This window comes from Psittacula echo (genome assembly GCF_963264785.1).
Source record: "Psittacula echo genome assembly, chromosome: 2".
Classification (NCBI taxonomy): Eukaryota; Metazoa; Chordata; class Aves; order Psittaciformes; family Psittacidae; genus Psittacula; species Psittacula echo.
In genome coordinates, this window is record NC_137737.1 from 121564399 (window position 1) to 121625346 (window position 60948).

General features: G+C 39.8%; 1 protein-coding gene across 3 annotated transcripts; it reads left to right on the plus strand.

Annotated features, from left to right (window-relative positions):
- Window positions 1-33909: 33909 nt before the first annotated feature.
- On the plus strand, window positions 33910-51918 carry UBXN2B (UBX domain protein 2B). 3 transcript variants are annotated; one of them, XM_080611053.1, is made up of 9 exons: window positions 33910-34073; window positions 35206-35306; window positions 37727-37798; window positions 39305-39464; window positions 40530-40607; window positions 41892-42001; window positions 42457-42594; window positions 44312-44473; window positions 46539-51918. In XM_080611053.1, the coding sequence occupies exons 1-9, from the start codon at window positions 33951-33953 to the stop codon at window positions 46663-46665; spliced, it is 1071 nt and encodes a 356-aa protein (XP_080467179.1). In that variant the 5' UTR covers window positions 33910-33950; the 3' UTR covers window positions 46666-51918. The 3 variants fall into 3 exon arrangements, with proteins under 3 accessions (XP_080467179.1, XP_080467178.1, XP_080467177.1); XM_080611051.1 differs by having other exon boundaries at window positions 33915-34073; window positions 46595-51917; XM_080611052.1 differs by lacking the exon at window positions 42457-42594 and having other exon boundaries at window positions 46595-51918.
- The last annotated feature ends 9030 nt before the right edge of the window (window positions 51919-60948 follow it).

Genomic DNA, 60948 nt, shown 5'->3' on the forward strand with positions numbered 1-60948 from the left:
AAGAAGAATTGTGGCCTTGGGGTGCCGGGACATGCTATTGGCATGCTTCTTAATTTGTTTTTATTGTGGCCACACTGATGTAATTGCCATCAGTCTTTGACAGTAAGCTCCAAATATACAGTTATTTTGCCTAATGGATGTATCCCTTTAAGAAAACGCTGATTTTTCTTGGGGCTAGAGCAGTTGTTATGGTGACTCCTGTTCTTCCCTCATTTAAAACAGGAAGCAGAGCACTAAAATAAAAATAATTCCATTTACAGAATTTCTGAGAAACCCACTCTGAAGGTGTAACTTGAGAGAGAGATCATTCAGAATCGTTAATGACAAATTTACTTTATGTTATTTCACTTTTCATTCTGAAAAGTCCACATTCATTCTTGAAATGTTGTGGAAAGATATAGTCATGGGAAATATATGGAAAGAAATGCATTTTTCTATGGCATATACTATATAATTTGCTCATATATAATATTTATGTAGTACTGTGGGCACTGAATGCACAAATACTTTTTGCATGTTAGGTACCTACTGAGTAAAGGTTACATAGGGTTCTTTTTGGAAGACCTCATTAGGAAATAAGCTGGATTTCTTTTTCCTTGATATTTCAAATTTTAACATCACTTTGTAGTTTATCCTGTGGGTGCTAACTGCCATCATATTGGTATTATATGAAGCAATTCTGTAATTTCTTGATGGCACTTGCTCATAGATTTCACAGGGCTGTAAGCAGCAGGAACCCCCAATATGCATCTTTATTTTCAGTTTTTCTCTTAGCTCAAAGTTGTTTCTTAAGCTACCTTAGACATTAAAATCTCTATGACCATATAAATTAAACATTTTATGCCAGCTCACAGTTTTAAACCAATTTGCCCCAACCTACCTTATGAGTGTTAGATTTCTACTTTATAACTAAGAAACTGAGGAAACCAGATGTGAAAGTTAAACCCCACACCAAGATTATGTCCACAGCCAGTGCAGGCACGATTTAGCACAAGCTCACTTTATCTCCAAGCATTTGAGCATGTCCTGTATTGGTCAAATCTTTCAGGTAGTCACCAAGGATAGGCAGCTTTGCAGAGTGCTATTGCTATATCCAGTGAAGATAATGCCCCTTTGAATGTATCTTCACCAATGCTAAAGAAGAATCTGCACTTCCAGAGAGCAGGTGTGAAGGAGGCAGAATACAGAATCATAGAATCGTAGAATGGTTTGGGTTGAAAAGGACCTTAAGATCATCAAGTTCCAATCCCCCTGCCACGGGAGGGACCCCTCACCTAGACCATGTTGCCCAAGGCTCTGTCCATCCTGGCCTTGATCACTGCCAGGGATGAAGCATTTATCCCTTCTTTGGGTAACCTGTTCCAGAGCCTCAGCACCCTCAGGAAGTGACAGCAGGAGACGATGGACAATAGGACACAGGCACAAAGAGGGAAGGAATCTGGGAAATTATTAACTGCTAATCTTTAAAACAGGAAAAAAAAAATCAGAAAAAGAGAAAATATCATCAGTAGCATACAAGTCAGGATGAAGCTGAGGATGCTCTTGGAGAAGAATGAGGGCCTGCCAATTGGCAAAAGTGAAATCGGTCACAGGAAATATACAATCAAATAATATTTCTTGTATGAAAACACTAAAAGGTATCTGTGGTGAAGTCATGCACTTGAATTACTGTGAGAGGAAAATTTTCCCAGGAATAATGTTATCGTTTTACCAGCCTCCTACAGGAAAGCAGCAGCATCACAGTGGATGAGAATTGAGAAAGTTTATTAGGATCAAACTATCAGTGTAACTTTTTAATGAGTAATTTATCACCCTTATGAGCCCTGAGTTTTGTTAACCTCATCTGCAGCTGACAACGAATTACTTTCCCAATCTAGGGGCCTTCAGCCATGGAGCATCCCCCTATTAGCAGTAGGACATTTGCTTAACAAGCAGTTCTCATGGCATGAGGGATCCATACTTCTTGGGGATACTTCAGTGTGGGACAGATGCAGTGCCACCTGCTGAAAGGCTGTAGGCACTCTTAGGACATGTCAGGGTGTGCAAAAAGGATTTCCAGCCAGCATGTTTGCATACTTACCTGCTCAAATGCAGGCTGCGCTTGAAGAGGTTTAGATTTGTCCCACCAAAACCAAATTTGTATGTGCCTCTGCAAAGCTCTCCCCTGTCCAAGGGGACAGATAGAGCCAAAGTCAGACAGACAAACCCAAGTCAGTCTAGATTCACTTCAGATTAAACTGATGACTGTACAGTTTAGGCTTGAAACACAACCAGAAATCGCCTGTTGGGTTTTTTTAAGACTTAAAAAAAAAAAGGGCCCGAGAAGGGCAAGGAAGCTGGTGAAGGGCCTGGAGCACAAGTCTCATAAGGAATGGCTGAGGGAACTTAGTTGCTTAGTCTGGAGAAAAGGAGGCTCAGAGGAGACCTTATCACTCTTTACAACTACCTGAAAGGAGGATTTTCTTCACCAGAAAGGTTCTCAAGCATTAGAACAGGCTGCCCAGGGCAGTGGTGGAGTCCCCATCCCTGAAGGTATTTAAGAGACTTGTAGATGTGGCACTTATGGACATGGTTTAGTGGTGGACTTGGCAGCGTTAGATTAATAGTTGGATTTGATGATCTTAAAGGTCTTTTCCAACCTAAAGGATTCTATGATTCTACTGTATGATAAATCAGGTGACTGTGGGTTTTGGGGGGCTGATTTTATTTGGCCATTACTAACTTTGAACATACTCTTTGTAAAGCCTCTTAGCTGACACATAACAATCTACAGCTGGCAGGTTAAAACTGATTTACAGCGGTGACCCTTGCAGTGAGATATCTTAAAATTCTTCACTTAACATCATTCAATTCAATTAGCTTGTGACTTTCAAATCATGCTATTGTAATTACTTTGTGTAAACATTTAAATTGCATTCATGAAAATAGATCTATTAGTGATGTTGGGAAGTGGGGAAAGAAGATTATGCCTTTCTGCTGTTCGATGATAATTTGATGAAAGCTGCCTCTGAATCCCAAGGAAATGAATACCTGCAATGTCCCCATTCCACCTAATTTGTTCATTTCCACCCATTCTAGCAAGAAATGCTAATCTATGGGCTTGCAGGAATGGAGAAACAAACCTGTAACCCACCATGAGATATGGAATGCCAAAGCACATGCTTAATATAAACTCCACAAAAAGAAATTAACTGCTCTTCTGGTTTCGATGTTGTTGAGTAGTCTTCAAGAAGCAGCAGCAGGGACTACAGAGAAGGCCAGACAAAAGGAGCCTCTAAATCATCAGAATGCAATAAATAATAATATTGTAATAGTTGCTGGGGGAGCAGACCACCCAAAATGTCCACTATGATTTCAAATATCTTAACCAATAAAACCAAAGTAGGATGTTCTAGAATCTTAATACCACCAGTCATCTAACTGGAGTAGGTGAGTATCACAGTAGTATTAATAAAGAGATGAGAAGACATGCAAAGGCAAATTACCTGAAATTGAAAGTGAAATTATCCAAGCATAAAAAAAGGAGAGTGATGTCTTAAATAAGAAAAACATGACCTTCTTAAGGATACAAAAAAATACAGAAGTTTTCGTTCAATGTTTGCTGCAATGGCAAACTAGGCAAGCACTATTGCAGGATTTACCTGGCGTAAACATGTATGAAAATAAAAATAAAAAAATTCATATCCTATGTTATGGAAGCAAAACTACAAAATGTTTAAAAGCACAGCTACAACTCAGTGCAACATAAAAACACGTCCCAACACACTGCCATTCTAGTGATATATCGAACTGGGGAAATGAAATTCAACCTTCCCTCCTTCCATGTTGCTGCCAAGGGACAAAAATAAACCATAGGCTAGAGGTTCTCTTCCAGCCCCAGCCAGTTACAACATAACATACAATTAACTTTCACAGCTGGTCACAGGCTTTGCCAGAAGCCTGGGGAAAACAAAAAATCCTATGTTGAACCTGGTTGTGAATGTACTTTAAATATATCTCATTAAATCCGTCTGAGTTACCCTTGCTGCTTGCGAGGTAGCCGGCTGATGATGTGCTTACAGGACCACATGGGAACAGTACAACATGATCTACATAGTCAATAAAACCCCTTAACTTCTGTGGTCTAAATTGCTTTTGTCATTACACTATATGCAGCCACAGTGAGATCACTGAAATCATGCCTTTTTCCTAACTTTGGCTTCAATCTTGCCTGCAATTACACACATGCTCACAATTTACGAACAAGACTTATTCTACTAAAACATTTGGACCTTGCCTATTGAGTCTCTATGGCCAAAGCTGTCATTGTATTACATGTACCTATATGCATGGCTATCACAGATTCTACTACTGCAATAGTTGCCCCTTATTGGACCCATGGAAATGTGGAGGGAACAGAGAGTTCCCACTTACTATTCAGAAATGCTAGTTTGCGCGTTTTCAACTAGCAGACAGCCACATATTGATTTTAAGCCGTCCAACAGATGACTTTCTCTCTTTATAGTCCTTGCATACATACTTTAGAAGTTTGCCACAGTCCTCAGGAGTTTGTGGACAACTCTTTTGTCTGTCCTCAGAGTAAAATGGCCAAGGTGCCTATGTGCACCATGCTGAAGTGATTATTTAGTTACCAGACTGGAACCTGACTGTGTATGTTGGACTTGGAACACTTGGACCATCCGTATTGATCCATATTGGTGTGATTTCAATACAGATTCCTCAAACCAAATTTTTCAAAAGGGATGATCACCTAATGTTATTTGGTCTTCTGATGACTGCAGTTATAAACCCAGTCTAGAAGAAGTGGTAGCTATTCAGAATGATGAGTGATACACTTCCTCTAGCTACATGGATTTATTTATTTTAATTAAAATGAACAGTTTTAATCTTCACTATTAAGTTCTACCATAAGATGCAGTGGTGGATACTAGCTGAGGTGAATCAAACCAGATTAAATCATTTTGATTGTGTTTTTGTAACTGCTACAAGGACTTTTCTGAGTCTCATACTTGCAGGGCTCAGGTCAGGGGGAGATCTCCCACCACTGATGATAAACAGGGTGAAAAGGACCAGTGAGACATCACTGGATCCACGGGTGGTGTTTTTTCCTGGCTTCCCCTCCTCTCTGGCAGATCATGAGACTCAGAAAGTCCTTGGTCAGAGTAAACATTACTGAGCAACAACTAAAAACATTGGTGTTATCAGCGCTGTTCCTAGGCTGAAAGTCAAAACCACAGCACTGCACCAGCTACTAAGAAGGAGAAAAATGACTGCTACTGCTGGACCCAGGACAGGATCCACCCCTTATTCCATACCATTCATGTCATGCTCAGATCTCACATTTTTCAATATGCCATCACTCTTGTCTTATATATATATATATATATATATACACACATCCACACACACACAAAGAGAGAGAGAGATCATTCCTTAGTCCACGGACCAATCCCTACAAAGCTGCTGAGTTCATCCAGTCAATGATGTCGGGCTCCATCTCTTGTAACAGTCTTCCAGAGCAGGAGAGGCTGTGTGCAGTGTTGGATTGTTGCTTGCTGATGATACCGCAGAACTCATCTGGTTTCATCAAAGGTCATTCTTTGTTGGGATGATGGTTGGAGGGAAGTCAGAGCCAGTCGCTGGTGACCTGAAGACATCTAGCTGATGGGCTATAAAAGTGCTACATAGCAGGCAACAGCATACAATTGAGTTCATTGGCTGTTTTCGCCTAAAATCAAATCCCCTTGAAGTATACATCAGACTTCCCCATCTTCCCGCATTACCCACCAAGTTTGTTCGGGTCCATGAGCAAAAGCAATCCCACGAGTGGGTTTGCCTTTACCTGAAGCAGGAATAACCCAGACTGTCTTCCCCAGCAAATTCTTCATGTGCACCATGGGAACTTTGTCCCCCTCTACAATATGTAAAAGTTCTGACTGGGCTGGGCCAGCCCTGTTGGCAGATCCTCTGGTGTTGATCAACCAGGTGGCCTTTGGTAAGTGTGTATCCCAATGCTTGAAAGTTTCCCCCCCCATTGTTCTCAATGTAGTTTTTAACAGCCCATTGTACCGTTCTGTCCTGGGTTCAGCAGTAGCAGTCAGTTTTTCTCCTTCTTAGTAGCTGTTGCAGCACTGTGTTTTTGACTTTTGGCCTGGGAACAAAGCTGATAACACCGATGTTTAGACTGACCAAGGACTTTGTGAGTCTCATGCTCTGCCAGGGAGGAGGAGGGGCCGGGAGGAAGCGGGGACGGGACACCTGACCCAAACTAGCCAAAGAGATATTCCATACCACAGCACGTCATGCCCGGGGATGTAACTGGGAGCTACCCGGAAGGGCACGTCCTCTTTTCTGTCGGGCTCTCTTTTCCGGCGGGCGGTATTGTATTCTCTTCCCTTGTTATTTCTCTTATCATTATTATTATTGGTGGCAGCAGTAGTGATTTGTGTTATACCTTAGTTACTGGACTGTTTTTATCTCAACCCGTGGGAGTTACATTCTTTCAATTCTCCTCCCCATCCCTCTGGGGAGTGTGGGGGGAGGGAAGTAGACTGCGTGGTTCTAATTTACAGCCGGGGCTTAAACCACGACACGTTCGATTTTCCCAGAGGCTGGTGCATGGTAGGGGATGTGATATACCCACTCAATGCCGTGCTCTTTGGCCCAAGTGTCTATAAGGTTGTTTTGGAAATGAGTCCAAATCCCTCTAAGAAGTTGGACGCTGACCGCTTGGGGGTCGCATAACTAGTTAGCATGCCAGAGTCTTGCTTGTTATAGGAATTAACCATACAAATTGTTCCACCAGCTAAGAACGGCCATGCACCACCACCTATGGAATCAAGAGCTCTCAATCTGTAAATCCTGTCTGTGTCCAGGCCGGGTGAGGTTTCTCGTGTTCTTGTAACTGTTTTTGTAACCAAAAAACCAAATGATTTCCTGGTGGGTGTATTTGCCTTAGTGAAACTATTGGGAATTTTGCCTTGGATTTGAGCAATACAGACACCAACACATGCTGCATATGGAAACTTTTTCATCTTCATGTCACATCCTGAAAAATAGCAAAGATAACTTCAACCTGCCTTTGCAATGTACTGGCATAATTTAACGCCCCCAGTAGTGACTTAAGGACAAACAGCGTTTTTTTTTGTCTACACTGTTGAAGCTGATGGAGAACAAGTACACCATAACTTCACACACCTAAGGACATGCTTAACTGTCTTAAATTTCTGTACAGAAAAACACAATTAAAATATATTGATACACAAAAGTAGGTGATTCACTTAAATATATCCTAGATATAAATGTATGCCTTTTTCTTAGTTTTATTTTTCAGGTTATTTTCTAAGTGTGTCCAAAGAAAGCTTGATATTATGTGCACAGCAGCCCTATCTCAGCCATGTAGTTTCATATTCCATTTTAATTATGGTTTTACTTGTAATTCACAGCATGGTGTTACTGCTAGCAAGGAATAACATCACAACGCTCCTGAGACTACTTTAACACATGTACATTCCTGTAGGAAAGCTATGAATCTAATGGATGAAGTATCTATTTTGTTTGAGGATTCACAGCAGCTCACCTTTAGCTTTTCCTGAGGTTTACCTGTTTTCCTATATCTACTACTGGGAAAAGTTAGGTTAGTTCTTAATTATATTTAATCTTACTTCTTTTCTAAAGCAGATCTTCATCCAAGCTATGTTACACATAATGGAACCCAAGGCAGCATGGAAAAAATAAACAAAATAAGCTGAAACTGCTCCACAGATGAGCTAGGTTAGTACAAAGAAAAAGCTATCCCAGTATGTATGCCCACCCATCTAATAGCAAGCACTATAATCTTCCCTTCAAAAACTGCATGCCATTAGTAAAATACGATAGTTTCTTTGGTAACAAAAGCCCCTACATCTGTTTGCACTTCCAGAAAACTTTAGCTTAAAAGGTAGGCTACTGTAGTAAACCATTTAAATAGTCACCCAGGCATGAAAAAGCTGTTCCAAGTTTAACTATATATGTTGTATGCAACTCCAGCCTCTCCTAGAACAATACATTTATAGGTCTTAAAAAATAAACTCATACATAGACTTCTAGTAAGTGAAATGACACTGTGGAGTGTTCCCAGGCACAGGAACTGAAATCATCTGTATTCTTAAACATTAGAAGGGTGTCTGACATGTTTTTGGCGTTGTCTGATCCACACTTTCTTTCACTGTTCCCAGGCACAGTATGGGAGATAGGACAAGCCAAGGACTATTTCCAACAGGCAGCTCACCTGTTTTATCTGGTAGTAGAGTATAACGTGAGATATTTGGTTCCAGTTGTCACCACTGCCATATAATGGGTCCAGGTAACTTTAATTTAGCAGTGTAATAAATTCTTAAAGAGCGCCAGTCCATAGTGAATGGAGCTAAGTTAGTTTTGCACTTATACTGCTTTGGGGGTGAAAGCAGCCTTTAGTTTACACTTCAGCATTTATACAAAGAACTCCTATTTCACTGCAGTGTGTTTGACTTAAGTAGAGAGAGATAATCCTTCTGCAGCCTTGGGACTTCAATGAAAGCATCTGCTTATCTGCTTTGTTGGCAAGTTTCATCTCTGTGCAAACCCCTGGTAAAGGAGAGAAGTTTTTCACTCTTTTGATTAGGAAACTGTATTAGATCTAAAAGCTGATTTGATGTATCATTGTTGCCATGAGTTTTAAGAAAAACAAAAAACCAAAACCAAAACAAAACCGCCTAGCTGATTGCAACATCATGATTCATAGACAACAAGGCCAGATGAACCATAAGGTTCATTGCAGTGCTCATGAACTAGCAGCTTCTGTCAGGATCCTATTACCCAGCAAAAGTCTCATCTTTGGTTTCCTGAAACTGGATATTAAGCCATGTAGAAAATCAGCTCTCCTTCATGCCCATTTGCAATTTATATAATTTGGGAAAAGCTCATTTCTGCAGTTCAGCATACATTTTACGGTTCAGTTTCTAGATTCCATTGTCAAAATGGTGTTCTCACATTGTGGGAAGAAATAATCACAGGCATTTCCAGGATGCTCAGTTGTTCATGAAGTACCCAGCTCACATACAGACTCCTGCCCCTCTACTCTGCTCTCGGGAGACCTCACTTGGAGCATTGTGTGCAGTTCTGGTGTCCTCAACATAAAAAGGACATGGAACTGTTGGAACAAGTCCAGAGGAGGGTCACGAGGATGATCAGGGGACTGGAGCACCTCCCGTATGGAGACAGGCTGAGAAAGCTGGGGCTGTTCAGCCTGGAGAAGAGAAGGCTGCATGGAGACCTCATAGCAGCCTTCCAGAATCTGAAGGGGGCCTACAAGGATTCTGGGGAGGGACTCTTCATCAGAGACTGTAGTGACAGGACAAGGGGTAACGGGTTCAAACTTAAACAGGGGAAGTTTAGATTGGATCTAAGGAAGAAATTCTTTACTGAGAGGGTGGTGAGGCATTGGAATGGGTTGCCCAGGGAGGTTGTGAATGCTCCATCCTTGGCGGTGTTCAAGGCCAGGTTGGATGAGGCCTTGGGTGACATGGTTTAGTGTGAGGTGTCCCTGCCCATGGCAGGGGGGTTGGAACTAGATGCTCTTAAGGTCTTTTCCAACCCTAACTATTCTATGATTCTATGATATGATAGATAAATGCTTGGTGCTTACAGTGACATACAGCTCTGAACTTATAGGTCCTGAACCTGAGGACCGCTCTAATCCCACTTAGCAACTTGCTTGCAATGTTTCCTACCTTGTGAAAGTCACTCAGAAGAGAGTTTCTTTTTGTTTCCAGTGGCTGCTTCCCTCCCCCAAAATTGCTTTTACCACACATGGCATCTTCTCAGACCTGCACAGCTTTATCTGTCCCAAATTAAGCTTCTTGGTGCTTCATTAGAACACTTACCTCAGTCTGGAATAGGAGACTTTAGATAAAAGTTGCCATGTGCTCCTAGATTGTATTAGTTAATCACCACGATAAGTGCTTTTAAAAAGAGAGTAAGACAAAACATATTCTTTATACTTTTAAAAAAATCTCGTTCTGAAGGGATATATCTTTCTCCAGAACAGCTCCTAGCCAGATTTTTAATTATATGATCCTTTGCCTTGCACAGAGCAGGACAAGCTATGCAAGGATAAATTATTTCTTAAGGAAGTCAGAGAGAATATAAAAGACCGTCCCTCTGAGATCACAGTAAAGGTAAAAAGAGTTTGTAATAGAATCACAACCTAATGGAGTCTTTCTGCTGGTCAGAAATAACACTAAAGGCAATATTACAGATCACACTCAACAAGGTCTGGTGTGGCCTAAAGCTGAACTTCCTCACATGATATCAAAATGCATTCCCCTTACCTTCACTGCAGCAGTATCTACTTTCAGTGGATTTAAACACAGCCAAAGTGGTGAAAGTAGAGTTTATACAAAAAAGCAAACATTTACACAGTGGAAAAAATATTGCAGACATTGTCACCAGAGGAATTGCAGAAAGTTTGTAAGAGGAATACTGCATGACTTTGTGCTAGTCCGTTTACTAGTTTCGCTTGCAAAATGAAATGCATCAGACAACATCACTGAGAACGCTTGCTTTGAGTCATGGTTATGGTGTTGAGTTCCTCCTGCTTTCCAGAAGGGCTAGGCAAGCAGATAGCTAAAGCTAACTAGGTCTTGGGAGAGCTTTTTCTTTTTTGAATAATGCATATCTGTAGGTCTTCACACACCAAAGAATGCCAAAGTGTATTTTAATGATATACAACCTCTAGCACTGAGGTATACTTGAGGGTGAAAAACTACAGATAACTCATGTGGTATCACACAGCTGCAGCATTTGGAGGCAGGAAAATCATGGTCAAGGACAGAAAGGTGAAGCTACTTCATATATTAGCTAGGAGAGTCTTAATGTCTGTGCTGCTCAGACAGAAACACAGCTTTTGAAGTCTGGTCTTGAATATTCAGCATGTAGCAAGCTGAAGGGAATTCAATTTATCCAGTGCAGAAAAGAGAAGGGAAATGCAGTTTGTCACAGTAGTTTTAGCAACTGATGCTAGAAATGCTACCAGCTGTGATAGTTAAAGTTTCATCTGAAAGCCTGGAAATGCCACTACCCAATCTAGGCACTATCACCACCGCAAGTAATGCTTAACACTCCCTTTGAGCACACTCCCATGATGCTGTGAACTGCCTGAGACAGCCTAAAGGGAATTTCATGCACCACCACAGGTGTGTTTTGATATTTCACCAATGCCACGCTTTCTCAGCCAGCAGAATAGCATCCACAGTGCCTTGACACATTGTCCTCTCCCCTCAACTTCCCTCCTCTCCAAAGACTTCAACAAGGACCTTTGCGGAGCAGGACTAGTCTACCCATAGTTTTTGAAAGCTGCTAGGCTTCTGAAGGCATGCCCTGGCCCCATGTTTTGTGTATAGTTACCCCACAGGCTGCTGCATCCTCCCCTGATCAGCGGAGCCATAGCACTTTCACCAAGCCACTGTCCTCCATGGTGGACTGGTGGCCTCCTTTCTCACTGTCCGGGACAGAACACTCAACTTTGGAGCTGGAGGTATAAGAATAGCTCTTAAAGTCAGTGAGGCTTTTAATAAAGCCAGAGAGACGATAAAAAGAGGTAGTTAACCCTCAGAAATAGCTATGAAGCAGATGGCTGGCAGTCTGGAGAAGGAGCACATGTTAAGATCCATAGAGTTGTGTGTGGAGCTTTCCTGTGGGGGGAAAATAAAGTAAAATAAAGAGGCAGGGGAAAAAGAAGAAAACACTGAAAGCTGGTGTTTTATGACTTAGAACATCAAAAATCACTAGTTATAGAATTGTCTGTGTGTCAGAAAAACAAATTATTCTTTTATTAATATTTAATGGACCCATAGAAAAGTATGTATCACAGTATCAACCACTATCAACAGTAAAACTGACAGTATGGGAGTACTAGGAAACAAAAGGAAACAAAAAGACTTCATAAATGAACAGAGGAAAAGCATCCCTAAGAGCATATACGCAGCTTGTGCTACCCCTTGCATCAAGACACTCCTCATCAGAGATCAAACACAGTTTTACAATGTAATTTTAGATACCTAAAGAGAAAATTATGTCCTATGGAGAGCCAAGAGCTGTAGAATGCTTCACTCTTCTGTCTAATGAAACCATTAAAATTAAACAATTTTTCCGCCCAGCAATGGAGGATGTATATATCCACATGTGGACACAACCTGGGAAATCTCCCTGATTGATGAAGGCAATGACAGCTGCCTTCAACACACGGAATAGGAGCCTGTAAAAAGAAGGTGAATTAACTCTGGAAGGGTCAAGGGCTATGATTTTTAAATGGTGTGCCAGAGAAGTCTTAGCTGATGTTCATCTTCAGCAGAAAGCAACTATCAACTAGAGACTCCTGGCAAAAAGACTGTACTGGAAATACTTCGGTGATCTCAACGGACTGTGAGAGAAGTTTGCAACCCCTGAAACATGTTGGAGCTGTTGTCAGCTTCACCCTTTCAAGAGTAACACAGTAATATCAACAGCCTGGAGTCTTGCATCAAGCTCTTCTGAGAGGCTCTGAGACTGATGACTTCATTTGAATTTATCAAATCTGCTCCAAGCTGATTTGCAAGACTGAGCACACAGGAAAGAGGAAATTGATGGAGACAATATTCATCTGATCATTTCCCTCAGGATTTTTGTGGCTCAGATTTTCATGGGAAAGTTTTCTTTTCAAATTAAACTCATCTATACTTCATACCACAAAAGCGGACTGTTTCCCAAGTGTCTCAAAGGCTTGGCGGCCAATGCAGTTTACATGTTCACCATCCAAGCCATTGCCTAACAAGGCATTAAAGTACTGTCTTTCTGCCACACACAGCCATGTTATGGCAGAAATGAGAACATAATGGTGTAAAGCTCTTAAATATTGGATAAATTTTCAACCATAGTAAGCAGTTCAGGAAAATGCAATCAGGGTTTCTCATGTTTATTGAGTTACGGGGACTTTTGGTTCCTACTGAAATGTGCATTTACTGGAGGTGTTAAAACATTGGGCAGCACTGCATATATCCTTAAGCCATACTTCAGTCATGCACTGTGCTTTCAATGCATCAAACTGCTGTTGTGCTTGTTCCGTGTGGAAGCAAGATATTCCTCCTGACAATCAACACTGCAGACCACTCATGACATTATAATTCAGTGTGACTTTCCTTCTGCTTTGTGCAGCCTCTGCTGTTACCTACATTTTCGCTAGACCTTTACCCTATTCACCCCACAAGATACAGATTCTTTCCGAATGTGTTATCTCCACATTTTCGAATATGCATTCAACACAGTAGCAATGTGCATACCTCAGCTTTGCTCAGAATGTTTTATGATCATTATTAAAACAAACCAGCACCGTATATCCTGCAACACAGTGCTCTAAGGTTCATAAATAAATCAAATGATTTATAGGTAAAGGACATGCAGGAGACGATTGATTTTGTTTTATTCTTTCAAGGACAGCAATACAGAATGTTTACATTTGTATGTACTTGTTTTAACACAGAATTTAATCTATTTTTAGAAAATCTGTGTTATAGATTCATACTATACATCTATGAAAACCATATTTTATCTGTGTTCAGGGATAACTAGTAAGTTTTTCTTATATCTTGAGAATATAATATGTATGGTTTACAGTTCTATCATGTTGCCAGAACAGTGTTTGTGTATCAGTGTAAATGAGAATCAGGTGTTTAGAAACCCTGCATGATTTTTCATAAAATGCTTCCACATAAGAATACAGTACCTGTAGTACTGTACCTGAAAGGTATTAGTTTCCTAATAGCTATTAGGATAGGGAGACAGTATGAATCCTTTCTTACCCCCTTCCCACAAGTATGAAATCTGAGAATTTGTATTACGCATTACATGCATTCATGTGACCTAATAGTATGAGAAACAAAATCAGTGTAGACAATTTGCCAGTGCCATGTCAGTTACATAATGGAAATGTTTTCTCATAGCATCAACCAGGAAATGCACAATAACATTAAAATCATTAATATTTCTAAGTTTAAACAGAGCCTGAACTCACAAAATTTACTAGTGGCTAATCAGAATGAAATCTATTCACTTTGCATCTGTTCATGTCAGTTGAAGCTAGGCAGCAGATATTTGATTCCTCATGCAAACCAGTAAACATGAGAATTTACTGAAAAGAAGGCAAGAGAAAGGATACTCTTCTGGCATCATTCTTATTGCTAAGGAAACCATCTCCTTTTGCAACAGGCTACAACACCTATTACATCTCTGGTGTCTATTACATTTGCTCCAGCAAAGGTCATTTCATTGTATAGCAGTAAAAAGAATTTAAAGTCCCATCATTAGTAATGGATACATTTAAAAAGCATTGCCTGGTAACTCATTCAGTTTCTCCAAATTTCATTATACAACCTGTATATAATTTTTTTCTGACAGCTAATATTGTTCATAGGCTGATGTCTTGACATCTCTTTACATACTATTCAGTACCTGGGAACACATACAATATTTTTAAATACATGCAGTGCAGTGAGGAATAAGTCTCTTTTTTTTATTGCTTTCAGGCAACAATAACATACACATCAGCGTGTAACATGCCAAGTAGGACACTACAGTGGGATAAAGGGAGCAGATTATATGGGCTGGAATAACGTTACTGAATTGCTTTGTACTACACAGTCAGGACTATAATGTTAAAAAACAGAGGGCATAGAAATGAATTTAGACACCAGAGCCCTGAGTGCCCAATTACTTATTTGTTAACCTGCTCTATTTTGGACTGTTTCAATGTGGTCTGTCCAGGAAAAATCTGCTCTAGAGGAGCCAAACACTATGCACTGTGGATACAAGCAAGTCAGTGCCACTTGGCCTCTTTCATACCCCAGTTTATATACAACTCACAGTGTATTTACATCACAAAACGAAGATTTTTGCATACATACTCAGAGTGTGTGAGTGGGTCAGTGCAGGCACTGCTGCCCAACGTTACATGGGTTTTATCAGATATCAGCCAGATGCAGCCCAGATGTTGGGTAGCAGAGCCAACTGCAGAGTAAGACTGATTCTGGACCTAATGTGCGACATTGCAAGACAGTGCCTGGTACCTTGTCACTCACAGAGATTGTTAAATTACTGTAATTTGCCAGGAAAGGGGATCATCTTCTGTCAGTTAATTAGTACGGAAATCATGAGGAACCTTTTGAAAAAGCTAGACCTCCTCACAATATCTACTTGACGTTTTGATTCATTTCTACTGCTGAACTTTCTATTCTGTATGTTGAATGTTGCTTAGAAAAGTCCCATGATATCATTTCCTTTAATCAAACTTTTTCATTCTTAGCCTGGAAAAAAATAGAGGGGATAAGTCTTATCCTTTCTCCCCCTCAAAGCTCTTTGTTATCCTACCTTCAATCACTGGTTTGATATTTTTGGACACAACATGCAACATGATCATGACTAGCAAGTAGTGATTTAATCATACTGGCTTCCACAAGTATTTTCTGTCTCCTAATGTTGTTTGCCTACAGACCTAATGATAACATTTTCTCCAGTCATCTCAGCTAAGTCTGCTCTATTACATGCAGCCCTGTTCAGTATGTAGCCACATGACATATTCTTGGAACAGAGTAGAATAGCCTGTTGTACGGGCTTTTAAGGTTTTACTGTCTTTAGTGAATCTCAATATAAATATCTATGGGAAGAAGAGGCAAAAAAGTTACCCATTCTCTTCACCCTACTTTTTTAACACACGAAAAATTATCAGACTTAGCCTTAAGTTTATAAAATAAAATGTTGCTAAAATGTCAAGGTTCAGTCGTACCTTGGCTCTAGTCTCAGACTAGCAAGATAAATTTAGCTCATAAAATAAATAATCATAATACCTAAAAAATAAATCCAAGTAGTATATGTGAAAGATTCCTTAGACCAGCAGGGTTCATTTGATGCTTCATGGGACAAATCTCTCTGGCCTACCATATTTCACAAAGGAAATACAGGCAACACTGCTAGGTGAAGCACTTAAGAGCTGAAATATTTATGCACTATATGTACCTAGGGAAACATGAGGCTGCAGGCATTTCTTCCCCATACACATTTGCATGGCCCAACACTTACTGTTACATCAACACAAAACATTGTGGGGGCCTCAAACTGTAGGCTCCCCACCTCAATCCAGCCACCATAGCTGACAAGGCTGGACCACCTGAAAAGCTTCATTGTATTGTTTTCAAAGCTGTAATATTTACAGTGTAGGTAGGATATTTCTATTCTTCTCCAAAAATAACTGTCTCTCCAGTGGCTGGAGTCTTCAAGGGCAGCTGGGGGAATCAGGCCTTCTGCTGAGGGTTTGCAAGATATTAGATCCCAAATCCCTGGATGCTTAGAAAATGCCAGTAGCTGTACTTTATCCAGATATATCTTTTTTCCCAAATGTAGCCCAGACAATAACATGGCCAGACCTGCAGATTTGGCATTTTTTTGGATTTTCCCTCTGTCAGCAACACTAGCTCCCACTGCCTCAGGGACGCAGTCCAGAGCCTGTTATTTAACTAAGGAAGAAAATATGCTCCTGTATTCCATTTCAATGCATGGGTACCTTCTCAAAGGAAGAGGCCCACCTAAGCAATGTCCTGAGTCCTTCCTTTTGTAAAAGAACTCCCCCATGCAGGGGAAAACCCACAATTCTTCCTTTCCCAAAGCCCTTTTGCCCAAAGTTTCACCTTTGGAGCACAGTCAGGTGCAGTGGCTTCAGATGGCCCATTTTGACTGCAGTGGTGTGTGGATGCAGGGGGTGCAACGGATTCAGATGGCTCATTTTGACTGCAGCGGTGTGTGGATGCAGGGTTTTGCCAAGCACTTCAAGAGAATCCTTAATGCTGCTGCTTGTCCTGTTGCAAGAGAAGGATATGGGGTTGTAAAACCACTAATTTTGTTCAATCAGAAAAGTAAATGAGAATATCAGCATTTGGCTACTACCAGCAACAGATGGAGATTAGAGAGAAAACAATAAGCAGAACACCACCAAAGCGCCAGCATAGTCAGGAGAGGCTGATGAAATGGCTTGTTCTTTCCCATTATTTCCTGAAGGTGTAGTTTCCCAGGACTTATAAAATTCCCTTGTTAAATTTAAAGGGCCTTAGTTCAAGCCCATTGTAGTGTTGAGTGCCTTTCCCATATTCCTGGCAAATAAATCATGTTGCTTTTTGACATTTTCCCTGCTTGATAAGCAGTTGCTGTGTCTTACAGTGGTGTAAGGCTTGTCAGACTGGTGTAGTCTGAATTAAAGAACAATTTTAACACAAATGCCAGCTTTCTGCAAAAGCCTCCCTTCAAGGGAGACTTGTTCCCTTTATGTTCTCCACCCCTCTGGGGGGATCTCTTTATGTAGTTGAATACTAGTAGATTATGGAAAGGTCCTGTTCTTTGGATTTAAACATTTTATTTTAATACTTCATGCTTATTTATACAGTTCCAGGATTTCATATCTTTAAACCACTTAGACTGGTCTATTGAAGTCTGGTGGGAACCATATTTGTCACTTCCTCAGAACAAAGCAAGGCAGATGCACAGCACTTTTCCAGCCTTGTTTTGTATTCTACAGCCCACTAATGTTGTCTGGACAAAAGCGTAAAGTCCAATAAATTAGCATTGCACAACCCACACTGACTTTTCCAGGATTTCTTCCTTTCTTATGTAAACTTGCCTAGGATTAATTCTTTTAATTAGAGTATAACCTCCTTAGTGATACATATGTTGCATACTCTTATTTCTTTCTCAGCTATTTCTCTTCAGCAATAACATGTTTCTTATCAAGTGAATTTTGGGACTCCCCATCATCTGTTCAAATAAAATTATAAAGTGAAATGGCAAAATCAACAAAGTATCTGTAAGCATATTCATCACTAAGTCATAGAGCTCCAGAAGTATCTGAGGTGCCTCTAAAAATCCAGTCTCTCTCCACCTGATTTCCCATGAGGTTGTCACCTAAATTCCTTTATCGTTCCATGTCTTAACAAACATAGTATCCTGGGGTCTATATTATTTTTTAACTAGAGTTGGGCTTTTCCTTCATTCCATGTTCTGTTTATCCAGCCATAAATTTGTCTTATTTGTTGCTGAATCTAAAATCAATGAAGTAACACTTAGCTTTATTATTAATAGAGAGAAGTAATATTTCAGATTCTCTAAATGCTCTGCCCAAATTTTCACTTGGAAAAACATGCTGTAAAACAGATTTCTGGAACTCGGTAATTTCTTCTCATCCCCAAATTTATTACAGCTGTACATTTAATCAGCAAATCAAATTACAAATAGGTTATGCTGATTTAAACAGAAATATTAATATCATATGTATATTAGTGCACTGCATTCCACAGTGCTAAAGGCAAATAATTCCATTTGCCAGTTTTTGTCTAATTGAAACAAATATATTTTAGAATTTTCTCAAAATAGTGTTCTATGCACTTTTAAATGGATTTCTTATGCATTACATTGCAACAGAGCCATCATTCCACTTTCACTTTAGGTCATTTTGTGTCTGTGACCAATGGTTTAGAAAATTCTACTTTCTTTCAGCAGAAATATCCGCCTTCAAATTGTATCATAGTACAACCTTCAAGATGCCCACCAAGGGCAAGAAAATTGGTAATGTACTCAGCTTCATAACTTCCTTCAGAAATTTCTTTGGCATCAGATATGCTATTTGCAGAAATGAGCATGGCTTCAGTTGCTCTCAGATCAAATTCTTGAGTTTTGAGCCTCTCTTAGGGACGTATCGGTCTGTTTATAGTCACAGTAATATCTACCCACCTCTCCCCATTTCCCTTTCACCAGACTTACTGTTACTAAATATACATTTTTTATCCTTCTTTGTATTTTTGCACATCTCTGGGCCAGTGCATTGACCTATCTGGAAGTCTCACAGTCAGCAAGACTGGCTAAGGACTCTCTTATTTAATAGGTAACAGACTTGTCTTCCTATGTGTCTGGGTTCCGAACTACGGGAAAAATGGTTGTTGTGCCTTATTTTGGAAGAAAAAATACAATGAAAACAGTTTAATGTTTCCGAAGTGACATTTTTTCACCATTTTACTTTTGCCAGAACAATGTTATACTTCGCTCAGAGTCTGAAAACAAATTCTCCTTGTAAGTGTTGATATTTCCAGAGTCAGAAAATTCTTCCTGTGGCAGAAAAAAGCATTGCTGACCTTGTCCAGTCATGCTGCAGAGCATCACTGCCACAGCCTTGGCCTGGAAACCTGGGCACCTGTCTGGGAAGATGGGAGGGAGTGCTAGCAGCTGGATGGAGGGAACAACCTCTCTCTTCCATTTGGATGTATGCCCTGTCCTGGTGGCAGGGCTAAGCAATGGTGATCTACTCATTCACCACACAGCGAGGTGCCTGCACGGTGTATCAGTTAGCTCTAAAGGCATTAAAGCCTTTTCGGCATGTCATTCTCCCATAACGCTGCAACTGGACTTAGCAGCAACAGTGCAGAACTGGTGGCTTCCAGTGCCATGACCTCGCCTGTCTTTGCCATGTTGTGACCCTTGGAGTTGACTCTGAAGCAGATGTAATAAGGTCATTCTTATTTCAGCTGCAGAATCACCACATAACTGCACATGGCACTGTAGCAGTAAGACCAGGGCATGGACATTACCTGTACATTCATACCATTGCTTGCACGTATGTTGTGTCAGTGAACTAATGCTAAATCGATTTTCTAGGCACCTATAGTAATTGTTAAGATTTTCCAAAGTAAAACTAGTTGATAACAGCATAACAGGGGATGAGAGGGTAGCCATAGCCCTAGACATAGTCACTAACTCCTGCAGTATCAGCTCTATCGGATCTATATTATATAGCATAAAAGAATGATTCTATAATATCCAAGTAGTGCTTTGGTGTTTGTTCTGTTGAAGTCTATGCTATGCAACAGCAGACAAAAATACTCATTAAGTTTGTCTCATCTTTACCTGAAAAGAAGTCATTTACTCTCAAATAATCACATAGGTTTCAGGATGCCACTCAATATGACAAAATGAGACTCTTCCCTGGGGGAAATCAATACGTTTTCTGTACATCATTTTGAGATAAACATCTCTTCGGTGGAACTGAAAAGTTTGTTCACTGTGAAGTTGAAATACCACATAAAACACTCCAGAATACTAAAGTATAATGAAACAGAAAGTCAGCCCTAAATGTATAGTCTTTCCTTATATCATAGAGACAACATATTTTATGAAAGTTGCACTTCTGGATTCTAGTGAAGAATATGTCCCTTTGTGTCATTTTAACATCTTGCACAAACCTCAGTAGACAGACTCTATAATCCAACAATCACAATCAATGCCTTGTTATGCCGTTGAACAGAAAAAGGGTTCTTTGACAGGATGATTCAGTGTTATACATGCTAATGTGAGACATAGCATCTGCAGAATAGCTCATGAATACTGCAAATACTGTTCAGCACTCTAGGCAGAGATGTATTTTACTTAGCCATAGTGCCAAGATGCCGTTTCATTAACCTTATTTCTCTTTCTTTTCTGGAAGGCATAATTCTGTTGTAGCTTAGACTCACCAGGATACGTCATGGATACCGAGTAAATAGTATTAACATAATATGCACAGTCTGTGCTTCCAATTTCCATGCTTCACACAGGAAGATGTGTAATGACTAAAGTCTGACAGTTTAATTTATTCAGCCTTATTAGACCGGTTTGTTAAAAAAACCCTTCAATTTCAGATTCATTTTCCTTTTCTTAAACCATGAAGAAGGAAGTAATTTAATTCCTTCCTGCCTTAATTTTTAACTGACCTGTACTGCTGCATAGAGTTAATGGAAGAGCTCAGGTTTTTCAAATGTCAACAGGGACCCTGTCTCTAGTCTGTTTAAAATTCTGACCACTTCTTAGTATTGACCTCATGCCATGGTCTCTCAAAGTCAAAGAACAAATGAATTAAATGTATATTCAGAAAATGAACAAAGTTAGAAAGCTATATTAGAAGTAAGTTTTGAGCATACAATGAGGTAGTTTGTTAGAACAGGAAGGAAGCTGCTTCATCATCTTCAATTTTAGCAAAGTTAAAAGCCAAAGAACAGAGAGTTTTTACTATGTCAGAATTTGATGGAAATAAATTCATTGCAAAAACTTGCCAAAAGCTCTGGAACTGAACTTTTTCAGAGAGATCTTACCTAAAATCTCAGTTCAAGCTTCCATCACAGGTTTGCACTGTAATCCCAAGCAAATCACTTAGGACAAGATTTTTCGAAGTATTTAGACACCAAATCCCACTAGACATTTCTCTGTCTGTAGCCACTTAAGTAACTTTGAAAAAAGTCAGTCTCCCTATCATAAAGTTCATTTCTATTACAGGGAGGACAGGACAGACATGCTCAGAGATGTGGTGGAAGTACATTAAATACTGGAGTAACTGATAACCTTGGCAAACTAAAATGAAAAGAAAGAAAGTTTACTTGTACATCTCAACTTTCCAACATTCACAGAACTCAGATTTTTAATTTTGCTTTGTACAGTCTTTGATTGTTGATTTCAAGCAAACTTCTCCTTAAGTTGTAACAAAAGGTATAACTATTAACTAGGTTGGAACAGCTAATCTGTACAGATCACATTACAGCCTGAAAGCTCTCAAAGTTTGTCTACATGTGAAAAAGTTGTGGACTGTTCTACCAGCATAATTATTCTGATGACTGAACCACTCCAGTTACATTATGCCTCTTTCAACACTCTTAATTTTTAACCCCTTCAAAGGTATAGTAACCTAAATCAAAATCCCCAGTTTTCTTGCTTGAACTTTCTGTAAGGTTACAATATTCACTTAAAGATGGGTAATGTAAGTCATGATATTTCATTTTTGTCACACACTAAGAACACACATGAACACTTATCACCATGCAGTTCATGAGTAACAACTCATTAAATCACAAATCACATTCCTGAATCCTGTAATCCATACTTCACCTTAAACCAGCATACAGATTTCACATGATCAAGCCTCTAGACTCCAATACAAATTCCACATAGTAGCCTCCTCGGTTAGCATAGAAAGCAGATTCTGATGAGTGAAATAATCCAGCAGTTCAGCTATGCAATCCAATATTCTATTCACATGCGGACAAAAGTGCAGGAGTTTTGAAAATTAAGGTCATATTTAGACAAGCAAATAGAGCTTAATGTCATTACTAATAAAAGAAATGCAGAAAGGTCCATCAACGGCCAAAAATATGCTCATTTTGAATTATTTAATGCAGCAATATTCTGTTGGGTAAGTCACCATGATTTCTCTTTTCTTTCACAATAAAAATCAGTTCATTTGTTTCCTAATACAAATGTAGCCTCTTAGTGCTTCATGGACATGCTGTGCCAGTGGTGTCACTTAAGAATAAATCTCTCAGTTGATCAAAGATCTCTAGTTTGTTATTGTTTCTTGCCTGGAAGTGGTATGCTGATAGAGCTCACCCCCGACATTTGCTCTGGCTCTGTGAGACCAATATCAATGTATCTGAAGGTGCTATGGCTTTCTAATGTCTTCCATTCCTGGGCCAATGCTGGCTGCTCAGTGAAGGTAGCAATACTGCATGCAATGCCACAGTTACAAGAATAGAGATATATAAAAGTATCTCTTAAAAACATATGAGTTTCTAATAGTGTCCAAACTTGCAAAGTCTTGACATTAAGTTGAATAAAGAATCCAATAGAATAAGCAGCTCACACCATGTAATACCAAGTAATTTCAAACAAGGATAAAAATGACCTATAGTCGCTGACTACTTGTTCAGTCACATGTGAGATCTGGACTATGCAAAATAATCCAGGAGGAAGAGTCTTTCCAGGGAGTTTGGCTCCATCATAACCGCACTGCCTCTGAATATCCAACTTGGGAAGGTTTTGCCTGTGCTTGTCATGTAGCATTACACAGTAAACTGGGAAATTATGAGGGTTCAAGACCTCTTTTTTAAAGTGTTTTTCACACAAATCCAAAACAAGTTAGAGAGAGGGATCAAAGCTTATATAAACACACTAACGCAAATCCCCAACAACCTGCTTTTTGAAGGCAGACTGACCCATGAACACCTAAATGGCAAATCAGTACAAAAACATGAGTCAATGCTTCAGCAATTCTTTTTATAATATAGATCCTGCTAATGTTCCTTGTCAGTGCTGCAGCAACCAGCTCCGCTTCACTGATTAGCAGTGAATGAGAGGATGTCCAGCTTCATGCATCACAGGGTAAATGCAAATCTCCTTGACTGTCCATCCTTTCACTAAGACAGACCACAACCTGTTAACATATTTGACAAGAATATAATTTCCTGTCAGACCATCTGAGATGTACTACCACATCAAGGCAAGACACTCAGAGGTGAGTTACTAGATTACTCAGTGAATTTGGAGAATCTCGAGACTACTTTCACAAGAAGAACAGTAAGGACTGCAGAACTGCCTAACCCTTCCCTATTATAAATGCAGCTGGGAAGAAATTTCTCACTGAAGTGATTTTTTGACTGCAAGATGCCAGACTGTCAGAACTGCCATGTTAGTGAGGAAAGGGGTTTGGTTTCAACAAATATTTATTCCTGAAAATATTTTGTGGAATAAAACAACACATTTTCAACCTGTCAAAATATCTATTAGTATCATTATTAATTGGGAGAGTCCAACTCTCCTCTTCTAAGTTACTTATTTTAAAATTCAAGCTACTTCAAGCTATCTAAACTAAACAATCAAGAAATCATTAAAAATAAATGACCTATTTAATTTTGCTCATGAATATTTTTTAAGACTTTAATTTTTCATTCTGTGTTGAGCAAGGGACAGAAACTGATACTTTTGAAAAGGAAATGAGTGGAAGAAAAATATTTTACTTTCAAAAATAAGTTGCAGTTGACTCCCAGTTGCTCTAGTTTGCAGAAACCTACAAGCATCAACCTACCTACTTTATACCACACCAAGTGACCTCACTTGGCATTCCCATGCTTTTGCTTTGTACAGAGCACTTCAAAGACTCACTGGAGACATCTCTTTTCCAGGATTCTTTCTTTATAGACATTTTTCAAGTGATGTCTTTTTCCAAAGTTCACATACACAGAAATAGCACAGGTGGTTTTCATCATCTCTCAGCTTGCAAGGTGTGGCAGGTTCTAGGGCTCCACTGTGGGCTGTCCCTGCTAATGCAGATTAATGAGAGGGTGATTTGTAGGCCCAGATTTCTATCATTTGTCTGTAAGTGCCTAGAATATACTGTTGTGGCTGCTGAGTAGCAACTAACAGCTGCCTCTTATTATCCACCACCTTTAATTTTTCTTTCCCTTCTCTTTGCTTCCATTTACTGTTTCTGTAATGAGGGAAGATTGGAGAATTGCCAAAAAATGCAAAATGCAGAAATGAAAGGAAAGGTTGCATGGACAGGATGTCTGTAGATGACTTTCTAGAGCTTGTGCTGAGTTAAAGGTCAGAAGCTTAGGCAGATGGGGATGAAGTATGGCCCATATTCCCTGATAGACTCCAATTTCACTCTCCAAAAGAAAAACAAACAAACAAAAAAAGTCAGGTCAAACTGTGTTCCAAGAAGGAAGAAGCAATAAAATGATAAAAGAAACAAAGACCAAAAGGAATAAGCATCCCTTGGGGTCCAGAACACAACTGAAATGTGGGGTGGTTTTTTTTTTAGATGATTTTTTTTCCCTAGTCTTTCTGAGCATTACTCTGCAACTAGAATCTTTATTTTAAAAAAGAAAAAATTGTTGCTTCCAAAAGAACTGGGAACTTAATGAAATTTTATAATACCCAGTGCAAATACTGTGAAAGTAAGCATGAGAACTGTGTATAATTCTGCTTATGAGAGACAGAAATTTAACAAATCCATTCATTGTAATTACCACTAGTATACTAAAGAACAAATTAGTATTTTCTGGGATTAAATTCCTTATAATGTCTTACCTGTACTTAAACCGATGTTTCCTAACAAATATTTTAGCTTAACTTATGATAGAGCTGTGCACTGACAGACAGGAGGAAGAATAAAAGCTCAAGGAGACCTGATGCTTTACACAATGGTGTAACCGTGAGACATTTCTGTTAAGAGTACTTTGTGGAAGATTAATTTTTCTTTGAATACTTTACAAGGTAAATTGATTCAATTTCAGATTACAATTCAAAGTGGTAGGGATGCCATTATATGCAGAGGCTATTTCTCTACAAATTCTTTCTCAAGTGTCTGCCGTACAATGCAACTTTAAGTTTCAAGTATGTGTCTGTGTTTGTGGTAATACAGAACTATTCCCATAGGTGTGAACTAAAGGTAAAGAAATCACCTCAACTTGACTTTTTTTTTTTTTGTCACTTTCAAGAATTCCCATGACTGCTTCGTGACGCGTTGTTAACCTGTTTGCTTGAACCAGCGGAGGAACAAAATGCTATATATTGCCTTTTTGTTCTCTATAGAACCTAGTGCTGTGTCATGTTGGTAAATAGAATCATATAATCATAGAATAGTTTGGGTTGGAAAGGACCTTAAGACCATCTAGTTCCAACTCCCCTGCCATGGGCAGGGACACCTCACATTAGACATGAAAGAGCCAAGGCTCTGTGCAACCTGGCCTTGAACACTGACAGGGATGGAGCATTTACCACTTCTTTGGGCAACCTCTTCCAGGGCCTCACCAACCTCACAGTAAAGAACTTCTTCCTTTTTAGCTACACCTTTTAGCCCCTACATCAATAAGACAACAATATTTAAAATTAGAAAGTGATGTAGTGATGATACCGGCTGAAATTGACGCGTTGGCTTCAATGTCAAGCGTGTACATCCTGCTTACTGTTGTACCAGCACCACCTACTGGTACCTCACAGCCTTCTCCTTTGTATTGCTGTTGGGGAGGTTTTCCCTTTCATTTCCCTTTCATTTAAGCTCTAAAAATACTTGGGGGACATTAGAAAGAACGTTTTTTGTCTCCTAAACTTTTTTGAGACCGTACAGAACAATTCATGCTGATGTTATTTGGTTTAGGAAGAACAGAATAAGAGACTTATCCAAATCTCTTAAATGCTGAGTTAGGAAAACCTTGCTCTGAAGCCAGAATCTCCCCAGAAGTAACTTGTGCTCATTACCCCTTGTCTTTTCTATGTGACTCCTTGTAAAAAGGGAGTCTCCATCTTCTCTGTAGCCACCCTTTAAATATGGTAACATGGTGATACAGTCTTCCTTGTGCCTTCTTTTCTCCAGGCTGAACAAGACCAGCTCTCTCAGCCTTTCCTTACACAGCTTCCTAGTTCCTTGATCATGTTTATTGCCCTTCTCTAGACCCTTTCCAGCCTGTCCACATCTTTTTGTATAGCAAGGACCAAAACTGAGTATTCCAGGTGTGGCCTGAAAAATACTGTGTAGAGTGGGATAATGACATCTCTGTCTCTGCTGGTGATGCCCTTGCTGATGTAATCCAGCATCCTGGTGGCTTTCTTTGCCACAGCTGCACACTGTTCATTCATATTAAGCCTGTGGTCCACCAGGACCTCCAGGTCCCTTTCCACAGAGCTGCTCCCCAGCCAGGTAGATCCCAGCATGTGCTGCACTCTTGGATTCTGTTTACTCAGGTGCAAGACTTTACACTTGTCCTTGTTGAACTTTGTAAGGTTCTTGTTAGCTCACTCTTCCAGCCTATCCAGGTCATCTGCAGCATGGCTCTCCCTTCTGAAATGTCCACTTCCCCACACAGTTTGGTACTATTGGCATCTGGAGGGCTGACTTCTGATCTGCATAATTTTTTTTAACACAATCCGGTTCATCATATTTTTGCAACTGAAACAAAATTGGATTCATCATCATAGTGAATGATTCTGAACAGATTTGTACACACAGTTCATTTCACATGTTGAGACTGTGAACAGTCCCAGCATTTCAAAGAGAGGCTTCATCTTGCCTAACACAGTCACAGCCAGGAGCATGTCCCCAATCAGCTGAGTGGGTCTGACCAGATATAAATGCCACAATTTGTCCCAGAAATTCCCCTTGTTATTCTTCCAAAAGTACAGTACATGTCCCGCTGAATTGAGGCATCTCAGCAACTCCAGAGTGAACTCAGAAGGTATCAAGAGGGGGCACCCATGCTGAAAAAGGCATCAGCAACCCTTTCGAGGTCTCTCCATTGATTGCAGTAGATGCTGTACCAAGCTGACAGCTAGCATTTAATGCAAATGTAAGTCAAAGTTCACATGGAACTGACACTAAGGCACTGCCAGGGGAGTGGCATGAGATTGTACTACTGTTAAAAACATTAGGAATACAGAAACTCAAGATCAGGAGACATTTTAAAGGTCATCAGATCCACTTTACTTCTATTATTAGCTGATACAATATACCAACTTTTTTATGAAACTGAAATTGAATTTTACTTTCTTTTTTGCTAGATAGCCACACCGCCAAATAAATGCCCAAGTGAAGCAGAGAGAAGTTGCTCATGCATCAGAAGAAGGAAATGTAGGGATAATGAAGCCCGTTCATTCTTCTGAAAGGCAGCCAGCCAGCCATGCAAGGTCAAAATAGGGAGCTAAGAGACACCGCAGGGAAGATGGTACACTGCATTCAGAGAGTGCTGGGGACACAAAACCACTAATGGTACTTACAGAAGGGTCTGGAGGTACTGAAATGATCATAGGGAAGATGGAAGAAGGGAAGAATCTGATATTTTGAGAGGGATATAATGGGAAGAGATACAAAGGGAGAAATTGAAATAGGGAACATAGAATATAGATTTATGGGAAATTGGCTTCCTTAGTTCTGTGGAACAGCTTGTTTAATGTTTTCATTATTGCAGCTTCCCCTCCGGCAGAAGCAGTGGAAGGTCTGTTGCAGACTCACTGCCTGTAGACTTGCTCTCACATCAATGCAAATATGCCCTCATCAATATGCGTTTCCTCATCAAGATGCTTTCCTATCTCAATCCCATAAATCTGTTTTGCAGCATCTGCTACACTACAGTCCAACGGCCTCTGAAACCTTTGTCTTTTTCAGTACTTTCCCTCTGTACCCACTAGCTGCCACAAAGGAGGCAAGGGCATGGCTACTAAAGCACCAGAATTAGGTAAACATGCATTAGCACTAGCAGGATTAATATAAATATCCTAGTTTTCGAGCATCTTCAGGAAGAATAGAAACTTTATTTTAAAAATACCCTTAAAAACATGATGTGGAAGATTTGTCTGTTATCCTTAAATCCCTCTGTTCTTTCCTGTCTGTTCTTGAACCCGTTGGTCATATAATGTTAGCTGCAAAGTTAAGATTGTCAAGGATCCAAATGACTTGTATGTTCCTTTCAAAGGTATTGAAGTAGCTGGCCTCATTTTGTCCACTGCAACTGGAAGCGGTTCAGTTCTGCTCTTGTATGCTACTACTGGAGTTGTAGTTCTGGATTTGGTTTTTTGTTGTTTTGTTTTTTGGTTTATAGCAGCCTTCCAGTATCTGAAGGGGGCCTACAAGCATGCTGGGGATGGACTATTCATCAGGGACTGTAGTGACAGGACAAGGGGTAACGGGTTCAAACTTAAACAGGAGAAGTTTAGATTGGATATAAGGAAGAAATTCTTTACTGAGAGGGTGGTGAGGCACTGGAATGGGTTGCCCAGGGAGGTTGTGAGTGCTCCATCCCTGGCTGCGTTCAAGGCCAGGTTGGATGAGTCCTTGGGTGACATGGTTTAGTGTGAGGTGTCCCTGCCCATGGCAGGGGGGTTGGAACTAGATGATCTTAAGGTCCTTTCCAACCCTAACTATTCTATGACTCTATGATTCTATTTCTTTTCTCTTTTTATCTTTCATTTTATTCTACTGTTTCTGTCTTTGTAGAAAACTTTGCACATGTGCAATTCCTGTCAAATGAAAACCAAATACATGTCATTTGTAGATCCCGTAAGTGAAAGGCACATTATTAATCTTTTCAATATCACTGGTAAATATAACCAGAAAAAAAAATCCTTTTACTAGTGGGAACATATTTGAACACAACCAAACAGCAGTGGGAAAATGAAGAAGCTGTTTCAATTCTGCAGTTACTCTAATATAATGCCTGTAACAAAATCCAATGCACACTGCAGAGCTAACCTGATGAAATTCTAGATTAAAGTGACGATGAACTAGCAGAACAGTAGACCTCAATGACAAAAAGCCCGTTGAAGTATTTAAACACATACAGTTTCAGAAGCATAGAGCTTTAGAAATTAGTAGTACTGATATATTTTTAATGGACTATGTTCTGTTTGCTTTGGTGGCAATTTTTCTTTTTTAAAATACAAATGTGAATCTCTCAGCCCTAAAAAGTTTCCTTTGATTTATCACACAATGTTATCAGTTGCAAAACAGCTGGTACATTGTGATCAGGGGCTATGACAACATATTGTGTTCACCCCAACCCTTTTCTTGTTCCTACATTATTTTCTATGGGAAATTTCCCTTTAACACAGTTCATGACCACAAAGCACAGAGGTCCTCCTCCCTAATGCACTCCTCCCTTTCCAGGACAAGCTCCATGAAACTGCAGCTCCTGGAGAAGCAATAAAACCAGGAAATTACATCCTGAGCACTACTCACAAACCCAGTCTTATAGAACTATACATTTTTGGCACAAAACAAGCAAATGGGTTTAAATAAAAATGTTAAGTCAGCACACACTCATTTGGTGTTTGAGTAAGAAAGAAAGAAACAAGTCTTCTAATCAAGAAGATATTATACTTCACTGTGATTCAGAAGTGCCTCTAAAAGTTTTTATCTTACATATCTTAATTTTCCAAATTCTAGTGCGGGTTTTGTTTAGTCAGTTAGGAAAAAAAAAAAATCCAAACAACATTATTTTTTCAGCCTGGAAATTTACCGTAGAAATGTTATGTGAAGCCAAGTCAATTGTACATTAAGTATTCAAAGTCTAAAGGCTGGAGAGGCACAGCAAATTGTCAAAGCAGCTCTAGCAAGGATTTCTCAAGAATGGAGATGGAATGTTCTCAAGAGCTACTGATGTCTGAGATTTCAGCAAAAACTTTACTCCTTAACCTCTCTTGAGCTCTGAAACATCTCTTCCAGCTGTATGTCAGATACTTCTCAAGAGTTTCAGCAGCAGTATTGTGACTTCACAGAGTAATGGCCAAGTGCATCAAGACAATATCTACTGCTCATTTTTTCTCCCACTGCTAACCCTCCTAGTCCAGAGCTGCTGAAAATCTAATCCTGGACAGTCCTTGGACATAGAGCATCTCTCGCTGTTTTGGCAGATCATAGCTGAACTAAAGCTAAATCAAAACCAGAAGTATATTTTCTGTGTAAGGCTTAGCTTTATCATAATAAACCTCAGCAAAACACAGCAATCAATTTCCAGTTTTGGGAACTCCCATAAAAACCACATTGAAGTATCAACAGCTGTCCTGGTTCTGCCAGAAGACATCTTCCTTTGAACCCTTTTTATCTGGGAATAAATTCAGACCTTTCTGAATGCTCTGTATTCAGAATACTGAAGACAGGAGGCTTTTCCTTGAAGACCAGAGATAGATGTTTAACAAATAGGCGCAATCCAAACAGTTATTCTTTATTTCCTCCAAGAAAAAGGCAGCAAATTGGACAGATGATCCCATAGACTGCACACAGATTACATGCTGCCAGTTAAGCCATGTTTAGCTAAGCAATGTACTGCAACAAAGGAAATTAATTAAACCCTCTGTGTTCTCTCTCTCTCAACCCCAAGACTTCTGTCACTTTAAATATGTACTTTCATTTTTTTGAAGCTACTTGCAATCCTGATTTGGAGGTTACTGAAGATTATCTTCCAAATTTATGAGCTACAAAATAGATAAAAAGATCTCCCATCCATTGTGGGTTTAGGGTAATCCCACTGATATAATTGGTTTGTATCTTAATTTTTTTTTTTCCTTGTTTTTGTTTACACAGTAAATTTAGCATAGCAGTACCAGTCCTTGAAGTTCAAAGACCTGGGATCCTATTGCCTGTCTTATTTCAATCTCAGTCCAATGAGCATTTAGTCACATCAAGTTCAGGGCTCTGTCCCAGACCCAAACCCTTTATACTGGTTGTTCTTTAACATTTATAAACCTAAAAATATAAATTTTATTATCTATCCCTACTCTGATCACTCTTTTTAAAACGTTTTAAAATTCTTTTATTTTAAATGTCTTTCTAAGAAAGTTACTATTAATTTTACCTTTATTCAACTCCATTCTTCTTTCCTTCTTTTCTCGTAAGTTACATCCAAACTTCGGGATGTTTGGTGGATTGAGTTTCAATATCTGGTTTTTGTTATATTTACTTGCATTGTAATTATATATATTTGATTCTACACAGCACCAACTGCAGTGAAATTTTGCAAATAAATGACTTGGCTGCTACCTGTGTCACCCCCAACTAGAAGACTGTAAATGTTGCTAGGTTTAATCTCTAGGAGGAAAAATCTAAGATAAATGAAGAGTGTTTCAGACATTAAAAAAAAAAAAAATACAGGACCAATTTTAATATTTTAATTAAGGAACTAGAGCTGCCAGATAATAATTAACTGTTTTAAATCTATAGCTGTGTGATAAAACATTGGTCAGAATAATAATGCTATGCAAATTAAAATGGCTGCCTGGGATAGACAGATTTAAATTTCCAGATGTCTGTGCCTATATAAATTTCACTGAGAAAAATATTATGTGCTAATCTGTACTCAGGTGATCTCCTGAAACACTGTTGGCAGCCTTAACCAAAAAAGGAAGGAATCACAGAGAAAGACTGACTGGAATTATGCCAATGTTTAGGGAAGATATGCCTGTTAAAATATAGGGTGCCTAAGTGATTTCATAATAAAGTTATTCGGCTTTTAAAGTGATTACAGTTTAGACATTCTCTCTCCTAATTCAGTTTGTATCATCACAGGACATTTTCACTTAGACATCAGCTGTGCACCGTATATCAGTCCATGGAAGGCTGAATGAAACAACATGTGACTACATTTTATTCTTGACAGAGTCATCATACAAAAGCTTCAAGCATCATACAAAAGCAGTTGAAGGGGGATCTTATTTTTATTCATGGTTGGTGTTGTTTTGTTTTGTGTTTTTTTTTCATAAATAAAGCAAAAGTAAGAGTTCTTTGCAAGCATACATGATCAGCATATAAAGTTCAGAATGTGAGGCCTACATGAAATGTACTATATATGCAATATATATATTATATACATATATATATATCCTCACTGATGCCATTCGTCTTCGTCAAACACCAAACAAAGTTATGCAAAAAAGCCCAGCCATTCGTATCTGTACTCTCCATTGGAAAAATATTGCCACCTGTGTATAGCAGACAGCCCTGACCCTGGGATGGATTTGGGTATCAGACCACACTTTTTTCCCTGTTGTTTATGGGCTAGAACAGGTCGTTCTGTCCATGTGCTTGATGAGGATTGGTCTGACTATGAAGGCACAAACATAAGCACACAGTTTAATACTGTAGCTTAAAAGGTCCTGTGTGACCCCAGCTCCATTAGCCACCATTCCCAGCATTTCTGAACTGTATGGTACTGTCAACAGGGTCTAGAGGGATTAATTAGAAAGTGGTGTGTGTTTGAGTTGAATGGCACTAGAAAAAACTGAGGACATTCAGGTGGTACTTTCAGCTGCAGCTTCACAGTATTTCAGTTCAGCAGCCAGGTCACAGCCACCAGACCCCCTCATGGTTCAGCTGCGGGCAATTGGGCATTATATGTGATTGTCCAACAATTAGTGATTTTAACTGTCAGTCACAATTCCAGATAAAACCCCAACCAGTCAACTGACGGCTGTAATCACTTCCATATTCACCAGTTCACATTACAAAACGTTGGAAGTGCCAGTCAGCTGTCTTAGGGCAGCGGCTTATTTGTGTGTAGATATTACAGATCCATGTTGCGATGAAATATCAAATTGGAAACTGATCTATTGATTCCTCTTTGTAGTATTGCCGTATTTCTTTTCCATTACAAATATAAAGGCCCTTGTTTTATATCATAGTGTTTGCAGTCAGTCTGGTTGTCAGAACGTCTTGCCCTATAATCCAAATGGTAAATATAATGTTTGCTGAGGATCATTTTCAGGATTTAACTGTCTTCTTTTTTTCTTTGTCTTATATTTATTTGGGGGAAACTGAAAATATCTACTTTTAAACATAACTCGCTCTTCATCAGTTAGATCAGGTCTTAGCTATTGCACTCAGGTTTGTTTTGTTTTTTTTTTTTTTTTTTTATTTAATTTAGAAAAAAGTTCTAATCCTTAATATGTAAGAGTCAGAAAGAAATCACACACTTCTTAAAGCAGCCTGGTGTGCTTCGAGTGCTCAAGAGTCAGCATTCACCAGGATGATACTCTGCTGCTTTAAATCTGATTAAGCATTTTAAGTGAACAACCCAGTTGAGTTTTAGCAATTATCAATGGTACTTCATAGTTCTGCACATGGCCTTTCATGTAAAAGTACACTGAGAAATTCCTTGTGTTCCACACGCATGCTGTGGCCATTGGGCCTGCACCACGAGTATGGTGTACACCAAGGCCCAAGCCTGTCAGCGCACAAAAGCGTTCTTCCATTGCCAGGTGCCGCGAGCAGGCCGCAGACAAACCCACCCTTCCGTTTCTGCCCACCGGGAGGACACGCCTAAGACCTCGCTGGCAGAGACGACGTGCAACACACACCTTCTCTGTGCTGGGCCAAACAGACGGGCGAACTGACACTCATGGGTGGTCGGTAAGATCTGTGCTCTCGGTGGCCACACTACCTGTCGTCCCCACGTAAACAGCGCGGTGGGCGGAGCTACACCACACCGGCCCGGCCCGGCCCGGCCCGGCCCCCCCCCGAGGCGGCGGAAGTGCCTGGCGGCGCTGGCCCCGCCCCGCCCTTCGTCTGCCACCGCCCTCAGAAAATGGCGGACGGGGGCACAGGTGCTGTGCAGGAGGAAGGGGATGTATCCCCTGTGGCCCGTGGCGTTCGGAGGGATCGGCAGCCCCGGAGCAGCGGTCGCCCGCCCAGCGCACGGGATTTGCAGGTAGGCGGGTGGAGGCGGGTGTCCCGCTCTCGTGTCCCCTGGGGGGCGCCCCTGGCCTTCTCTCAGGCCGCCGCTCCGGGGAGCGTGTGGTGCGGTGGTTCTTCTCATTGCCAGTCTGGACTGTCCCTACGCACCCCGGCATGACTGGGCCTCTTTTTTACTCTCTCTCTTTCAGTTTTTGAGGCTGGGAAGAGAAGAATGCCTCTGAAAGAGGACTAGGAGCTTTAGGGAACGGTGGCTGGTCAGCGTGTGTAGTAGTCTGCTCGTCAGAACGCCGGAAAGGCTCTCCCGCCTCTTAAGTAGCTGGGTTTTAACTGTGTTCGAAGTTGGTTTGGCGCCATTATATTTCCTGGCTGTTTGGTAGGAGTGTCTTTTCCTACATGAAAATGTCAGTCTCAACAGACGTGGTGTAAGACTATGGACGTGATCTTTTCCCAGGTTTACATGGGGAAAGTTTCAGGAGTTCAGCATAACTCTGCATTGGTACTTAAATACTTAAGTGCAGATACTTTTAGCAGTATTCCTATTTTGTGTGTGATTTTCAGAGAGTATGAAGGTTCAAAATACTTTAGAAACAATTTGGAAAACAGGTGAAAGCTTTAGTAACTGAAACTGCACCTATTTTATTTAATTTTACATAATTAACAGAGAAAGATGGATGTAGTTTTCAGCTTTGAGGCTTCCCAGAGGACATGGACCTGCTCAAGTGAATCCAGAGGAGGCAATGAAGATGATCAGAGGGCTGGAACACCTCTCTTCAAGCCAGCAAACCACAATTGGTTCTTAATTCCAGTACAAGTTTAAATTTATTAACATTAATGAGATGATGCTTAATATACGTGTGCATATAGTCTTGCAATTTTGAATCTAATAAAGGTGGAATGTAACTAGTGAAGCAGTGTGAACCGAATGACAGCAGAGTACAAGTTCCAAGTCACAATTACATTAAGCATTGTGTGTGTTTTCTTTTTCATGAAGAAAAAATTAAGTTCAATTTAGAGAAGTAGTTGGGATTTCTGATGTTGGTATCCTAATTTGTGGCTGCTGTGCATATTTTGCGTTAGCTTTTGTCTTGTTTCTGCCTCGTGTAGTTCTACAGTTAGACTTATAAAAAGAGTTCTGTTTCCTATAGTTGGCCTTGGCAGAGTTATACGAAGATGAAGCTAAAAGGCAGGCATTGTGTCCCGACAAACCAGCATCTACAAAGATCAGTAACACAAAAGCATCACAGAGGTAAGACATGCTTTGTACTTCAGAAATATGTTTAATAGGCACTGTTTTAGCTCACAAATCTTTGTCATACTTAACTTGATCTCCTCATTGTATAAAAAGCCACCTACAGCAGTTCATAATCCAGAATTATGAAGCCCTGTAATAATGCATAATCTGGGTCTTCTCAGACTGCTTTTTAAATTGTATTTATTTAAGAGCCTTTGTGCTATATGGTATTCCAAAATACTTTAAACCCACTTCATGTAAGATAAGATGATATAAGTGAAATGCAGTGTTGGTCTTTTTTTACACAGATAGAATTTGGAAATTTGTTATCTCAGAAAAATATTGCAGTTCTTTGCTGCTTCAAAACTCAGCAAATCAGTAGTTTGTGTGAAACCTGACAAGGCAGCTGCTTTGAGCGTTGTAGTTACATAAGTACCTGATAAGACAAATACTTGAAAAATTATTAGTAGGCTCGTATGGGGTGAGAGAAATGAATTTGTCTGAGTTTGACAGGTGCAAGGTAAGACATGTTTTTATGTATCAATCCAACTTTTTCTGGCCTGCAGTGTTTGCAGTTCACATAGCATTTGAAGATTTAATGTAGCTTTAAATTTTTGTAAAGAAATCTTGCCAGCATTTGGTTTCTATTTAAATAGTTCTAAAGAAGACAAGTTTTTACATCATAAATGTCAGTGATGCTATAACAAGTCTTGTATTTGGCTTGTCTTTCAATCACTGCTGCCAAGGTGGATCTCTGTTTTAAAGGAGGTTAAGCAGTAGAAAAGATCTTAGTCACCAGAGCCATGCCTCAAGTGCATTTACAAATGCAAATTGTCAGGAAGAGGGATTTTAGTACATCATGTGACACTTGGAAAATAGTATTTTTTGGGGTGAGTTTTTTTGTTTGTTTTGGTGAAAGCACCTATGTTGGCTACTGGGCTACGTTGAACACAGTTTATAAACAAATAAAGCCAAGGGCTCCATTTACCCATACATATCATGAAGTTACAACCTCCCACTCCAACTGAAGGAAAAGCTGCAGTACAGTATCTCAGATATTTCAGTGTGATAGCTGTTGGCAAAGGAGTCTTTATTGGCAGTCATGCTGGAATGTGACTGAGAAAGAAGAGATGGCTGCTATTGGTATGGTATTCAAAATGAGATTTTTTTAATAGACTTCAGTTTGCTCTCAGATGAGCCGTGTATTAATTGCAAGGAAACATAGTGCTGTTCTTGATCTACTCAGCTTGCCTTCCACAATTACAGGTATAAGAGAATGTCTCTGTGCCCTACTGGAACAAATGCCATATTATATATACTGTCATGTTGTATAATCTCCTTTGAGAAAATTGAGACCATTGGCACAAAAATACAATATTTGCTCCACAAAACCTACAATGCAACAAAAGAAGAAAATAGAAGAGATGAAAGCATTTCTAGTGCCTGTGACCCAAGTCCATATAAATACATTTTTTTTTCTGAGAAATTCGTAAGAAGCAGATCCTTCACTTGGATATAGAATTACATTGTTTTATCAACACTGATATGTAAAAAACTGCTCTGCTACACTTTGAAATCAAAGGAATGGTAATCAGACTGATTGACTAAATGTGAACTAGTGATCTGCCATTACTTATGTAGCAGATTGTATGTATGTTCTTATCCCTGGTAGTCAGCTACCACATACACATCTTGCATTAATGAATCAAGTACTACAGGATAAGAGCAAATATCTGTACAGCTATTGCTGGAATTTCGCAAACTAACAACTCTAGCTTGTCCTGTGGTAGCTTATTGATCTGTTGCTATCATAAAACAGAATGTGATTCTGCATTTTGATCATCTTCTGAAAGTCTTTGTGATGTTGCCACTAAAGGTGTTTTTAAAATTGTATGAAATAGAAGTAAGAATGACTGCTTCTTAGTTTTTTAGGATCCTCATAGACAGAGACTCCAGGACCTCAAGGAAAGCCAGTGTTGACTTCACTAGGCAACTTAATTCTTGACAAAAAAAGCTAAAATGTGGAAACAATTTGAAGTGTAGTTATTTCTGGTAAGCTGGATTCTGAAACAGGTGTTGGGCTTGCATATTGCCTGTGTTATCTGTGGGACCACCTGTGGTGTAAAGTAGAATTCAGCATAACCTATGCTAGAAGAGGATGGTTCAGTTAGAAGGGACCTACAATGATCATCTAATTCAACTGTTATTGCAAAATTATTCTGCTATACACGTGCCCTTTCCTGCTTATTCACAGAGAAGCATTCATGGCTATATATTTTGGAGAAAAAGTATGGTGAGGACAAAAAAAAAAAGCCCCAACAACTTGATATTCTTAGGGTTTTTTTGAAAAAGTAGTTTCAGAAGTTAGATATGAAGTACTTGGTGAAATGCATGTACCAGCCGTCTTCAAACGTTTTCTTTCATTCTCTTGGCAGTCTTAAAATTGATTCTCTTAGAAGGTTGAGAAAACCGGAAAGAAGCATGAGCGATGACAAAGAAAACCAAAGGTATTTTTCAAACAACAAATAATTTAACAGTTGTGAACATAACTGGGTTTTTTTGTGATATTCACACTTTGCTCCCTCCTGTTTTTCAAAACACAAGTGAGCTAAGTCTATCCTGTGAAGAGCTAGTAACTAGACATGCTATGTGGCTTATTGGAGTAAGTGTTAGCCGCACTGCTGTAGTAAAACTGTTTAGCAGAATCCATCTGTAGTGATCTAGAACCTGTAGGTGCCTTAACACATGATTGTATGGATGTGAAGGTTGTAACTTGCACTTGAACTTAAAAGCTTTTTTGCATTTTTGCAAATATCTTGAATTGTTCTGTGTATCCATTACTCAAATATTTGAGTACTTCCTTTCTTGAGTACAAATTCTAATTGTTTCATTATCTTACCGCTATAATTCTTTTAAATTTAATGATTTTTTCCATATAAATGGTAATTGGATAATAAACAGAGATTTATGTTCAAAGGAGAGATGATACTAAGGGATTGGCAGTTATGTTCAATCATAAGAGCAGTATGGTTGTATAGCACCTTCATACCCACTACTGGTTTTGGGTAATTGTAAAAGATGGTGGAATCAACAGCATTTTGAAGTTGTTTGCCTGAGAGACAGTTTTACATAAATAGTTGATTTGCCTTGTCCCAAGTGGTTAAGTGGAAAAGTTAAGGAAAGTAGCAGCACTTACTTTATTAGTTATTAATGTTTCTTCTAATCAAAGACAAAGCACTCAGGTTTCCCAGGTTTTGTATTTATATGCAGATTTTTTTACAGCATCTGTTCCATTGGTGTTAAGAAATTTATGGTGACTTTCTCAAGATAATCCTGAAGGAATATCTTGATTTTCATAATCACACAGATACAGTTTTGAACACCATTATTTTTAGCTTAACCTTTCATCTTCAAGAGCTAGAGATGGGGCTGTGTTGAAGAAAAGAACACAAATTAGCTTTTGCAGCAGTTTCTGCAGATTATAAGATGCCTTGAAAGGTTAATTAAATTTATTAAAACCTTCCTATTTCTGATATTGGCAGGAATAGAAGTCTACTATATCTTTAAATAAAAAGATCAAATTGTGGCACTGTTCAAGATTTTCAACAGTTTCATGCTTGTTCTGCCAAGCTGTTAATCTGTATTCTAACCAGCCCAGGCACAGTCCCATGCACAGGGACACCCCCGAGGGAACTGCTCTTTCTGGGAACAGGTGATATCCACATACATGAGATGTATAAAGTCACAGCTGCATCAGAACTGTGTTCATGTGGCCCCTGACCTCTGGAGATGTGCTCCAGAAGGCACCATGGTAGTTACTGAAATATTTTTGGAGTAGTGTTGCTTGGATTGCTGGGAAGGCTGGAACCAAGTGGAACATTTCTGTTATCAGAATGAAAAGGTTTTGGGCCAAATTTGGGTCTTTGTTCATTTATTATTTTCTTTTGGTGGGAAGAGGAAAATTGGGCTTGTCATTTAAAGTATTGTTGCTTATGAATATCACTATTCTAAAGATTTTATTCAGGTGACTCAGAATATAGAGGATTACATATTTCTGGGGCTTCTAATAATCCAAGTAAAATTGTTGCTGAACTCTTCAAGGAAGCAAAAGAACATGGAGCTGTCCCATTAGACGAAGCCTCGAGAGCATCTGGTGATTTAAGTAAAGCTAAGGTAAAAGTTAAAAGATATTTTGATCTCTTTTTACATTAGTCTCTTAATCTCATTTAACTGCATGAGAGCAAATGCACCTTTTTGTGGTGTGCAAATAGTAGAGGATTTGATCAACACAGTTGTGTATTATCTGAGGTCAAATAGCTTACTCTAGAAAATAAAGTGGGGCGGAACCACACAGTTCCAGGGGAAATCATTAGAAGTCAACCTAAACTGCAATGATTTGCTTTATTTTTAAGTAAAATTGATTCAATAAAAGCTCAAAATTGCGACTGCATCCCAAATCAAAATTTCTAAATCTCTTATCTGCTGAATTACTACTAAAGGTAGTGCTCAGCGGCTCAGTGTGCAGATGGAGATCGGTGAGGAGTGGTGTCCCTCAGGGGTCCATGCTGCCACCAGTACTGTGTAATATATTCATCAGTGACATAGTGGGATCGAGTGCACCTCAGCAGGTTTGCAGATGACACCAAACTGAGTGGTGTGGTTGACACGCCTGAGGGACAGGATGCTATCCAGAAGGATATGGACAAGCTGAAGAAGCGGGCCTGTGTGAACCTCCTGAGTTAACAAGGCCAAGTACAAGGTCCAGTGTATATTCAGACTAGATATAAGGAAAGAATATTTTATGATGAGGGTGGTGGAACACTGAAACAAGGTGCCTAGAGAGCAGTCTGAATGGAAACATGCAGTCTGGTTGAATGAGCTCTGAGCAATGTAATCTAGTTGAAGATGTCCCTGCTCCTTGCAGGGAGATTGGACTAGCTGACCTTTAAAGGCCCCTTCCAATCCAAGCTATTCTGTGATTCTAATGTTTGAAAAAGCGTGCAGATTATAAACTGAAACACATCACACGCACAACCTGCTTAGCCTGATTATGGTTACTAGATACAATTTTCCACACAGAAGATACACAGGTTAGAGCAGTGCTTTTTATCACAGAAGCAAGCTTACTATTGTTTTTTTTTTGTTTGTTTTTTGGGGTTTTTTTTTTGCCTAGGTAAGGATTTTAGTAAACTCTTCCACGTACTTATTTCAATAAGCTTTTTTGTATATTTTTTCCAGTCATTCTCTGGTGGTGGATATAGATTGGGTGACTCATCACAGAAGCACTCAGAATACATATATGGAGAAAATCAAGATGTAAGTAAAATTCTGAATAGCAGGAAACAATCTCCAACAGATGTCTGCTTAATCATGTTTACAGCTTTACTTGAAGTGCCAGTATTACTGTAACTGTCTATGAGGAAAAATGGGTATCTAAATATTAGATAAGTGGAAATTGTTAAAGTGTCCACAGGGGACAGATGTTCATTGGAAATCCCTAAGGCCTCCATTATGGGGTTTTCTGACATAAATTACTTTGAAGTTCTTAGCAGACATTCCTTTCAGATACTTCCTTCAGCTGTTGTTCTGCGTTCTCTTAGCCATGCTAACATTTTAATCCTCTTAGGTTAGGAATTTTTTCTTCTGTGGCTTGTGAAGTAGCCAGTCTCAAACTGGAGGGCATAGATTTGTTCTAGGAATGGTGAAGCAGCAGATTAGAGGCCTTTTGAAAACTGCCTGGCCTTTCTTTACTCTTGCTTAAAAAGCAGGAAGTGAAGGAGAGGGTGGGTAAAAAAGTTCTCTTCACTTTGCCATTTGTATGAGTGGCTAGAACAAATGTTAATCTTACCTTACAAAACCAAGAAATGAATAAGGCCCGAGGATGTAGTTCAGGCTGGGGGGTGCTGTCACACCACACCAGGAGCTTAACTAATCCTTCTGAGTAATAGCCAGCTGTACTAAGCCAGAAGCCTGTTGCAGTTGGGTTACAGTATGTGAGGCAGGGATAGTTTTCTAAGGGAAGGTCAGTTTTACTCTCTAGGAAAGCCTAGTTGTATTGGACTGCAAGGCAGTTGCAGGGAAGAGAGGTGCAGGCTCTGAAGGTGAAAGGCTCTGGCTGGACATACAGACATGCAGCAAAGTAAGAAGTCAGTGAAGGAGGCTGGTTTGCAGAATTCTCAGTGTTTGAACCAACTGTATTGGAGCTTACCATGTAACAATTTGAGGAAAGAGTAATTTTCACTGTAACTGATATATCAACAGTAATTTGTAGTTTTATGGTTCGATTTATTAATTTATCAACAAGAAATTTTCACTTGTTTTGAAAGTAATAGGAACCCTGTGAAAATAACTACACAGTCACTGCATGAGCAACAGATTAAGAGATTCTTTTTCCCCAAGTATGAAAGTGGTCTGCTTTTTTTAAAGGATTCTAACAATGGTAGTTACAGTGCAGTGCTCTATTATTTTGTCATATTGTTTGTGGTCTGCTACAAAATCTGTTAAGTATAGATTAAAAAAATGTATAAATGATCTGTATGAAATTGAAATACTGTATTTGTCTGTCTCCACTTTTTTTGTTTCACTGTTTTTGCTTCACAGGTTCAAATTTTGCTGAAACTATGGAGGAATGGCTTCAGTTTAGATGACGGCGAGTTGAGATCCTATTCAGACCCAACAAATGCTCAGTTTCTTGAGTCTGTTAAAAGAGGGTAAGCTAAAATGGCAACTTTTTTTTAGGTATGTCTTTCAAGTGAAGTGAGGAAAAATGCCTTCTCCACATGTTTATAATTATTAAAAGCTCCAAGCTTCTTTTCTGCCTGCACCCATAAAATATATTCTGTATGTGTCATCAAATGCATGGGGCATTTAAAAATTCAGCAATCTTTGCTTCCTTCTGGTGGTTTAACTCTGAATGCTACTTATTACAGACAGCTTTTAGTTTCACGTGTTTATTTAGCGCATTCTAGGTTTTGGCTGTGTTCTAGGTTTGATTGTCAGTTTGCTGATACTTTTTCCTTCCCTTAGGATGAAATCAATTCATAAACCAGTTGGAGGTCTGTGATTTTCAAAGTAAAGTTACTAATAGTATCAACCCATTGTACTGCCTAAAGTTTGTCATTTCAGTTCAGAATGTAATTGGGAAACTTTTATTTTTGTAATGAAGGGAAATTCCTGTGGAACTGCAGCGACTTGTTCATGGTGGCCAGGTTAATTTGGATATGGAAGACCACCAAGAACAGGAATATGTGAAGCCTAGACTACGATTTAAAGCTTTCAGTGGCGAAGGGCAAAAGCTTGGAAGGTAAAAACCACTAGGTTTTCTGTTCTGTGTTCGTATGCTATTCCAAAAGCTGGATTTGATCAGTTAGAAGACTGTTAGAGAAACTAATCAGATCACAAAAGTGATATAAAATTATTCTGTGCCACAAGTCTCAGCCCTGATTTCACAGTCACACAGTAATCATGGAAGTCGTATATAAATCTTAGTCCTCTGTTGAAACCGTTCATAGATTTGGTAGATGCTTTCTACTTTGTTGTGACTGTGACATTTATCTGCCTGTTCTTGCATATGATTTTGCCTATATATATGCAGAGAGGCCATTGCTGCAATAATGGCTGATGCTTGACAATGCGGATATAAAGTATTTTTGTAGGGGAGCAACTCCTATATTTTTTTTTCTGGAATGAAGCACCAGAAATAGTGTCCTGAAATACAACCTTGTAAATGTCACTTATTATTAGTATACAAGGCAAGTCTCTTGGGTTTAAGAAAAAAAAAAAGTAGTTTATCTAATTACTTCTATTTGATCCAAAATAAATGTGCAATAAATTGTATCAAAATCTCTCAAGTTTTATCAAGATTTGATTGAAATTTCAAAGGATGCTGCAAAAGCTCCTAATGTGTATTACTTCAATTAAACTGATACGTAATGTGCCAAAAGTCATTCCTGTGACTGAACAGTTCAGGCTGCTTTGTCCAAAAGTGCATCTCTGTTCATGTTAAATTGGTCAGTAAGAATAAACTGTAATGTGACCTCAACACTGCCAATCATAAGCTTTTTTCACATAATGATTATAGGCTTTAAAATGTCTTTTTCAGCTGACTTGATACTAGCTGTTGAATTCTAAATACTACCTGCATTTATTCATGTGATATGTTTGGTTGCCAAAAAAGGGTATTACTGATGCGCTTCTGCAAATAATCAGTAAAACTGAGAAGGTGGTAAGCAGTGATAGGGATGATGTAGGGAACAGTTGCATGTGATACCTTCTTCCACCTGAGCACTTGCTCAGATATTAAAGAAAACAGGAAGAGAGGAGGTTTCTATGTAACAAAGCGTGCACAGCTGTTTTGTGGCATTTTTGGTTGGGTAGCTGCTGAAGTCTCAGAAACCTGAGCAATGAAAGGAGTAGCCAAATCTCTTCTCTCCAAACAGATTTATATTGGTTTTATACTAAATGTAAAAAAGTTCCACACTTACTTTGTGGTGATACCAATTACCTGTTAATATTGTTTGTGCTCTGAAAGGGTGAGGGATGTCCAGAATCATAGAGTACTGATCCTGAAAGCAATTACTAAGGTGGTTTGGATCAGTTAAGTGCACTGTAATTGTCCATGATTATTTTTTAGTATGCCAGGTAGTGCAATATAGAAGTCTTGGTATCGAAGACTGTCATTTCAAGCTCTGTAAGCATAAACAAAGGTAGTTTTGTTTGTACTTGATTACCTATTTAAAATAATGAAGTTGTAATGATATGCATGGTTATGAGAAAAATAAATATAAAATCTTGCAATCAGTGACAAGAAACTACAAAAGCGTTATTTGTGTGTCTATTAGAAAAGCAGTGTTTATACTTGGTTCAGATAACTTTGAGAGGATTTTCATTGCTCATTTGTACTAGCTATGTGTAGTAATCCTTCAGTGACAAAGACAGCTGAAGCATTACTGAGTTCTGGTTTGGCTCATTAATAATACCTGGTTTTGTTGTGTTTTGTTTTGTTTTTCCCAATCATTTAGCCTTACACCTGAAATAGTCAGCACACCTTCTTCCCCGGAGGAAGAGGAAAAATCCATACTTGATGCGCCTCTTCTGATTGATGATTCCATGCCAGCAACTAAAATTCAGATTAGATTAGCAGATGGAAGCCGATTAATACAAAGATTTAACCAAACACACAGGTAAATTGATTCTGCATCAGTGCAGGTAATCATAACTATTTTCATAAGTCTGTGTTTTGTCATTAAATGAATATCTGCAAAACATCAAACAGAAGAAAATACTGCTCCACTGAAATGTATAGCTCTGGTTTGTTTTCATAACATAAATGTACTGCTAAATTGCTGTCAAAGCAAAATTCTGTACTTTGAAAACACAAGATATTTGATAACTGCAGAGTCAGACTTTTATGAACAGTTATGTCCTGTGATCTGTAAGGACGTGGTACCAGCCATAACTGTTCTCAGGGTGACTAAAATCTGAACAGCCTCACTATGTATGTCATCCCAGCCCTGGGCCCTTCCTGGGAGGAGCAGGTGGCTGACTCAGATGACACTGCGAAAGCACTTTGTTGCAAGGCATGGAGTATAGTTTCAATTGGAAGATAGTCCACGCTATAGGCAGAGAAATCCTGTGGCCCATAATCAAGAGCTCCAGCTTTCTACCTCTTTATACTCAAGACTGACTAAACATGACATGCATTATATGTGTAGGCTGCAGCCCATAGGTAGAAGGGTATATGGACATAATGTGTTCATTTGCAATTCTGGCATGTGGGCTGGACAGAACACTGAGAACCAACTTTTGTTTTGTTTTGGATGGTCACCTCCTAGGAATTGGCAACATTTGAACCTGGTGGATTTTTAGATCTGTTAGTAGGTTGTTGATTAGAGCTTGCCATCAGTTTTATTGACATTGTTGGCACATTGCCACAAATGGTGTTGGCCAGCCCCATTTATTTGCCTAAAAGGTTGTGTTAGAGCAAGGTTCTGCAAAGCTCTGCTTTTTACTGCATGGTCAAGAGAACTTTGGGCAGAGGGCAGAGATTTGGGCAGTAGTTCCACCCATGCTTCACAGCAAGCAGGTTCAAGCCAGCCCTGATCTGAAACCTGCACCTGCGCCACTCTGTTATAATACAGCTTGAATCCTGCAATGGGGGTGGTCTTATGGACCCAATTACATGTTAATATGGATACATAGAGAGTTCACCTGTTTCTCCTTCTGGCTCAGGATAAGGACAGAGCCAATACGCAGCTTTCCTCACGTGACAACATACACAGACCACCTAAAATGAGGCAATTTTAGCTGAAATGCCAATAGGGAGGAAGCTACTGCAATAGTTTTTCATATTTGGACGCATATATATATATATACACACACCTGATACTGTATGCTGATAGTACAGGCCCAGACCCTTTCTTCATAGCAGCTGCTGGAGAAGCAACTTAGTTGAGCAGTAGGGGTTACTGATGTGTTTTCTTCTTTCTGCGTGAAAGGGTAGAAGTGGCAAACTTCTCAGTAACATCTGTAACCAAGAGTGTGTTGACAGAAGCTTGGATGTGAATCGTTTTATCCTTGCCATATGCATGATAAAAATCAGCTACTAAAGTGCATTGCTTGTGTCATAAGCCTTGAAGACTGATAGAAAGTTGAAGTCCCTATTTCTTTGGCAACAGTGTATTTCCCTACCTACTAGTTACAATAGATCTCCAAAGATTTATTCTCAGCTTACTGGTTTAGGAGAAAAACCTTAAATTTCCATTTATCTCTAAAATCTTATTTCTCATTCATGTCTTAGAAAACAAAATTACCCTTGTTATACTGTTGATGTGATTGTATTATGAGCTATTGTTCAGAAGTTGGTGCAGAGTTAAAGTAGGGGAAACTCCTTACTACTAAAGTGCATTAATAGGTCCTCTCTGCTTTCTCATCTCTCGCCATGTATTTTAAGATTCCTCCTCCCATTAATAATTTAGCCTTTTTGGAAGATACTAATTGAGAGTGGAATTTTTGACAGCTGGTGTTGAAATTACTTGACTTTCTATGATAACTATCAGTTTACAATATACTTCTATGTTACAAGTTTTATTTATTATTTAAGAAAAAGCAACATTCATTTTCATTTTTTCATGCAAGAAGCAAAAAATTCTAGGCTACAACCTGTGTCAAATGGAAATGTAAAATCAGTAGGGCATATTGAATAGTCTGTTAGAAGGTTTTGTGTTCTCTGATTATCTTAATGTTCAGAAATGTCTGCCAAAATGGAATCATACCCAGTTTTCATGTCCATATCCTTTCCACAGGATTAAGCATATTCGAGATTTCATTATCCAGTCCCGTCCAGCTTTTGCAACAACTGATTTTGTTCTTGTGACTACCTTTCCAAATAAAGAGCTAACAGATGAAAGCCTGACACTACAAGAAGCAGATATACTTAACACTGTGATTCTTCAGCAATTAAAGTAATCGTACAGTTGTTGGTGCAATAGGGGGAGCATGCTGTATTGTCATACAACGTTTCCAACAGATAAAGAGAAGGAAAGATCAGTGTCTTCTTATCCCCTCTTCCATGGATCAGCTTTTTGGGTTTTATGTCTTCCAGTGATAACATATCTAACTTTATCTTAATTTCTCAGTATTATTCAAACTTTTTTCAGTGTTAAAATTAAGCTTCCGTTTGTTAGTATGTTTCAAACCACATCTTGTACTAAATGTGAAATGAGAGATGACTTCATGACTCTTCCACTATTTTGGGGGGATGGGGAGAAGCATTATTCTGAAGTGGACATTTTCTTTAATACAGTTGATAAGATTTGCACTATGGAAATGTATTATGCTGCATTGACAAACAGCCATTTGAAGACTTAGCCTGTGGGTGATGTTTACCTTCCAAGCTGTATTAATACTAAGGTGTTCTATTTAATAGGGGGAGAGATAATTAATGCTCTAATATAATTTTTTGTATCTTCTGTTTGTATTGTTTCATGGTGCAGTATAATATTTATATTCTAGTTTTTATGTAGTTTTCTCTGTAGCATATGAGTGAATCAGTTCAGGAGATGCAAACCTCAGCTATTGCAGACCATAATAGAATGCTCGCATTTGAATTCTAGTTGTTCTAATTGTGGTGAAAATAGGTATGACTTTTCTTCTTCTTGAGGTTAGAGAGTGAGATACACCACTGTCATCTGGTGTATCCCATTTCACCACTGGAGAAATGCTGTGATTTAGATTTCATGAGAGTAGGCCTATGGTCACTTTGAACCTGAATGTGCAGTTGAACCCTGTGCAGCTACATAAATGGTTACTTAAATAACCCCAAATGAAAAAAAAAAACACCCAGGTGCACACAGAACTCGTTTGTGTTGTCATTTGCATACGCAAAAGTAGATGTGTTAATTGGTCATGTATTTTTTACCTGAATTTCAGGTCTTTATATTTGGACTTCTGGCCAGAGGCATTTTTTTAATATTCAGTGGGGTTTGGTTGTATGGCTTTCACTATACTTTTTTGGAAGCTGCATAATTAAACCCCTTAATCTTTGAAATTCTATATTTTTTCAAATAACATGGCCCTGCACTGCAGTATGCAGGTAGGAGTCTTATGCTGTGGGCAAACTGGCTGCTGTGCTTTAGTAGTATGCAGTTTTATAGTATTCGTGGCTTTATATCAGATGAGTGGATCTCACTGAAGGAGGGTAAATGGGCTGTATCTCTTGTACAATATATGTGTTAAAAATGCTGTTTTCACTGATTATTTTATTCTGAAAATATTTATTTATGCTAAGCTTATAATTGCTCAGTATATTTGGTTAATTTACATTTTTACCTCAAAGTAGATCTTTGAAAGAGTAAATTTTAAACATGTAATTGTATTTGAAGGATTTTGTTTTGTAATCTGAATATCTGCATGATTTTAATCATAATTCTTTTCATGTGCTAAGTAATTAAAGCTTTAAACTAAAAATACTATGGGCAACACTTACTGTTTTCTTCCCATTTTATGTTGTGTTGAAGTGATGATTGTATTGCATGCCAGATATTTAAGCCTAAACGGAATGGACGTTTACTTTGCCTGTATTTTATACACTAACATTTCTCTGTGAATGCAAGGTCAAAGTCAGTATTGTGGTATCAGTCTTGGGCAGTCTGTGGTTTGGGCATACTTCAGTTCAGAATATAGGTAAAGTTACATTGCTTATTACTTCTGAAGACTATTATTAATTAAACTGAATTATGAAGGACAGTGGTTAACTAAATTGTTTCCCCTCCCCCTACCATTATTATGCCAAAACCCACAACTGTATATTATCATCATCTATTTGTTTCACATAGCTGGTAGATTTTAGCGTTCAGTAGCAGCTGAGAGTAACTGGGGTCTCAGTAGTTGACATTATTTTGTCAAGCACTAAGAAAATGTATCAATGGTTGTGTTTAAATATTTCACTACTTCTTTGTACTTTAAACCTGGTAGAATCTGTGTCTTGTAATTGAATGTCATACCTTTTGTTAACATTAAATTCTCACTCATGTAGCCAACATCTTGGCATTTTTGACACAAACCAGTTATTTGAGTACAGACCTAAGTGAATACACAGTTAAGACTTACTGCAAGGGAGAAAGTTGCTGAGAGACTGAAAGAAGGAAGAAGGAACCTTGCTAGAGGATGATAATCTTTCCCTCACAACAAGGCTGCTGAGCTTCTTATGAATTCCTCTTAGCTTCCATGAAATCCTGTCACTTGCTTTTGTAGGCAGCTTATGAAAGGTGCAGGCTTCACCTCTACTTGTCTTTCCTAGAAATCCTTTATCACACAATACTCAAATAATGCAAAACTGAGTGTTTTCTCTTAAGAAAATGTCTCTGGACCCAAGTACTTGTTTGGTTTTAGGGTTTTTGTTTGTTTGTTAAGGTTTTCATTTGGACACTACCATCATTGTAATCTGGTTAAATTGTAATCTGGTTAAATGCATAAGGCTTGTTTTGGGGATTTGAGACCACATTGAGACATTTGCAGTCATTCTGCTTTAATGAAACTACTGGACACACTTGAATAATTAGCGTATATTAACAGCTATCCCATGCTGTTCTTGCTCTCTGGGGAAAATCTGTCCAATATTAAATTAACCAAGAAAGAGCATGCGAGCTCCCTGCTTAGTTGCTTGCACTAAGCTAAAGCTCCCATGATCTTTAAATTGTATTATTCTGTGCAGAGAGAATAGGCAGAGGTACACCTTCCCCTTGCTCATGCTGATTAAGCCTGGCAGGCCTCAGTGTAGGCATGCACACCACAGGCAGTAAGCTTGTGGTGTTTCTCTGGAATGGATATAGTTGGAATGGGTTCCTGAAGAAATTAAAAGTAGGGCTGGTACTATTTAGCTGCTTATTGATTATTTGAAAATAAACTTTGAAAACCCAAAGATCAGTGCAATGATAAACAACAGTAGGCAGCAACTATGTTGAACGTTTAGTGAACTATGCCATCCTGAGGGACCTTGACACGCTTGAGAAATGGGCCAATGCCAACCTCGTGAAGTTCAACAATGCGAAGTGCAAGGTCCTGCACCTGGGTCAGGGCAATCCCAGGCACAGCTACAGGTTGGGCAGAGAAGAGATTCAGAGCAGCCCTGTGGAGAAGGACTTGGGGGTGTTGGTCAATGAGAAACTGAACATGAGCGGGCTTCAGTGTTTTCACAGCCTAGAAAGCCAAGCGTGTTCTGGGCTGCATCAAAAAGAGTGTAACCAGCAGGTCGAAGGAGGTGATCCTGCCCCTCTACCCTGCTCTCACGAGATCTCACTTGGAGTATTGTGTGCAGTTCTGATGTCCTCAACATAAGAAGGACATGGAAATGTTGGAACAAGTCCAGAGGAGGGCCACGAGGATGATCAGGGGACTGGAGCACTTCCCGTATGAAGATAGGCCGAGAAAGTTGGGGCTGTTCAGCCTGGAGAAGAGAAGGCTGCATGGAGACCTCATACAGAAGGCAGCATTCCAATATCTGAACGTGGCCTACAGGGATGATGGAGAGGGATTCTTCATCAGGGACTGTAGTGATATGAAAGGGGCAATGGGTTTAACCTTAAACTCGGGAAGTTCAGGTTAGATATAAGGAAGAAGTTCTTTACTGTGAGAGTGGTGAGGCACTGGAACAGGTTGCCCAAAGAAGTCATAAACGCTCCATCCCTGGCAGTGCTCAAGGCCAGCTTAGAGCCTTTGGCAACATGGTCTAGTGTGAGGTGTCCCTGCCTATGGCAGCGGTTTGGACATAGGTGATCTTAAAGTCCTTTCCAACCCAAACCATCCTATGATTCTATGAATGTCAAGTTATGAGTCTGGAATCAACTGTGAAAGACACTAATAGCCTGGAAAGCACTGGCCCTGGAAAGGAGTTGGATGACAGTAGGAAAACAATGCTGCAGAACTATTTACACCCCTTGGAGGTTTACAGAGTGACTTTGTAACAGAGAGATGATTTTAATCCATGTGTTTGTTACTGGTGAGTTTAATACAGTTTATAGTGCTGATCCTGCTCCTTAAGAGTCTCAGAGATGGGAACCGAAAAAACAGCGGAAATCATGAATTACATGTCTTAGAAGCACTCAAAACAGATATCAGGAAGAAAACAGAGAGGTGAGGTGACTTGAAGTGGGCAGTTACTTCATAGAGGGAAACAAATTAGTATAGGACTGGTAGACAAAAGCATAACAAGAATTAAAAGCTTGTACAAAACTGGAAACTCAGTTCAGGTATTTTTAAAGTGAAATTAAAGCAGATCTTTCAATAGTTGAACTACTGGAATGAACCAATCTTGAAAAGCAACTCTATCTTCTCAGGTATTTTGTTTCATTCTCGTTGTTATACTGGCTTCATGTAGCATCTGTTTTAATTAAACCAAATTTATTTGGGTTTTGCTACTGAGACAAGGTAAAATAAAATGGCTTAGTTTTTGAAAAGCTTTGTCTTTTACACAGTATCACACAGTATGCCAGAGATTGGAAGGGACCTCAAAAGATCATCTAGTCCAATCCCCCTGCCAGAGCAGGAACACCTAGATAAGGTTACACAGGAATGTGTCCAGGCGGGTTTTGAATGTCTCCAGAGAAGGAGACTCCACAACCCCCCTGGGCAGCCTGTTCCAGTGTTCTGTCACCCTCACTGAGAAGAAGTTTCTTCTCAAGTTTAAGTGGAACCTCTTGTGTTCCAGTTTATACCCATTACCCCTTGTCCTATCATTGTTTGCCACTGAGAAGAGCCTGGCTCCATCCTCGTGACACTCCCCCTTGTCCTGGGTTCAGCAGCAGCAGTCAGTTTTTCTTCTTCTTGGTGGCTGGTGCGGCGCTGTGGTTTTGGCTTTCGGCCTGGGAAGAGTATTGATAAAGCCAATGTTTTCAGTTGCTGGTCGGAGTGTTTATCCTGACCAAGGACTTTGTGAGTCTCGTGCTCTGCCAGGGAAGAGGAGAAGCCGGGAGGAAGCGGAGACAGGATGCCTGACCCAGGCTAGCCAAGGGGGTATTCCATACCACAGCACGTCATGCCCAGGAGGTAGAACGGAGAGTGACCGGAAGGGCTGGAACACTGCGGGGTGGGGGCGAGGTGCCGGTCGGTGAGCGGTTGTATTCTCTTCCTTGTTATTTCCTTTATCATTATTACTATTGGTGGTAGCAGTAGTGATTTGTGTTATACCTTAGTTATTAAACTGTTCTTATCTCAACCCATGGGAGTTGCATTCTTTTGATTCTCCTCCCCGTCCCTCCAGGAGCGGAGGGAAGAAAGGTGGGGGGGGAAGTGGACTTCGTGGTTCTGATTTACGGCCTGGGCTTAAACCACGACACCCCTTTATATATTTATATACACTAATGAGGTCACCCCTCAGTCTCCTCCAAACTATAGAGACCCAGCTCCCTCAGCCTTTCCTCATAAGGGAGATGCTCCACTCCCTTAATCATCTTAGTTGCCCTGCGCTGGACTCTCTCCAGCAGGTCCCTGTCCTTCTTGAACTGAGGGGCCCAGAACTGGACACAATATTCCAGATGCGGTCTCACCAGGGCAGAGTAGAGGGGAAGGAGGACCTCTCTCGACCTACTGACCACCCCCCTTCTAATACACCCCAGGATGCCATTGGCCTTCTTGGCCACAAAGGCACAGTGTTGGCTCATGGTCATCCTGCTGTCCACTAGGACTTCCAGGTCCCTCTCCCCTACACTGCTCTCTAACAGGTCGTTCCCCAACCTATACTGGAACCTGGGGTTGTTCCTGCCCAGATGCAGGACTCTACACTTTCCCTTGTTATATTTCATCAAGTTACTCCCTGCCCAACTCTCCAGCCTGTCCAGGTCTCGCTGGATGGCAGCACAGCCTTCTGGCGTGTCAGCCACTCCTCCCAGCTTAGTGTCATCAGCAAACTTGCTGATAGTACACTCAATTCCCTCATCTAAATCATTGATGAATATATTAAATAATACTGGTCCCAATACTGACCCTTGAGGCACTCCACTAGATACAGGCCTCCAACTAGACTCCGCCCCATAGACTACAACTCTCTGGCTTCTCTCCTTCAGCCAGTTCGCAGTCCACCTCACCACCTGATCATCCAGGCCACACTTCCTCAGTTTAGCTATGAGGATGCTGTGGGAGACTGTGTCAAATGCTTTGCTGAAGTCAAGGTAGACCACGTCCACCGCTCTGCCATCATCCATCCACCGTGTTATTTCCTCCTAAAAGGCTATGAGGTTGGTCAAGCATGACTTCCCCTTGGTAAAGCCATGTTGACTGCCCCTCATAACCCTCTTATCCTTGATATGCCTTAAGATGACATCAAGGATAAGGTGTTCCATCAGTTTCCCAGGGATGGAGGTGAGGCTGACCGGTCTATAGTTACCCGGGTCCTCCTTCTTGCCCTTTTTGAAGACTGGAGTGACATTTGCTTTCCTCCAGTCCTCAGGCACCTCTCCCGTTTCCCAAGACTTGGTAAAGATGATGGAGAGTGGTCTAGCAATGACTTCTGCCAGTTCCCTCAGCACCCACGGGTGCATCCCATCTGGACCCATGGATTTATGGATGTCCAGACTGATCAACTGGTCTCTAACCCATTCCCAGTCTTTTGTCCAGTCATACTTAACAATTACTAAATTCTGCTGTATATTTCCTGTTTAAACACTGGAAACATTATGTACCTCGCTGTACATCTTCAATATTTTCATTACAGTCATTCCAAAAAATGTCTGCTGAACTTCAGAGACATGATCGACAGAACTCAGATTACAGACCAGAAGTCACCTTCCCGCACTTCCTACTTGCAACTCTCTTCCTTTAGTAATGGTCTTGTTCTGCCAATAATTGAAGTAGTCTCTGGCAGCACATCTGAATGTTAGTTTCTTTACTTTAAGTTTAATAGTTTTTCATCTAAAACTGAGAAGTGGGAGGTATCTGGTTCTTTTCTGTTTGCTGAGAGCTATCTGCTTTTGAGTTAAATTATGTGATCTATGAGCTTTTTGGACTCTTTCTGGAGTACAAGAAGATAGATGTGTTATTCTACACCGCATTAAAGTAAACTGAGCGAGACATTCTTAACTGTGGAACTAAAAAGAAGAGCTACTATTTTACATTTATAAATCTACTTCAGACCAAATTAATCTGGTGAGCTCTTGAACCATTTAAATACTAATGAGTAAGTACTCCCAAATGGGAATACACAGGAATCATTTTTCAGATATGATGTTTTGAATAGAAGGAATTCCTGATGCAGGGCTGAGAAACTGGTATCTATTTCATAGAATTCTTAGTGTCGTACTAGCTGCTGACACAAAAATTTCGATTTGCTATCTTAGAAAAAAAAAAAAGAATTCATGATGTTTATTAGCTCTACCCTAAAAATAACCAAATAATTGCACTTTGAGGACAAAATAAATCTGATTTCCAAGCGAAATTTTAGTTAACTTTGTCATGGTAATGGTGTCTACAATGTTTCAGACCAATGGAAGCCTCAGAACTTTAGTGCCTGCATTGTGCAAACCCAGAACAAGTGTTCCATTTCAGCAAACAGAATTTATTTCTGTTTATCTTGCAACTGTTCCTAATCAAGTTAAATTGTAGAATCATAGAATAGAACACACAAGGTTGGAAAGGACCTTAAGATCGTTAAGTTCCAACCCCCCTGCCATGGGCAGGGACACCTCACACTAAACCATGTCACCCAAGGCTCTGTCCAAACTGGCCTTGAAGACAGCCAGGGATGGAGCATTCACAGCTTCCCTGGGCAACCCATTCCAGTGCCTCACCACCCTCACAGTAAAGAATTTCTTCCTTATATCCAATCTAAACTTCCCCTGTTCAAGTTTGAACCCCTTACTCCTTGTCCTATCACTACGGTCCCTAATGAAGAGTCCCTCCTTAGCATCCTTATAGGCCCCCTAAAATCAGATACTGGAAGGCTGCCAGGAGGTCTCCACGCAGCCTTCTCTTCTCCAGGCTGAACAGCCCCAACTTTCTCAGCCTATCTTCATACGGGAGGTGCTCCAGTCCCCTGATCATCCTCGTGGCCCTCCTCTGGACTTGTTCCAACAGTTCCATGTCCTTTTTATGTTGAGGACACCAGAACTGCACACAATACTCCAAGTGAGGTCTCCCGAGAGCAGAGTAGAGGGGCAGGATCACCTCCTTCGACCTGCTGGTCACGCTCCTCTTGATGCAGCCCGGGATACAGTTGGCTTTCTGGGCTGTGAGCGCACACTGAAGCCGGCTCATGTTCATTTTCTCATCAACCAACATCCCCAAGTCCTTCTCTGCAGGGCTGCTCTGAATCTCTTCTCTGCCCAACCTGTAGCTGTGCCTGGGATTGCTCCGACCCAGGTGTACGACCTTGCACTTGTCATGGTTAAACTTCATAAGGTTGGCATCAGCCCACCTCACAAGCGTGTCAAGGTCCCTCTGGATGGCATCCCTTCCCTCCGGCGTATCAACCGAACCACACAGCTTGGTGTCATCGGCAAACTTGCTGAGGGTGCACTCAATCCCACTGTCCATGTCACCGACAAAGATGTTGAACAAGACCGGTCCCAACACCGATCCCTGAGGGACACCACTCGTTACTGGTCTCCAGCCAGACATGGAGCCACTGATCACAACTCTTTGCGTGCGGCCATCCAGCCAGTTCTTTACCCACCGAGTGGTCCACCCATCAAATTGATGTCTCTCCAATTTAGAGACAAGGATGTCGTGTGGGACAGTGTCGAACGCTTTGCACAAGTCCAGGTAGATGACGTCAACTTCTCTGCCCCTGTCCATCAGTTCCATAGCCCCATCATAGAAGGCCACCAAATTGGTCAGGGAGGATTTCCCCTCAGTGAAGCCATGCTGGCTGTCACCAACCACCTCCTTGTTTTTCATGTGCCTTAGCATGCCTTCCAGGAGAATCTGCTCCAAGATTTTGCCAGGCACAGAGGTGAGACTGACTGGTCTGTAATTCCCTGGGTCATCCATTTTCCCCTTCTTGAAAACAGGGGTTATATTTCCCTTTTTCCAGTCGTTGGGAACTTCACCTGACTGCCATGATTTTTCAAATATGATGGCCAGTGGCTTAGCAACTTCATTCGCCAGCTCCTTCAGGACCCATCAGGTCCCACGGACTTGTGTACGTTCAGGTTTTTAAGATGGTCTAGAACCAGATCCTCTCCTACAGTGAGCCCAAGGTCTTCGTTCTTACAGTCCCTGTGTCTGCCTTCCAAGACATGGGTGGTGTGGTCAGAGCATTTGCAGTGAAGATCGAGGCAAAGAAGTCATTAAGAACCTCAGCCTTCTCCAAATGCAGGGTAGCCAGTTCTCCTGATAGCTTCCAGAGAGGGCCTACGTTGTCCCTAGTCTGTCTTTTATTTGCAATGTACCTATAGAATCCCTTCCTGTTATCCTTAACATCTCTAGCCAAGTTTAATTCTAACTGGGCCTTAGCTCTCCTAACCTGGTCCTTAGCTTCCCGGCCAGCATCCCTGTATTCTTCCCAGGCCACCTGTCCTTGCTTCCACCTTTTATAAATTAAGTCATCATTAATCGGATATTCACAATGTAAATGTCCTTACAGTGTTCTGTGCCAATGTAGTTAATCCCTTTTAAATTAGATTTTACAAATAAAAATCTCTGCCCGAATATGAAAATGCAAGTCTTTTTTTTTTTTTTTTTGGAAAGTTTGCAGTTAATAGAGAATAACTTAGATAATGTATTTATTTCTACTTGCATTTGAATTATTCTTTTCTCAGCAAGCCGGTTCTTGCTAAAAGAAACTGAGAAACTTTCAATAGAGAAGTCTTTGGCTCTGAATGGAGAATAGTGCTACCACTTTTTGTCCATGAAAGAGTACCTTGATAATGTGAATACTTGTTTCCACTTATTAGTTTAACTTTTAAATATCAGTTCATTTGTTTTGAATGTGTCATATGTAAGCTTTCAACTCTTTTAACTATAAAATACTGTTCCTGCTTGTTTTTATTAACATAGTGCTACTTTTCATAGCTGTCTAAAAATAATTGTTGAAAGCAGAAGGAGCATTAAGTGGATATAGGCAAATGGTTATGTTAAAATGTTTTTCACTAATTTCTTTGCTTCTGCTCTTATAGTCTAATCAGTCTTTTTGTTTTTCAAGGAGTCTTCCTGAACACTGTTTCTCCTGGAAACAGTCACAGATCTTAGTCCCAGTTGGAACTGTTGGTAACCTTGGCCATTATGCAAAATACTGTAAGCAAGGGTTAGGGCTGTATGAAAGGAGATGATGCTTCATTAGTAGAGGATCAGACAACTGACCTTAAAGGGAACTGCTCAGAATTAAAAATTGGGGCTAAATCTTATCTTAAATCCCCACACTGGGAAAGTTCAGATGTATCACTGAAATGTATATGCATATTTAAGGTTTATCTTTCCATCAACAAAAAGGGAAAGTGTTTGTTCTAACTTGACTTTAGTTCTTTGTAAAAATGGTAAAAATAAACTTTGTATAATTGGCTTTCAAGGAGAGAGCGCTAACTCTTCCTGACCTTACTGTACTGTGACCTGGTTTTAAGATAGAGGCTAACAATCCACCTTGTTAAAATCAAAGATAAAACTCAAAGGCCTGGAAACATTCTAGGATTCAGCTAGACTTAACAGATAGGTCTGGCATCAGTCACAACCCTTAATGGAGGGCTAAGCCTTCTTATTAGGGATGTGCCTAAGGGAGATTCCCTGAGTGATTGTATCTTGCCCATTGTACATTAGCCATGTCTGTCACATGGAAAAAGGAAAACTGAAAAGATTCTTCGCAATGCAATGATTTGAGGTGTTCATGTTAGTGGAGGAATTTTTACTTGCTAACAAAAGGGTTTGATTTCAAAGGGGTTTTTTTGTGGGGTTTTTTTAGTTGATTTTGGGGTTGGTTTGTGTGTCTTGGGGTTTTGTTTTTCTCTTTTTGGTTTTGTTTGTTTGGTTGGTTTGTTTTTAAGGCAGTGCAATTCAGTTTCCAGGTTTCTGTCTGGATCTCTATGATCTATACTTTCCCCTCCTCTAAAGCAGTTACTTAAATGAATGGAGCTAAATAGAAGAGAGGGAACAGATGGATGTGTCAGTCTGGTAAACCTGGGGGCAATTTGTGCCTAAGAGGCAGAACAACCACACTCAGCAAATGTAGGGAGGAGAGGATGCTTATTTAATGGGGACCTGTAACACATCTAGCTGAAGTAGCCACTGTTCCCTGAGAGGCTGGATCAAAGCTGGTACTCCAAGCTCCTGACACCTGCTTTCCTTCGTTCCTGACTATCTACTAGTTGTTGTGTCTGCTGGTTGTTCCTGTGCAGTAGAATAGTGCCTGCACGATAACAGTTCTTACAGACAACTGTAGTGGTTTGCAAGAGTCTGCAGCAAAAGGCAGACTTGAAGTCTTCCCGTTTTCCTCAATACTTTTCTTCATCTAGTTTCCTCAACATAAGACCCTCAGATACACTAAACAGTTTACCTAGGGACATTAAGCTAGTTTGGATTGTCTTTTCACCATGTTACTTGGAAATATTCCACTTGCCTTGCTTCTATTCAATTGTTTTTTAGACGTGTGCCCAAACAAAACAAATACAATCAAAATCTGTGTGTCTTCCCTGTATGCCTTCTGGTAAGTTTATGATGCTGACACATCATTTCTTCCCAAGGACTGCAGCCTTGTGCCTTTCTCACATAGGCAGCTCTCCTTCTTCAGGGCCACACTTCACTATGGCAGGATTTTATTATTAGTAGTATTATGATTATTTGCTTGGTTTATTAGCAAATAAAGTTTGATTACTCATTGTGTATTCCATGCTGTGCAGATTTCTCCTGTGTTTTTATATTTCACATTTAAATCTGTTGATTGTATGACACCCTCCCAAGGGACTCTCAATAACGTGTGAGGTTTACTTGGCTAGTGCTTTTGTATTCCTGTTGTTGTAGAACTCAGCCTTTGGAATAGTGTTCTCTCTATTTTTGTGGAGGTTTTTGTAGTATCTCATGGCCCAAATTAAGAAATAAAGCTTAGGTTGCACATATGATGGAAACATGGCATAGGTCACAGTGTCAGCAAAGAAATGTGAGAAAACTAGAACCTGGAAAAGATTTTGGAAGAACTTTGATTCTCCATGTTTCTCCTCCAACCTGCACTGACCTCTTCTGCACAGCAGTTTTTACTTGTTATTTGCTCAGCTAAACATTGTCTCATATGTGTACTGAAAGATTTTTTAAGTTCTGTATCAGAGCCTTGAGCCTGCAATGCCTTATGTCTGTCTTCCTAAACAACTGTCTGGACCCTACTGGCCTGCCTATAGGCATGTGAGCATAATCAGCTTTAGGTTTAATGCCCAAATCCTAAGCTTTTTGTGCCTTTTCCATGCCTCTCAGTGCGTCTGCAGTTCTTAAAATTAGTAGATGCCTAGTTCTAGTTGGCAATCTTCAAGCCCTACTGCCGTAAAACATTGAAACAATAAGAAGTCCATTTAATGACTATGTTAATGGTTTCTCCAGTTCCACCTTCTAGTATCTGACCAAATTCTAGCTCCTGGTGCCCTGAATGGTACTGCAGTATCAGTCCCATGGATCTCCAAGTTGATGCATTGATGGACGGAATCTGTAGTTTTGATGTAAAAAAAATGCATGGAAGAGAAAAATACTTTTTTCTCTTTCTCTTTTGCAGTGGCAGTTTACTGAACCCATAAAAAGTCAGAACATGTCAACTTGGCAAGGTCTGTTTGCCTTTGTTTTCTGTATAGGCTTTATTACCCAATCAACTGCGCAAGCAGAGAAGGTAGAGGTGACCTGCAGCTAGTGATTTCCAAATAGCCTTTACTCATGGCCAAGGCCACCAACAAACACACATTTAATTTTATTAACTTTCTTAGAATAGTAGCACGTGCAAGGTCAGATGTGCTGCTGTCTATGCACAAGCACAATAACTGAGTAGTTGTTAAATGCTGCTACAATAATGAGACGTATTTATTATGTAGAAAACATTTTGCTAATAACCTTAAGTCTACTTTTAGATGAATAAACCAGTCTCTTTTCTGTAGAGTAACAATGTGATAGTCAATAATATGGTTTTTTTTAATATATTCAGAACATTTTGTGTAGTAGCAGTAGCATTATAAAGAGCTTGTCTACTTCCTGCAAGACAGGATAAAAAATCTTTAACCGTACTATCAGATAGGAAAAACTTCTTTGGATTAGGGTTTTACAGATGAAACCAAGCAGGGATTGCCAAAGCTGCTGGTCTGATGAAATGAGAGTAATCTTCAAGAATGAACTATATTATTGTTTGGTCAATCCATGGAGATTCTGCCAGTAACTTGTGATTTTCAATAAAAGGAAAGTGTAAGGCTTTAAAGAGAAGCTTGAATATACTTCATAGCTGAAGGCCAGACTTGAAAGTTAGTTAAGCAATTGATATGCAGCTGCTAATATCAGTAGAGCCCACTTTTCCTTTCTGGTTTGCCCCTACACAGAGCAGTTGATTACAAACACGATGCAAGTTGGTCACAGCAAATCATTAGGGATAGATTTTTTTCTTTTTTCTTTAGTTTGTCATTCTGAGAGGGGAACAGATTGTGATCTCTAGGATTGTAAACTCTACCAGGTATTTCTTCTAGAAAAGCTTCAACAGATGTGATCATCAAAGATGCTTCCTTCTCACTCCAGCTGTCATTGCACTCGCAGAGCTTGTGGTCTACGTTTCCCATGCAGATGGCTACCTGTCTTTCATTCATGTCAGGCTTTTGTTTTGTGTTGTTGCCTGCTTGAGCATCTCTCACTGAAACCGAGGAAGTCTTCTGACAACATATTTTCATTCTGTACTCTCAGGATCTCATCTGTTATGTTACACGTCATCCATTTTATTTGGTCTTCTGCAGCTAATGCTGCTGCTTGAGTCCCGAGTTGCTTGGGTGGCTAATTAGGCCAATATGTAGCAGTTTATTTGCTGCTGAAAAATTACCTTCTTGAGGATAGATCATAATAGTTTGCATCCAAAGATTCACCTTCTTTCTGAGAGACAGGTTTTTGTGCATATCTAAGAAATAATTTGGAAGACATTGAAGCGAAAGAAAGGAAAAAAACTTTTCCTCAACTCAGTAGTGGAATGTTGTCACATTTGATGCAAAAATCACTAATGGATTCTGCTTTCTAT

What these genes read in the sequence shown, in the direction of transcription:
- UBXN2B (XM_080611051.1), top strand. Translation starts at nt 33,951, where the DNA reads ATGGCGGACGGGGGCACAGGTGCTGTGCAGGAGGAAGGGGATGTATCC. An exon ending in GTGATTTAAGTAAAGCTAAG is followed by an intron (nt 39,465 to 40,529) that starts GTAAAAGTTAAA and finishes TATTTTTTCCAG; the next exon opens with TCATTCTCTGGTGGTGGATA. An exon ending in CTTGAGTCTGTTAAAAGAGG is followed by an intron (nt 42,002 to 42,456) that starts GTAAGCTAAAAT and finishes TTTGTAATGAAG; the next exon opens with GGAAATTCCTGTGGAACTGC.